At 37.3% G+C, this 72,089-nt stretch overlaps 4 protein-coding genes and 1 pseudogene across 5 annotated transcripts; 3 read left to right on the plus strand and 2 right to left on the minus strand.

The window, feature by feature from the left end:
• Positions 1–5,523: 5,523 nt before the first annotated feature.
• On the plus strand, positions 5,524–7,871 carry LOC137725012 (receptor-like protein EIX2; annotated as a pseudogene).
• Positions 7,872–12,995: 5,124 nt separating this feature from the next.
• Positions 12,996–24,940, plus strand: LOC137737258 (ascorbate transporter, chloroplastic). Of its 2 annotated transcripts, none has more exons than XM_088685996.1 (7): positions 12,996–13,186; positions 14,327–14,835; positions 15,237–15,344; positions 15,640–15,795; positions 16,215–16,430; positions 17,012–17,227; positions 24,712–24,940. In XM_088685996.1, the coding sequence occupies exons 2-7, from the start codon at positions 14,545–14,547 to the stop codon at positions 24,790–24,792; spliced, it is 1,068 nt and encodes a 355-aa protein (XP_088542122.1). In that variant the 5' UTR covers positions 12,996–13,186; positions 14,327–14,544; the 3' UTR covers positions 24,793–24,940. The 2 variants fall into 2 exon arrangements, with proteins under 2 accessions (XP_088542122.1, XP_088542121.1); XM_088685995.1 differs by having other exon boundaries at positions 12,998–13,186; positions 14,327–14,919.
• LOC137737250 (receptor-like protein EIX2) lies at positions 17,246–24,940 on the plus strand. The gene is made up of 2 exons (XM_088685993.1): positions 17,246–24,515; positions 24,712–24,940. Exon 1 carries the CDS (start codon positions 21,679–21,681, stop codon positions 24,463–24,465), a length of 2,787 nt encoding a protein of 928 aa, XP_088542119.1. The 5' UTR covers positions 17,246–21,678; the 3' UTR covers positions 24,466–24,515; positions 24,712–24,940.
• Positions 24,941–32,264: 7,324 nt separating this feature from the next.
• LOC137739923 (Haloacid dehalogenase-like hydrolase (HAD) superfamily protein) lies at positions 32,265–35,387 on the minus strand. The gene is made up of 11 exons (XM_068479675.2): positions 34,875–35,387; positions 34,693–34,786; positions 34,364–34,408; positions 34,163–34,213; positions 33,868–33,942; positions 33,716–33,749; positions 33,189–33,244; positions 32,937–32,996; positions 32,734–32,793; positions 32,589–32,635; positions 32,265–32,495 (listed from the first exon to the last, which is right to left on the minus strand). Exons 1-11 carry the CDS (start codon positions 35,225–35,227, stop codon positions 32,447–32,449), a joined length of 924 nt encoding a protein of 307 aa, XP_068335776.2. The 5' UTR covers positions 35,228–35,387; the 3' UTR covers positions 32,265–32,446.
• Positions 35,388–68,058: 32,671 nt separating this feature from the next.
• Positions 68,059–69,319, minus strand: LOC148690616 (EPIDERMAL PATTERNING FACTOR-like protein 1). Its single transcript, XM_088686786.1, has 2 exons — positions 68,828–69,319; positions 68,059–68,562 (listed from the first exon to the last, which is right to left on the minus strand). Exons 1-2 carry the CDS (start codon positions 68,999–69,001, stop codon positions 68,308–68,310), a joined length of 429 nt encoding a protein of 142 aa, XP_088542912.1. The 5' UTR covers positions 69,002–69,319; the 3' UTR covers positions 68,059–68,307.
• Between the last annotated feature and the right edge of the window lie 2,770 nt (positions 69,320–72,089).

A 72,089-nucleotide genomic window follows, 5' to 3' on the forward strand; every position in this document is an offset into this window, starting at 1 on the left:
CTCACCTTTGGGTGTTTCATCTTAGAAATTGTATCTTTAAAGCTTCCGTACTGTGTAAATGGTTACGTCACTCTCACGTGACGGCCAGCATGCCCTCCTTCGGGACGGGGTGTGTCATGCCACCTCATCGAGCACGAAAAACGTGTTAGCTTTTCTACGTTCTGGGTGATTTAGGCCACTTATCGACTTTCTAGAAGAACATTTTGACGACCACCTTTAGACTTAAATGAAGAACCTCCCTGCCAAAGAAATATCCCGAATTGAGACAAGTGGTTGGCTTTGAAGCAGGGCTAATGTACCGATAATTGTGTGCACCAGAGATTTACCAATCAATCCCACTACCATCTAGTCATATCTACCAACCCTGGAGATATGAAACCAGAAATAGTTTTGATTCCTTGGCAGTACCTGCTAGAATACCAGCTATCAGAATTCCAGCGAAGTTTCACTTTTCGTCGAAATCTTTGTAAATGTCTCAAATGACAATGTGGTGCTAAAGTGGTAGCACTCGACGGAGGAACATCTAAGGAACAATCATTTTTGGTCCCCAATAACACTAATCTTCTCAAACGCACTACTTGTAATTCTGGATCTTCAAGAGGAAGATCGAATCCCATTTAAGTCCATTCTAAAGTAGGTTATTAGTAAATTCATTTTTCTAACCCTAGGACATTTCAACCAACACTAGTTCCCAGAATTCCTTTCGATGATGTACTTGTCATTTCGATGAGTATAGGCATGAGAGTATGAATTGTTATACCTTCAATTAACAGTAATCACTTTTCCCTAGAATCAACGAAACCAACTCATAGGACCAATTTCTTACCAATCATCCGAAACCATCCACTCGAGCAGGCTCTAACCTGTAATCAACCTACGATAGTGCTATTAATTGACGATACTGTACGATATCCAGATATTCAGGCATTATGATTTCTAATACGGGAACATGCTAGTATCTGGGATGGATACTTTTGTGCCAAAACGCCGGTTCACAGTTTTAGAATAACGAACAATATCAAAATATCTTAAATGCATTACTTAGCAGCGTGACTGATAGACTGATTAACAATGACTACCTGAGCCAAAGAAATTATATTCATGGAAACTTAGGAGCAACCCTTGTAGGAGGACTGTAAACTTGCAGTTGTGTTAACCATTTTACCCATCTAGGTAACCAAAACATTCTCGACCAGTTACCTTTCTTGTCACCTCCACAGACAAACATTAGAATTGAAACACAAGTGGAATTCCCACTGTAATAGCGAATTGAGTATCGAGAAAGCAGTGAAGACCTATTAGCACATAGCTTAGTGAAAGGAAGTAGTATGGTACGTTTTGAGGACGTATATCTCTGGCGTCATTTCTCAAAATTTTACCTGAGATACCACTGAAGTGGGAAGTTGAATACTCCATTGATCCACTTTATTGTACTACCCTTACATCATATCGACCAACTCATTCAACTTTGAGAAAACTTAGTTACAAAAGCTTACCGATTAGAAATTTACCCAACCAAACACTTTATCTAGGGAACTTTAAACCTATATGCGAAGGTGAAAGACTGAACCTTAGGATCATAACTAGATTTTTAACGACAAAATGTCTTGACCAAAATAAACCAGATTCAATTGTGTATATATATCGCGATTTTTTTCTTTCTCTCTGGGAACTCTAAATCCCAGATCCAGAAGCACCCCCTCAGTTCCTAAGTTTCAACCGCCACCCCTTGATTTTGCTCGGGGTAGGCAGTAGCCCGTTACTCCTCATTCCCTCCTCTCTTCTGTGCCATTTCCTTCTTTTCCTCCCCTCTCATCTCCTCTGCCCATTCCCCTCTCCTGTAGCCACGTCTTCTTCTTTCCCCCTTTCTAGTTTCCTTCCTTCATTTTCATTCTCGATTCTTCCTTAGTTTAATCTTAGTTTTTCCTAAGCCAGATCTTAATTATCACCTGAGTTTGTCTTAGATTTGGGCTTCATGCCCCTTGTCCAGCATTTATTGCCTGCTTTTACTACTTTATGGCTTTTAATTTTCCTTCCTCCCTCCTCCCTATACTCCATCCCCATCCCACCATATGCTCGAATCGGCGTGCTCCGATAAGAAATTGGATATCAGATCCACTTCCCTCCCTCACTTCCCTTCCCCACTGTAATAACCCGTCCCGGGATTTACGGAAGAAAAAGCTATTTTTGTATTTTCACTAAGTTTGGGGATACTTTCCTTTTTAAAATTGTTTTTGAGTCTTAATTGGTGAGCCCAAGGGGCCCACCCCCTGTTTTGTTCCCCAGTTCCCTTTCCCTTTCCCTTTCTTTTATTTCTTCTAAAATGTTTCTCTTCTCTCTCAGTTCTCTCTTCTCTCTTTCTTCCTCTGTGATTTCTCCATCCCTTTCTCGGTGCTCTTCTCTCCGACAAGAACGCACACACACACACACACCCATGCCCACACCTCATCAACGACAACAACATCACCATCATCACCACGTTAGCTCTCTCCTTCTTCGGCTATGTGGAACACAGAGAAACTCGAACGAGTTCCTCGTCCTTCCGTTTTGGGTAAGCCTCAAAACACTCCAAATGCTTCTCTTTTCATCCCTATAATTCTTTTCTAACCCCGTGGTTATGTTTTGGACGTCAAACCATGAAGAAACCACCTCGGAGACATTTCCCCAGTTTTCCGGCGAGCACCGCCCATTTCGAGGCAATTTCTGGCCAAACCACGACGAGTTCGCCTGCGTGCAAGGTATCATTCTCTTTGTCTCGCTGAGTACTACAATTTTCCTTTTTGTTTCACGCAATTTCATTGAGTATTGAAGAAGTTATACTTATTTGAATCTTACCCAGTTTCCGGCGGACACCCGTGGCTTCCAGGCTGTTTTCCAGCCAACTCCGGCCACGATGACGGGAACCAAGGGTATATTTCGATTGCTTACCTTCAGGGTTTCAATTATATTGAATGGCATGTTTTGGTTGAGTTTTGAGCTCCATCGGAGCTTAGGAATTCTCCGGCCGAAATCCGGCCTTCTCCTTCCTTGGAATCCGGTGAACCACCAAACCCAAGGCCTTTGGGCACTCGCCATCTATTTTCATTGTTCAACTCTTTGACAACACGAAAAACCATTGTTCAACTCTTTGACAACATGACAAACCAAAAGCTCTGCCCTCCCCTCTATCTATCTAAGGGATGGAAGGGCAGAGGCCTTTGGTGTCCCCTCCAATCAAGAATTTGGGTCTCACAATCACTAGCCAATATGCTTTTCTCTCATGCCTTTCTTCGTTCATGGTTCGATATTCTGGTGTCCTAGGCGTAGAGGAACCACACCAATCCATCCTGAACTTGGTGGTTAAACTCTACTGCGGTGACGATACTGTAGGGGAAGTCCTGCGGAAAAATAGCCCGACGCCAAGATGATAAAAAGCTTAACACCTCTCATTCTTATTACTTTTTCAATATGAAAAAAAAATTGAAAATGAAAAGGTCGTTTTATTCAAAACCCCAATCCTTTCCTGTCAAGCCCAAAAACCTGGGCAGCCCAACCCAACCTTTTTATTTTTATTTTTTTGTTTTGTTAATTTAAAGGCTTTTGGGCCGTTTCCTTTGGAGAACTCAAACCACAAATGACTCTTCCCTCCATTATCTCATTAGACTTTTCTTTCCCATTTTACCCCTCATGTCAAGTTTCACTTTTATTTTCCAATTGAGCTCCTCATCTACTTCTTGTAGTTGATGTATAATGTATTTAGTATTTGACTAGTTCCTTTCAAATAGTGTTTTTATTTTTTTTTTTATTTTTTATTTTTTTTTAACTATATCAGAATGACAGAATGAGGTGGCAGAGTCTCGAAACTAGCTATAGTGGATGTTGATACCAAAGTCTAAGCATTGAGGTAAAACATCACTTACAAAGTCGCAACTTATATGAAATGGGTTAAATGCCATGCAATGTCTTGATCCATTAAACGAATGACATGTGTTGAAAAAAATTACTTATCATTATTTTGCTGAAACGAGACGTCATGGTGGCAATGAATCCATTCTATGTATTAGAGCATTAGATCTTCATCAACACATACATCAACTTCCTCGTTGCAATCTTCAACATTTGAGTTTAAATCAATACTTAAGCCCATACTTATACTTATACCTTTATTAAACGAAAAAACAAAAAAAGAATTAGAATTGTAAATCAATTAAGTTAGATATTAGCACTCTAGAAATCTGTACAACAAACAAGCATCATGATATAATGTGAAAATTGTATTTGCTGAAGAAGTTATTTCCTCATTCATTGAGTCTAAATAAAATATATATAATTACAAGTGAGGGTGTAGATCGCTAAGGCTTATCAAATCTCACAATGGACTATCATCATACATTTATCTCAAAGTAAAGCATTATGATCGCAACATCAAGTATAGTTTCACTAGAACTATACTTGACTTAAAACAACTAATGAAATTTGTCCCACAACAGTCCCCAGACGAGATTGACCAAGCTTCTGCTTCACTGCAATTTTCCCTTTTCAGTCCCAGAAAGAGTTGTAATTTTGGTTAAGTGAACGAACAATAAGAACATGACTGATGGGCATTGAAGTTAAAGGGGTAAAATGGGAAAGAAATGTCTGATGAGATAATGGAGGGAAAAATCATTCGTTGTTTGAGTTATCCATGTTGATTTAATGAACAATTTCTATATATATATATATATATATATATATATATATTTTTTAATGTTTTTAAGAAGTTGGTCCGAGCTAGAATTGATGATGGGATAAAAATACCAAATGCCTAGCGAGTCTTGCAAGCAATTCTCATAGCTTCAAACTCATAATTTGGATCGTAATCTTTGGATTGAGCTCGGGTGGTAGACTAAGAGAACTCAATGGTTTACTCCCTGAATAAATTGTTAATTTTCTACGCCCCTCATATGAAGTCATGATAGAGAACTCAGTGGTTGACTCCCCCAATAAGTTGTTCATTTTCTATGCCCCATACAAAGTCATGATTGCTAGATATATATAGTCTTTGTAGCGTGTTGATCTTTGGTCTTTGTAAAATTATTACTCTAGTTTTTCCAAGCAATATAAAGTATAAGACACTCTAAGTTTGAAATACATGCAATAATGCCTAACACCATTCTTTCTTTAGTCTATGATAATGTTAGTTCAATCTGATTCAGATTCCAAACATATATCAAAAGAACAAAAAACTAAAAAACATGAATTTTCTTTTCCTTTTTCCTACTTACATAAAACCAGTATGCATAGTCTTGTTGGATGGGCAATTGGGCGTATGCCTCCTTGTGGATTGCAACATTTGCAAGATTAAATACAATTAAAATCAAAACTCAACCAAATCAAGGCAAAAAATCATTTAATTTTGCGTCAACAATTCAACTAGTAAAGTCTAGTCAATGGCTTGGCCACTTCCATTGAGCCAAGTCAAGCACATATTGTGGGTTGGTTGGCCATCTTAACTTGCTTTTTCTATGTTGCCTACATCCACTTTGCTACTAATGTTGTGCAAAAAATCTCAATTCTTGGCTCCCTCGTCTTTCTTCATTAACACATTTGGATTTGAGTTACAACAATCTCAATAACACTTATGACTGGCTCGAAGCAATTAATAAGCTCCCTAAGCTAAGGGACTTTTCATTAAGGGATTGTTCTCTTCATTCTCCTCCAATGCCTTCCACTCTCTTTACCATAAATTCTTCTAAATATCTTGCTCATGCTGATTTCAGTTTGAACCGTCTCACATCTTCTTCGATATTCGTATGGTGGTCAACCTATAGTACAAGCCTTGTTTATCTTGACCTCATTGGCAACAATTTAACTGGCCCAATTCCTGGTGTTGTTGGAAACATGACCTCGCTTTCCTATCTTGATCTCTCTTTTAACCAAATTGAAGGATGGAATCCGCATTCTTTTGCTAGGTTATGCAGTTTGCGATCGTTGGTCCTCAGGAACAACAGACTGAGTGGACAATTTTCCCAGTTGGTTCAAATATTAATGTCTGCATGCGCTCAAAACTCATTAAAGTTTCTGGACCTCTCTTACAATCATGTTGTTAGGCCATTTCCTAATCTTATAAAGTTTTTGTCTTGAAAGATTTAGATCTCTCTGGCAATCAAATAAGTGGAATAATTCCTGAAACTATTGGGAAAATGTCTAAGCTCGAGAGTATCGACCTTAGTATGAATCATTTGGAAGGGGTGATTTCCGAAAGCCATTTCTCACGACTTGCCAGATTGAAATATTTGGATTTGTCCTTTAACTCTCTAGTTTTAAACTTCCATTCGGATTGGATTCCTCCTTTCCAATTGGATTATATAATACTAGGTTCTTGCAAGGTAGGTCCAAATTTTCCACAATGGCTTCAAACTCAGAACTTTTATTCTAGACTTGATATTTCAAATGCTGGAATTTTCGATATCCTTCCAAGTTGGTTTTGGGGAGGAATGTCTCCTAATTTGGCCTTCATGAATCTCTCACACAATCAAATTGGAGGAACAATACTTGCAAATTTGAGATTGGAGTTTGCATATTCCCCTCAATTACATTTGAGTTCCAACAAATTGGAAGGTCCAATCCCCTCATTTCTATCACAAGCGTCATTCTTCGATCTCTCAAATAATAATTTTTCCGGGCCGATTACTTGGTTGCGTGCACCGACTGCAACAAGTTTAACCTTTCTTAATCTCTCAAGTAACAATCTCTATGGACAACTTTCATATTTCTTGACATATTTGGACAATCTGGTCATGCTCGATTTGAGTTACAATGCTCTTTCTGGGAAAATTCCTGCCACAATCGGCTCCTTATTTCGGATGGAAACGCTGAAGTTAAGAAGCAACAGGTTTTTGGGAGAATTGCCTTCATCCTTGAAGAACTGCACAGGTTTAAGCGTTATTGATCTTGGAAATAATACATTATCAGGACCTATACAAAAATGGTTAGGAGTTAGTTTTCAGGATTTGATTATCCTAATGCTTTCATCTAATCATTTCAATGGAAGCATGCCATCACAGTTATGTCGTCTATCACGCATTCAGATTTTGGATTTCTCTATGAACAACATCTCGGGAGGTATACCCAAGTGCCTCAAAAATTTGACTACTCTAGCTCAGAAAGGAAATCCAAATATGAAGATCACACATTATTACGAGGCGCCCGAGATTTCAGATGAGTATGAGGATGATGCGGCCTTCATATGGAAGGGAAGCATGCAAGTATACAGAAACACTTTGGGGCTTCTGAAGAGAATTGATTTCTCAAGCAACAGATTCATCGGGGAGATACCAAAAGAAATCAGTCATTTAGTTGGATTGGTTTCTTTAAACCTATCGAGAAACCGATTAACAGGTCACATAACTCCAGACATTGGAAGGTTGCAGTCATTGGATGCCCTTGATTTGTCAAGAAACCAGTTAGATGGAAGAATTCCGACAAGCCTTTCTCGAATAGATCACCTTGGTGTCTTGGACTTGTCATACAACAACTTGTTTGGCGAAATTCCCATCGAAGCTCAGCTCCAAAGCTTTGATCCCTCTACTTATGCTGGAAACCCTTAGTTGTGTGGACCTCCACTTCAAAAGCTGTGTATTCCAGAAAAAACAGATCATCCAGATCAGAACATTGGGATGAGAAAAGAATAAGAGAAGGATGAACTTATAAGCAAGGGATTTTACATATGTGCGGGGCTTGGATTTTTTGCTGGATTTTGGGGAGTTTGTGGCAGTTTGATATTCATCAGGTCATGGAGATACGCGTACATCAACTTCTTAAATGTTTTAGATGACTGGTTTTATGTGAGGATTGCCTTGATCAGGCAACGGTGGATGCTCAAATCATCTCAAACGACAAGCGCGCGGTAATTTTACTACGAGGTACGTACCGATCTTCATCTCACGGATACATGTACACACGCACATATATGAGTAGTAATTTTGTTATCAAACTTAACTATCGCCGCTTGTTTACTTTTATCTCTTAGGTAGCTCCTGATATCTTCTGATCGAGGAAATTACCAACTGTTTCCCGTCATCAATCAAAGTTGCCATGCATGCATCATTTGTGCGCTAATATTCTATAGGGGTGCCTTTTGGAGTATGGAGCTAGGTCTTTATTATTGTTTGTGTTGTATTGTATTGTATTTGTATTTGTATTTGTATTGTATTGTGTTGTATTGTATTGTTTGTATTTAAAAAAAAATGAGAGAGACTATTGTACTAAGAAAAAAAGGAAAGATTATTGAAGTTTGATTTGTACTAGCCGCTGTTTTAGTGCCTCCTTTATGTCTTCTTTAATTACTCGTTATATGTTTACCCACTTAACTAAATAACTAACATTAACCGTTTTAGTGTCTCCTTTATGTACATCTTCTCTAATTACTTGACATGTGTTCACCCACTTAACTAAATAACTAACATTGGTAACTAAATTAGAGTCAACGAATCAAATCAAATTAACGTACTAAATGACATACCCCGACCGAGATCAGGGCGTGCTGGCCGTCACACAGAGGTGACGTAACCATGTGCACGTGCGGAAGCTAATAAGATAGTAATATAAAAGTACGAATAATTAAAAACTAGCATACAAAGTACTAAAACAAGTGCTAGCGTAAGTGAGACACAAGTTCAGAGCAAGTCTACAGCAGTCCAAAAGAAAAGATGCGACAAAAGTACACCCGAAGATGACCCTACGCTGGTGAGTGTTTGTCAGAAAAGCCGGGAGAACCCTCTGGGAAACCACCGAAACTGCTAAGCAACTAGAACCTGGAGGGGCGCAAAACAAAAGCGTGAGTGGGTAAAAACAAAACTTTTCTAAAACCATTTAGTAAAACACAATCTAACCCCTCGCCGTAAAACCTGTATACTTCCCAGAAAATAACATATGTACGTATGTATAGATATGCCAATCATGCTCAAGAATATGCCATGTCAGAATCTCATAATGGAAATGCAAGTGCTCAGGTATAAATCATATCAATAATATATAATCTGGCAGCCGGAGTCACCTAACGTGACCTGTACGGCTGCATGTAGAGCTCAAATCTCAAAACTCAATAACTGAACCTGCCCACGAGTCGGAACCACCTAAAGTGGTCTGTACGACAGAAAGCTCGACTTTTGGTCTTGTATTCCGGAATTGGCTTTGGATGCGAAAGCCTTTCTTCGACCTTGTGTCTCTCGCGGCAGGCAGCAATAACTGGATTTGATGGTTTATATTATATACGATAAAAGCAAATACCAATGAAGACCGGACGTGGAATTTCAAACAAGAAAACGTAGTAGCCTAGCCGGGACTACTAGTTAAGGATTTGGTATTGACACCTGTCTTACTAACTATAAGCCTTTGGAATATATATATAGAGTATATTCCTTATGTTTACAACTTTATCAAAGCAGGCCAACTAAAAGCAGGTTTGTCTTCCTTTATTCAACAACCAGTTCGGGTTCATGTCCTACTAAATGGGGCTGCTTACCGCTTGATTTTAGTAAGGGGTGCATGGTGTAGGTAGTCTATTTCTCTTTGGGCACGACTTCCAAGGGAAGGGATTGAGGTGGGCTTTACCTTCACTTTTCTCATTGATTTGTTACTAGGTGGACTGACGACAGCAGCACTAGTTACACCTCTCTCTTAACAGCTAGGCCTTGATTCACAGCCCTAAGTGAAGGGACAATAGCGGACTTTGCCCCATGAAGTAGTTTCATATATCCATATAGCATCATCTTATAAGTTTGCATAATACTGGAGACTATCGATAAACAAGATCAACTAAGGGAGATAAAAATCAACCATTTAGATATCGAGTAACATCAACCATTTAGATATCGAGTAACAGTTTATTTATTTGATATACTTAGATAACTAAAAGTTGGAAATATGTTTTTCTTTGTAATTCCAATCAGTTTTGGATTAGGAAATAAGTTGGTTTTTCCTATTCTAAAAGAATTTAATAATTATATACTTGTAAAGCATGTAACCATGGTCTATGGACTATAAATAGGCTTGTTGGGTGTTGTTTATTCACACGAATAGGGAACATAATACAAGCAGCTAAGAAAAAACAAGGGTAGAGAGACTAGACAGCCAAGAGTGATAGAGAGATCTAAAACAAGGTTTTGGGTTTAGCATAAGGGTTTTCAATAAGTTCTTGTAACCAATAGTGCTACGATCACGTGAAGGCTGTGCGAATAATCACGGGTCACCTACGAGTCGGAACCACCTAATGTGGTATGTACGACAGGACTGTGCACCTAACTTGGATCCAAGCTGAGCGTGTGGTGCGGGAGGTGAATATCACGTGAAGGACTGTGCCCTACTCTGGGCGGGAGCACTAACACCAGGGGTGCAGGTTATGAGCTCTCTAAGCATCTCAAACTACTACTGAATATAAACATGAATACCACTTACCTGGCACTTACCTGTGTGTCTACAGCACCAAATATGCATATATATATATATATATATGTATGCCACTACTAATGCATGTAATGATGCATAAACGATAATAATATGGTGCATGGCATAAAACAAATAACCCTTTTAATCAATTTCTGGGAATATAAATGTATATAGGTATATACGGAAAACCAAAAGCCCACTCACTGGTAAGTGGAAGGGTCGTAGCCCCCCTGCCTCGAGTGACCACGCTCGTCCTCGGGGTACGTATCACCTATACGTGAAACAACTATAAAAACGTTAATTTTAAAGCACATAACCAACTTCTTGTAATAACTTCTCATACATTGCTCAAATTGGACAAATGAATATACCAACGTGCTCTACACAACCTCAGGATCACAACCATATTTTTAGAAAAAAATTTCTCCGCCTCACGCGCCCCTACGCGCCGGCCACGCACAGGCACGCTGACGGCGTCAACTGACGCCGTGAGGAATATTCTGTTAGTTCTAACGGATTCCGTCAATCGTGTCAGGAATATTCCGTCAGATTTGACGGAATATTCCGTCACCTTCCCCGGCGAACCTCCGGCGACGTCGCCGGCGCCGGAAACTGGAAAAACCTGCAACCTACGTTTTCTCACTCGTTTCTCCACCAATTTTCATGATTTTTGAACCAAATTGAAGCCCTAGACTAGTAGAACAATGTTAGACCACTTTTAAAGCCTAAAAATCACGGGATCATACCTGTCCACACAAACCAAAACCGGCCAACTTCGAACCAGGCTAACCCGACGTCCAAATTAGTCCAACTAAGTACTCCGAGGCTCCTTGTGACACCACCAAGCTACCTATTAGCTTAAAAATCCCAAAAACATGCTACAATAAGTTTGCATGAATAGTACCCCAAACTGTCTTCGTGAAAACGACGTGAAAACGGTGAAGTTCTTACCTGAAAATGGTACGACTGTGTTCCTCTCAGCCTCACGAGTTCGAAGGTGTAGTTGGTTCCCTCGATCTGTTAAGGTTTGATGGTTCTTGGTGTGTGTCTGTACGTTTTCAGAAGGAAGAGGAAGGAAAGAGGACTCGGGAGAAAGAGAGAGAGAGACAGGGAAAAGACAGAGGGAGAGGGAGAGTGACAGTGTGTGTGTGTGTGGCCCAACACTTGCCAACACCACACAAACCACCAAACAACATAACGAACACAAGCTAGGGGTAAAAGGGTCATTTCACACGTGTGTTTTAAATAATTTCGGGACGGGATGTCACACTAAATCTAAGTCGACAAATCAAATCTGCTATCCCCAACTATGTGTCTCCTTCATGTGTTTTCTTGATACTTTTTCAACACGTGTCCTCCAACTTAACTAAGACTTAACATTGTTAAATTTTTTAATTATCTGTTTCAAAAATTAACTGAACATATAACAAGCACCTTCTATGTAGTATTTTAACTTATTTCAATACATGAAAATTAAACATATTTTTTAACCTATTACTGAAGTTCGACTTGTACTTAATTGTATTTTAACTTATTTCGAAACTGAACCCATGACTTTTTTTACATGAAAATTTAAGAACTTATACATTTCAATAGTGGCCAACGCACATTTTATTGTAGGATCGATTGTAATAAAAATGCACTAGCTGCAGTTAATTTTTATCCATTTTACTGTTACATTGAGTTACGTGACTACTCTGACTCGCTTTTGAGAAAAAAAAAATATTTATATCCTGTAAATTTAAACTACTTGTAAACTCTATTTTCGTGCACATAATCAAATTATTCAAAGTTGCATAAATCTCTTCTTTTCTCCTTGGTTTTTCAAGAGCATGAAAGACTCATCTCTTTTCAACTAACTAGATCTTTTATTCGGGGGTGTTGCATTAATAAGACGGGTAATGCTAAGAGACTAAAATTTTAAATTAAGTTTGTAAATCAAATGATCTGTTAACAATAAAAAATAAATACGTTAATCAACACCTAAGTAAAAAGAGGTTGTTTACCACAGTGGTGGAAATATGTTAAGCCCTTACATGATGGTGTAGATTCAAACTCTTTCGGTAGCTAATTTAACAAAACTATCGTTTGACCAAAAGAAAATTAACACTAAAATAGTAATCAAATCATCAACGTCCACACATTTGATTTACAAAATTTGATCTCTTTGACATTAGGCCTAATAAAACTGACGTTTACCATCCTCACTTTCCACGTATTCCTTAGGGTACGTATACGAATATTCCACGTCGGCTAAATTACGCGGCGAGAAAATTTAAACAAAAATAAACACAACAAATAAATAACGAAAGTATAAATTTTGCATAATCTCCGTTGTTTGAGGACCCAGATTTTTTAACCCCATTCTCAAAAATACCCATGCTCCTTCCCCCTAATTATCCTTTCACCCATCTATATCCACTGGATATCCAACTTGCATGGAGGGGTATTTGGATAACTTTGTCCTCTTCCCTTCACGAGAATGATGCGCCACGTGTCAGCCTGTCGACCGATCTTCCTTCGAGTACAACGCCCACCCAATTTTTCCTGCTTGTTTAAATAATAAAAAATAAAAATAAAAATCAGAAAAAATCTTACACAAAATGTTTGTATGAGAAAAAAGCCTCTGGTTATCCTCTCGAGCGTTGGGAGAGAGTGAAAACGACGGAGAAGCAACGAGGCACACGGAGAGAGCCCCAAAACGGCGTCGCATCGAATCGTCCCTCAGTCACTGCCTCTAAGCTTTCTGGTTGTTCGACTCTCTGAGTTCTGAAATGGAGTAAGAATTTTGTTCGATCCACTGAGATTATAGCTTCTTTTTTGTTGGAGATAAATTAAATGGCGATCGGAGGTTTGATATCGAACCGGAATTTCGGTTCTTTCAGTTATAGTAGCTTGGCTTTTCTAACTTGTTCTATATATATATATATATATATTTTTTTTTTTTTCAGTATTTTTATTTTTGGTTGCATTTTGTGAATTCTTGCTTGTTTGCAGTGGAATTATTGCATGCATGCGGTTGAATTTGATTGTTTTATTTTTTGAATTTTCCAATTTTGTGAGGTGAACTACTTAATCTAGTTGCATGTTGCTTCTTCCGCCTTACATTCTATGTGGATAATTTGGATATGTTGATAGATTTTCAGTAGCAAATTATTGATTTTTGTGATGAATTTTGATGGGAATGTAGTAATTTAATTGAGGATAATACTTGTGTTCCCCCAATGGGGGAATGCACATAACCCACTTCTTTCGAATAACCTATATTCACCATATGAATTTTATAATCAGAACCGTTCAACTTCTTAAGCTTTATTTGAAGATCATCCCTATAGACAATCATTCGAATCGAAGAACATCTAGTCATCCAAATATATCGATAACTAAATAATCTCCGATTTGAATAAATTTTTTATAGGGATAATCTTCAAATGAAGATAAAGAATTTAAATGGTTCTGATTATGATAATTATATGCAAAAGGTGGGAAATGCGCATTCCCCATGAGGGAACGCAAGTATTATTCTTTAATTGAATTCTACTATTGAATTCAACAATTCAATACAATTTGCGGTTTTCGGTGCATGTAAATTTTTCCGCCAATAAATTTAGATGGGTTTCTTGTTTTCACACAGACATGGATATGTACATTTATGTGTGCATGTATGTATGAATATGTGCACGTAAGCACTAAGCAAGAAACTACCTTTTTCACTCAACCACTGAGCAAATTTGGGAATAATTTTGTCTTGCTAAGTTCATTAAGGACTTGCTTAATTTGGCTCAACAAAATTTGGACAAATTATATACCAGGAGACTACAAATAGATAATGAGACAATTTAGGATTGCTGATACTGTTGAAATTTTGATGTTTCAGAGGCGGTTACATTGTTACTTTATGACTCTTTGATATTGGCAGGAAAGGTACGTCAAACAAACCACGCCATTGTGCATCACAAGGGAGAGCGTCTGTATTATCAGGGGAAAACAGTTTACCCAACTTTATGTACTCCCAGGGCTAGTGGTTCTATATCTGGATATTCGTACAGCCCTTATCAGCGTGCAATTGATTCTTCAGATACAAACGTTCTGAAGGCAACAGGTAGGGTGCGTGATGAAGGCAATAACCCTTATCTAATGTTTTTGCAATCTGGTATAAGGTCTCAGAGCACCATTACTAAACAAATACTTAGAGGAAGATGTAAAAGCTATCTTTCTTCGAATCACTCTTTTAGAAGTTGTATTCAATCAAGAAAGCTGGATAAGCTTGATTACGGGAAATATCATAAGCATGAACATGCTAAGGTTAACAGGACCTGTGCTTATTACAAGTCGGAGGAGAATGACATAACAGAATCAGAGGTGGACTCACTCACATCAATAGAGGGGTCAGGTGAAGCTGTTTTGGCAGCCAGAAATGTTCGTAAGGTACCTTCTTGGTGGGAGATTCCCAAGCGCTGGGTGATTGTACTCCTTTGTTTTACAGCATTCCTATTGTGCAACATGGATCGTGTGAGTATTTTTCTGTTTTGCATCATTGTGCATATATGTTGTTTGTAAGGTTCAAGATATATAGACACACTTATATATACATACATATATAGCCTCTTTCCTCACAACAGATACTCTTGTATAATTAGTTACAAGATGTCTTAAGCTACCAAGGCAATTCTCTTCAAGATAAAAGTATTTCCTATATCATAGTAACCTTGATGTTACATCATCGTTAAACATACGCATTGCACAACTCGGAAATATGTTTTTAATGTATTGGGTTTTTAACGTGATACTTCTCAATCAGCTAACAGTGTAAACTTTTTATATTGTAGGTAAACATGAGCATTGCAATACTTCCCATGTCACAGGAATTCAACTGGAATAGTGCAACAGTTGGCTTGATTCAGTCCTCCTTTTTCTGGGGTTACCTGCTTACTCAGGTTTGACTAAGTATACTAATGTATGCGCATTACTCAAAAATAAACTAACTTTAATCTCCTAAGCACACCTTCATTCTTAATCTCCTAAGCACATTAGTGGGCATCTAATCATGGTTGTGTCCTTTTATGGTCTAGAGGATACTGTTTTATTAAGAATAGCATATATTTGTTGTTCAAGATACATATATGATATATGCTCTCTCTTTTTCCCATACAGATGTGCTTAGAAGCTACAATTTCTACTCTCAGTTCTCCTGTATGATCATATTAATTTTATGATTGCTCTTGTATATAGATTCTTGGAGGCATTTTGGCAGATAAAATTGGTGGAAAGCGTGTATTGGGTTTTGGAGTGATCTGGTGGTCAGTAGCGACAATTTTGATACCTATTGCAGCAAAAATCAGCCTCCCTTTTTTGTTTATCATGCGTGCTTTCATGGGGATTGGTGAGGTTCGTCTTTCTAGTGCTTTGCTTTGGATCTCTAATCCTATTTTACTCCGATTCTGCATTGTATTAGTTGACACTTGACACTTACTTTTCCTTTAGAAATTGGCTTTGAACAAATCATTCAGCTTAAGAAACAAAACAGGAGTAAAATAAATAACCTAAAATGATTACCCCTTAAAACTTGTAAAAGAATGAGGGACTTTTATTTATATGACAAGTTAATTTGGACACCAATTGTCCCATTTCACTTTTGTAGTTTAGCACGCAGAAGTTTTCCTTCAGGTTTTATGTATAATTATTTAAATTTTTTCTCATTTGATATTTAATTGTATCTCAGCTTCCTTTCTGAAATAGGATTTTTCTCTTGGTAATTCAAGTAAGGGTTATCATTGCTGAACAGATATTCCTTGTTCGTTTCACAGGGTGTCGCTATGCCTGCTATGAATAATATACTCTCTAAGTGGATTCCAGTGTCTGAGAGAAGCAGAGCACTTTCACTAGTATATACTGGCATGTACCTTGGTTCTGTCACTGGGTTGGCCGTTTCTCCGATTCTAATCCAGAAGTTCAAATGGCCGTCTGTGTTTTACTCATTTGGCTCTCTTGGTAGTATCTGGTTGGCATTATGGCTGAATAAAGTATGTTCTTGCTTCCTTCAACATTTGAAATACTTGAATTACCTTGTCTACTCTTGATTTAAGATAGACTATTTCAAAAGAAAAATAAATATTATCCTATCTCCGGACCGTTAATATGTTCTTGTTTGAGCTGTGCAATATCCAGTAATGCTTTCATTTAGAAAGGAAAGTTTGATGTGATATGCAATTGTAGTGTTTAATGTATTCTTTGACTCACAATGGTATTTGACGAAAATTTGTTGGATAGACTTGCTTTGATTTCTCGGGGCGACAACTTTTTTCCTTTCATTTTCGGGATTGTGTGAATGAACTGTAGTACTGAATCTTCATTTTTAAAAGTGTAAGTGTACAGAATTATTGTTATTAAGGTCACTTGTCTTTTGAAATATGAAATGATTTACACTAACTGTTTCTCATGCCCATTCGTCGTACTTAACTGGTGATCTTCTCTTTATACCATGAAAATATACTCGGAATTAGACATGACATGTATGAAATATACGAATGAACTGATTTGAGCTGCATTTTGATGTTGATCCATTAAAGTTAACTCCAGACCATCTTTATTGTTGTATCGTTAGGCATATAGCACACCAAAAGAAGATCCAGAGCTTAGCGCAGAGGAAAAAGGACTTATCATGGGTGGAACTGGAAACACATCTAAGGAGCCTCTTAAGGTCATTCCTTGGAAGCTAATATTATCAAAAACACCTGTTTGGGCTCTTATCGTCTGCCACTTTTGCCACAATTGGGGAACCTTTATTCTATTGACATGGATGCCTACATACTACAATCAGGTACGGAATTCATTCCTCCAAAATTGAGCATACGGGCACTCACATGTATAGGAAAAGATAATAGATCCATGCAATCTTTCGATGCAGAAAATAATAATATGAGAGTTTTCATCAAAAGAACTTAGGTTAAGTTTATTTTAATAAAAAATCATGCTATAACTTTATTTAATGAAAAAACTTAAACTGTAATGAAAAACCCTTAACTTTTAATAAAGAGGACAAAAAAACTTAAATTTTAATGAAAATGACATAATTTTAATATTAAAAAAAAAAAAAAAAAAAAAAAAAAAAAAAAAAAACCTGATTCGCCTAGATGCCTGCGTCCGTCAAAGACACTATTTATGAAACAATACTATACTGTTTATGAAACTTAACAGTACTATACTATTTATGAAACTGAACACTATACTATTTATAAAGCTAAACGGTACTACACTATTTATTGTCAAGATTTATAAATAGTGCCTAGTTCTTGGTTCACTTTTGTAAATAGTGTTTAGTTATTAGGTCCTGTTTCATAAATAGTGTATACTAATTGGTACATTTTCATAAATAGTGTCTCATTCTTGACCCAATTTTATAAATAGTTTCTCATTTTTTTATCCAGTTTTATAAATAGTATCTAGTTCTTGGTTCACTTTCATATATAATGCCTAGTTCTTGGTCATGTTTCATAAATAGTGTCTAGTTTTTTGTCCAATTTCATAAATAGTGTATAGTAATTGATACAGTTTCATAAATAGTGTCTCTTTCTTGGTCCAGTGTTTTATATTGAACACTTTCAATTATTTATATTCTCTAATCAAACAAAGAACCAATTAGAACCGGAGGTAATTGAAAATTCATATGGTTCACAACTCAAAGTTTTTTTTTGGAGTTCCTTATGTTATGTTAATGAACTCCACAAGTTCTCTCTAAGAAAGTAAGAATGCTTTTATTTTCTTCCAAAAAAAAAAAAAACCCTTCTCCAGCAAGTGTTTTTTTTTTTTTTTTTTTTTTTTTTTTTTTTTAATTTTTATGAACCCCCTTTCTCCTGCCATCAATCACTCCACATAAATATTTTTATTTTTTAAAAGTTGCGGCATACATTTGAAATGGATAAAAGACTCCATTGAAGCAAATACATAAGCTGGAAAAAACACCAGCACACCAAACCAAACAAAATCTGGGAAAAAACGCTGTGCACTTGCACGGGCGTAGTTAGGTCTTTTTTTTGTAAAAAAAGTTATAGGATGCTTTTTATTTTTATTTTTTTTATTATTATTAAAATTCAAAGTTTTGAAGCCGTTTTCCTTAATAATATTCCAAAAGTATTGTCTCGAACAAATGACAGTGATGATTCTTCACTAACAACAATTTGGCATAATATATGTGCATTTGCATTTAAGTTGGTCAATTATTGTGTGTCTTCAAATCTAATAACTCCAAGACTAAATTTGTAAAGACCCCAGTGGCGGTGGAATTATTCGAAATACGAAAACTCTTGAGAACTTGCTATCAATAACCTTGAAGTATCGCATGGAGCGTGCATTTCCACTTGCATTGTAGAAATTTTGATTTGTTGGTCCCTGTTATTCTCAACTTGTAATTTACTTTGAAGTGTGATTTAAGATAAATAACAAACGAAAGTGGAAAAGAATCATCTATTTTGTGGGAGTCATTCAGCCTTCCTCATATCCTCCAAAATGACTTTTGACGGTTTGCAACTTGTTTGGAAAATAAATGTGAATTTGTCTCTCAAGAGTTGAGGCGTTTTCCGTATATTTTAGCTAGGTCCAAATAATGTGAATTACGCATTCTAACTGTTTGCAAACTTGTTTGGAAAATAAATGTAAATTTGTTCTCTCAAAAGTTAAGACGGTTTCCGCGTTTTTAGCTTGGTCCAAATAACGTGAATTACGCGCATATATGTTGTTTTCTAATTCCACAAAAACAAAAATACTTCTAAAACGTAAACAGAACGAAACAACCAACGCATAATTGTGTTGATTGTTGCAGGCTTTGTCATTGTTTTGGAGTGACGAGTCATCCTCTAATTAGTACACCTACCTACAGAAAAGTAGTTGGTCCACTCACACATGTTCCATACTTGACCATTTAAGTCAATAACCTTGAACTATCGCATGGATTTCCACTTGCTTCGTGGAAATTTTGGTTTGTTGGCCATTTTTGTTCTCAACTTGTAATTTACTTTGAAGTGTGATTAAGATAAATGTCAAACAAAAGTGGAGAAGAATCATCTATTTTGTGGGAGTCATTCATCCTTCCTTTTATCCTCCAAAACGACTTTTGACAGTTTGCAACTTGTTTGGAAAATAAATGTGAATTTGTCTCTCAAGAGTTGAGGCGTTTTCCGTGTATTTTAGCCTAGTCCAAATAATGTGAATTACGCATTCTGATGGTTTGCAACTTGTTTGGAAAATAAATGTAAATTTGTTTTCTCAAGAGTTGAGACGGTTTCTGCATTTTTTAGCTTGGTCCAAATAACTTAAATTACACGCATATATGTTGTTTTCTAATTCCACAAAAAACCAAAAGACTTCTAAAACGTAAATAGAATGAAACAATCAACGCGTAATTGTGTTGATTGTTGCAGGCTTTGTCATTATTTTGGAGAGACGAGTCATCCTCTAATTAGTACACCTACCTACAGAAAAGTAGTTGGTCCACTCACACATGTTCCATACTTGACCATTTAAGTCAATAACCTTGAACTATCGCATGGATTTCCACTTGCTTCGTGGAAATTTTGGTTTGTTGGCCATTTTTGTTCTCAACTTGTAATTTACTTTGAAGTGTGATTAAGATAAATGACAAACAAAAGTGGAGAAGAATCATCTATTTTGTGGGAGTCATTCATCCTTCCTTTTATCCTCCAAAACGACTTTTGACAGTTTGCAACTTGTTTGGAAAATAAATGTGAATTTGTCTTTCAAGAGTTGAGGCGTTTTCCCTGTATTTTAGCCTGGTCCAAATAATGTGAATTACGCATTCTGATGGTTTGCAACTTGTTTGGAAAATAAATGTAAATTTGTTCTCTCAAGAGTTGAGACGGTTTCTGCATTTTTTAGCTTGGTCCAAATAACTTAAATTACGCGCATATATGTTGTTTTCTAATTCCACAAAAAACCAAAAGACTTCTAAAACGTAAACAGAACGAAACAATCAACGCGTAATTGTGTTGATTGTTGCAGGCTTTGTCATTCTTTTGGAGTGACGAGTCATCCTCTAATTACTACACCTACCTACAAAAAAGTAGCTGGTCCACTCACACATGTTCCATACTTGACCATTTAAGTCAATAACCTTGAACTATCGCATGGATTTCCACTTGCATCGTGGAAATTTTGGTTTGTTGGTCCTGTTGTTCTCAACTTGTAATTTACTTTGAAGCGTGATTAAGATAAATGACAAACAAAAGTGGAGAAGAATCATCTATTTTGTGGGAGTCATTCATCCTTCCTTTTATCCTCCAAAACGACTTTTGACAGTTTGCAACTTGTTTGGAAAATAAATGTGAATTTGTCTCTCAAGAGTTGAGGCGTTTTCCGTGTATTTTAGCCTGGTCCAAATAATGTGAAATACGCATTCTGATGGTTTGCAACTTGTTTGGAAAATAAATGTAAATTTGTTCTCTCAAGAGTTGAGACAGTTTCTGCATTTTTTAGCTTGGTCCAAATAATTTAAATTACGCGCATATATGTTGTTTTCTAATTCCACGAAAAACCAAAAGACTTCTAAAACGTAAACAGAACGAAACAATCAACGCGTAATTGTGTTGATTGTTGCAGGCTTTGTCATTATTTTGGAGAGACGAGTCATCCTCTAATTACTACACCTACCTACAGAAAAGTAGCTGGTCCACTCACACGTGTTCCATACTTTACCATTTGAGTCAAGACAACTCAGTGTGTGGATTGTATTGTGAACTATTACGTACTCACCCAGCCTTATAAAACACTCGTAGCTTTCCTTGTGCTCCTAAATCAATTCTGATTTTACACTTCTTCTTCATTCTTCAATCGTCTTTGCCTTGATTTTGTTAAATTAAGATGGAGAATGACGGAATCATGTGCTTGAAGAAACTCTTTCATACTTCCATTGTGGTGCTACTTTTTCTACAATGTTTCAACCCTTCCCTATCCTCTGGATTCTATAATGTTTCTGTCGATTTCAGAGCAATTAGCCATCGGGTGGTGACGAGGTGCATAGAGAGTGAAAGGGAAGCACTCCTTGCTTTCAAACAAGGCCTGGTGGATGACTATGATCTCCTCTCCTCGTGGGGAAGAGAAGAACACAAGCAAGATTGTTGTCAATGGCTTGGCGTCCACTGCAGCAATCGAACCAACCATGTTACTCAACTTCATCTTGGATGGTCTTATTTGGATCAAGCTTACGCACTTCAATAGAAAGGACGCCCACAGTATCTCTCTCATTATTTGCAAGGTAAGATGATGAGTCCCAAGCTGATTAAGTTGAAGCATTTGAAATATTTGGACCTTTCATGGATTAACTTCAATGGAAGCCAAGTTCCAGATTTCATTGGGTCTCTTTCCAACTTAAGGCACCTCGATCTCTCTGATGCTTCTTTTGGTGGTCGATTTCCAAGCCAGGTCGGAAACCTTACACGCTTGCAATATCTTGATCTCAGGTCCAATGACTTTGCTAATGTAGAAAACATGAATTCATGGCTGCCTCATCTTTCTGCTTTAACATATTTGGACCTGAGTTACAACAATCTCAGTAATGTTCCTGACTGGATGGAAGCAGTTAATAAGCTCCCCAAACTTACAAACTTGTCTTTGTCTTATTGCAGTCTTCCTTCTCCTCTAATTCATTCCAGTACTCTTTTTAACAAAAATTCTTCTAGATCTCTTGCTCATGTTGCCCTCAGTGAAAACCAACTCACTTCTTCCATACTTCTTTGGTTGTCCAAATACAATGCTAGCCTTGGTTATCTTGATCTCAGATCCAATAACTTTGCTAATGTAGAAAATATGAATTCATGGCTGCCTCATCTTTCTGCTTTAACATATTTGGACCTGAGTTACAACAATCTCAGTAATGTTCTAGACTGGATGGAAGCAGTTAATAAGCTCCCTAAACTTACAAACTTGTCTCTGTCTTATTGTATTCTTCCATCTCCTCTATTTCATTCCAGTACTCTTTTTAACATAAATTCTTCTAAATCTCTTGCTCATGTTGATCTCAGGGACAACCAACTCCCATTTTCTTCATCTTCTTCCATATTTGTGTGGTTATCCAAATCCAATGCCAGCCTTGTTTATCTTGACCTCTCTTACAACCCAATTGAAGGAGGGATTCCGCAATCTTTTTCCAAGTTATGTAATCTGCAAGAATTGTACCTTAAAAACAACACTCTGAGTGGACAACTTTCCTGGTTGGTTCAAATATTAATGTCTGCATGCCCTGATCAGAACTCATTAGAGATTTTGGTCCTCAAATCCAATCATCTTTCTGGATCAATTCCTAATCTCACAAACTTTTCATCATTGCAAGAATTATATCTCGATGACAATCAATTGAGTGGAACAGTACCTGAAAGCATTGGGCATATGTCTAGACTCGAGAGTATCAACCTTGGTATGAATGCTTTGGAAGGTGTGGTTTCGGAAAGCCACTTCTCCAATCTCTCCAAACTAAGGCTTTTGGATCTATCCTCTACCTCACTATCTTTAAGCTTCAGTTCTAATTGGACTCCTCCTTTCCAATTGGATTTGATATATTTGAGCTCTTGCATGGTGGGTCCGCACTTTCCAAAATGGCTTCAAAATCAGAAAAGTTATACGAAACTTGATATTTCTAATGCAAGAATTTCTGATATCCTTCCAAGTTGGTTTTGGAGCCCTTTGTCTCATCAGGATCCTGTATATATTTCTATAGATCTTTCCAACAACCGAATTAGAGGAACAATTCCAAATTCAAGATTTGAGTTTCCCTCATCTTCTTTTAGTCAAGTGAATTTGAGTTGGAATCAATTGGAAGGTCCAGTCCCTTCATTCCTTTCCACAGTGATATCTCTAGATCTCTCCAACAATAAGCTTTCAGGGTTAATTTCTTTCATGTGTCCAAAGACTCCGAACAAGGTTAGTCGTTTAGCCTTTCTTGATCTCTCAAGCAACAATTTGTACGAACAACTTCCTAATTGTTGGACACATTTTGAAAATCTTGCCTTTCTTGATTTGAGTGATAATGCTCTTTTTGGGAAAATTCCCACCATAATGGGCTCGTTACCTTCTATTCAAACGCTGAAGTTAAACAAGAATGGGTTTGTGGGGGAATTGCCTTCATCTTTGAAGAACTTGACCACACTTAGCGTTTTTGATGTTGGAGAAAATAACTTATCAGGTTTGATACCTGAATGGTTAGGGGTTGGACTTCCAAATTTGGCTATCCTTATCCTCCGTTCTAATCATTTCTATGGAAGCATTCCACTACAATTGTGTAATATGAGAGACATTCAAATTCTAGATTTTTCAATGAATAACATCTCCGGAAATATACCCAAATGCATCAACAATTTGACTAATTTGGCTCAAAAAGGAAGTTCAAGTATAACTATCTATCATTTCTATGATAGCCCAATTGGCAGACAACAATATTATGTAGAGGAAGCATCCTTGATATGGAAAGGCAAAATGTCCAAATACAAAAGTACTTTGGGGCTTGTAAAGAGTATTCATCTGTCGAGTAACCAATTAATGGGGGAGATTCCTACGGAAATCACTGATCTTGTGGGGTTGGTTTCCTTAAACCTGTCAAGAAACAATTTAACTGGTCAAATAACTCCAATGATCGGGAAGTTGGAGTACTTAGAGTCCCTTGATCTGTCAAGAAACCACATATATGGCGGAATACCAACAAGTCTTTTTCAAATATATGGTCTTGGTGATTTGGACTTGTCAAACAACAACTTGTCTGGAAAAATTCCAATGGGGACTCAGCTCCAAACCTATGATTCGTCTGATTTTGCTGGAAATCCTCTACTTTGTGGAATTCCACTTCAACAGTTGTGCTCTCCTGAGGAAACAAGTCCAGAGGAGCAACCAATGTTTGGGGATCAAGTTAAAGAGAATGATGGGCTTATAACATCAGGATTTTACTTGAGTTTGGCGCTTGGTTTTGTTGTTGGATTTTGGGGAGTTTGTGGGAGTTTGATATTCATCAAGTCATGGCGATACACATACTACAAGTTCTTGAACTGTGTGTACGATTAGCTTTATGTGAGGGTGGCGTTGATCAAGCGACCAAGATTGATGGGCAAACTGTAAGTACTCTTCCACATAATGAATAATATTTTTGCAGTTTTGAGTCTATTAATACTATTGGCTAAGTGCACTTTTACATAGAAAACTGACTACAACGATATGGCATCATTGCCATCATGGTTAATATCATTTTGGTCTCTACAATTGTCTTTAAATTATGACTAATATATGTTGTGGTTTTTTTAATCTTTTTAGCTCGTGCATCTACCGTTGGTAAGCAATGCTCCCCTTAAACCGGAGAAGAAGGAGATTGAGGAGTGCAATTTGAAGTTATAATTTAGTGAAAGTGTTGTGTTTAATTTAGTGGCCTTTTTGTTTTTGCAATGACGTTACTTAGATTATCTTTGAGGGGTTAATTAGGTTCTTTTCATCCTCTTTTACTAAGTGTACCAGTTGATCATTTTCAATAAATTTCCTTGAGAAACTTGTAAGAACTTATTAATCAAGTTACAGAGAGAACAAGCAGACAGATAATTCAATAAAAGATTGGATACATTAACATTGAGAACATCATACATTACATTGACAGATAATTCAATCACTGTATCTCAAATCATCAATGTTAATTCTTTACGGTTCAAGCATGCAAATATTCAAATTGAACAAAAGGGTTTAGTAAAAAATCATTTATTAATATCCATGCTTGTATAACTTCAAGTGCAGTTGCGAAGCCTCTGAACACAGCAACTAGTGGCCTTGCGAACATATAAGTTACTAATTTCAATACAAAATTTGTTGTATAAACACGAAAAGAAAAGCAATGAAATTTCAACGTAATTAACAAAACACCAAAAATTGACCAAAAAACACAAGCATGAGCTCCAAAAAGGTTTTAGAAAACATGTTTTTGAGGCTATTTACAGTGACCGTATTCTTTATACTGACACCAAACTTTAAGTTCATGTGGAAATCTATTTATATGTCGAGTAACACACTAATCTGTAAATATTTTTTTTTACAGATAGTGTGCAAATTTCTTTCTTTCAATCCGTTGTATGCTCATGACGTGATAATCATATTAAAAGTTTACGATTTAATATGATTACTCACTCCCAAATGTGATTGTTATTCTATGAATTCGCTAAAATTTAAGGTTGTGTGTACTATTGTTTTTAATACCTTTTGATTAGTAATACAAAATTGAATATGAGATCTTCCTTTTGGTAATATCTTAAACTGCTTACGATATACGTCATAAGCAACCATGCTTACAAACTTAAGCACCCTTAGAAACAACATGCATTAATCCACAACGATTTTTAATTTTACTCAAGGCCCCAAATACGCTTTTGTATCACATAATTTGAAATGTGCAATTTAATTACGATGTATTTGGATTGCACATTTCAAATATTCTGACACACAAGTGTAAATGTTTTAAATTGATGACTTTTACTCATCTAACGAGATATAAACTTGTTTCGTTCCAAGTGAGTAATTAAGTAAAAATAGTACTCATGTAACCAGCAGGCAACAAGGATGTGAGACATCCTATATGCATGCAATGGCTAAACTTACTTACAAAACTCAACCGAAACGCCCCCATTGGCAACTGTACATGAGGACATAAGACGTCTTTTGGGTGAGAAATCTGCTTCCTTGTTATGGGCAGCCAGTCAGTTTGGTTCGACTCTTGATCCGGAGCAAAGACTAACTGCACTTCACATCCAAGCTCTCCTCGTGTTAGAGTCCTTAGATCTGTACTGAATCTGAACATAGAAAGCACCCTAGGCATTTTGTTTTGTTTTTCTTTGTATTTCAATGAAATACACTATCAGTAATTTGTAAGAAAATGGTCGTCTTCAATGAAATGTTTGCCTTGACATTTCGTGTAGTAAATTTCAAAATAACTATCGTCACGGTAATATGGTTGTATGGTAAAATCAAGTTAGCTAAAATTCCTCATGCGAGTCTGGAAGCCCTCGCATTAACAATAATCACACAATAAACGAACAGTCCCAAGTGAATACAATGCAAGGAACTGTTGCTAAAAGACGAAAAGTAGTGTCTTGGTCAAATGACAGTGATGATTCTTCACTAACAACAATTTAGCATAATATATGTGCAAATACATATAAGTCGGTCAATTATTGTGTGTCTTCTAATCTAGTAACTCTTAAGACTAAATTTGTAAAGACCCCAGTCGTAGTGGAATTATTCAAAATACCTACAACTCTTGAGAGCTTGCTTGAAGTATCGCATGGGGTCTAAGTCAAGACAGTACATTTTCACTTACATCGTGTAAATTTTGGTTTGTAGGTCTCTATTGTTCTCAACTTGTAATTTACTTTGAAACTTGATTAAGACAAATGACAAACGAAGGTGGAGAAGAATCATCTATGTTGCGGGAGTCATTCATCTTTCCTCTTATTCTCCAAAACGGGTTTTGACTGTTTGCAACTTGTTTAGAAAATAAATGTGAATTTGTCTCTCAAGAATTGAGGTGTTTGATGCGTGATTTATACGCACACAAATTAAACCCTCTTTTTTTGTCGATTTGTAGTATAAGTATAAGTAGGGATCGTTCTGGACCGGGGATTAGGAGGGATTGTTAATCACTTGGATTTGACTCAAAAACTTAAAAACACAGTTTAAAACACTAAACTAGACTCAAAGAATACAAAACTAAACTTTAAAACACTAAGACAAATCAAAAACTCAAAATGCTTTAAAACATAAACTAAACAGATTTCTAACTAAATTGAACAATAAAGTAAAGGGGATTGAGTTTTGGACTAAATTAAACTAAAATGCACATATTATAAATTAAAGCAGAATGTAAATATGAATGTGATGGAATTGAATGGATGAATGCTAGCTAAGGGGTTCTTCTCCACACATGTTACACTTGCATACAAGATTGATTCTCAGTTGGTCTTTCGATAAATTATGAAACTCAACACTCCGGGTTAATTAGGTCCGCTTAAATTAACCGTCAAGTTTTCCTTAAGTTAATGAATTGGATGGGTTAGCGCAACGCAATTCACAACATTCTCCAAAAGTCCTTTACGTGAACAGCACAATAAAGATACAATCAAAGATCATTAAGCATTATGAAAACTATAAGTGTTGACGAGGCATTCGTTACTATGATGAGCATGAAACTCTTGCCAAGAATTCATTTAACGCGATTGTTTATAAGCAACCTCCACTACTTGTGAATATAAGTTCATAACGATTAGGTGAAACTCACTTATATTCTAGCGTCATATTCATGCATGAAAATTAAGCGCGCATTCTTAATAAACATTCATAAATAAGTTATCAATCAAACGGTTAAACAAATTGAATCCACAACTTATGAAATTCCAACGAAAGTTAATCAATTCATATTGCAAACATAAACATAGTTTCGAATCACCCCCTAGCTAAAGGGGGGGTTTAGTTCCTCATAACTTTGAAATCAAAGAAACACCTAAACATTCCAACAACTCAAACTTGAATTGTATGAACGTTTAGGCACTCTTCTCTTCCATTCCTCATACGTACAAAACAAAGAGAATTGAATTTAAACTTTGAAATCAAAGAAACACCTAAACATTCCAACAACTCAAACTTGAATTGTATGAACGTTTAGGCCCTCTTATCTTCCTCGTTGTTGTAGCACAAGGTCTAAGGTGAGGTTTGGGGGATTATGGAAATGGTAGAGGAGTGGTGGGGGGACTCACGGTTTTGGATTCTAAGGGGAAGTGTTTGTGTTAGTTGTGGTGTGAGAAATGGAGAGATGGAGTGGGGAGTGAATGAATGACAAATGAATGAGAATGCAAGGGTTTTTATAGGAGGAATAGAGGTGTATATGGCTGTTTGTTTAGGATGCAAGTGGCTAATTAATGATGGCAAAACAGCTAGGAAAGCATGTGAAAGCTGGAATTTCATGTGAAGGTGTTGGAATGTGCTGGAATGGTGTGTGAAGGCACGGCATTGAGTGTTTTCTTGCTTATTTTCTGGCTACATGATGAAAGGTTAATGAATAATGCATGTAGGTGGCTGCAATGATGAAGAATGAGAGCTGGAAATGAAAGGGAAAGCTGGAAATGAATGTGAAAATCTGGAAAAGGAAAGGAAGGCCACGGCAATGGATGTTTTGTGCATGGAAATGAATGTGTTTGCATGTGAGAGAATGTGAGAATGATTATGTCTTGTGGCTGAATTGGTGGAGTGATGATGATGCATGTGATTGGTGGGAACAAAGGGGAAGTCACGGCACAAAGGTGAATGGGAATCAATGGGTGAATGTGCATGTGCTAATTTATTTGAAGATGCATGTGCCATGGCTGAAAATGAATGTGTTTTGGCTGCAATGATGAAGTGGATGCATGTGAATGCAAAGGGAGAGTATGTGATTGACAACTAGGATGAATGGTGGCTGAAATGAAAGGGAAATGCAAAGGGAAAAGCTGGAAATTCAAAGGAAGGCCACGACAATGGATGTTTTGTGCATGGAAATGAATGTGTTTGCATGTGAGAGAATGTGAGAATGATTATGTCTTGTGGCTGAATTGGTGGAGTGATGATGATGCATGTGATTGGTGGGAACAAAGGGGAAGTCACGGCACAAAGGTGAATGGGAATCAATGGGTGAATGTGCATGTGCTAATTTATTTGAAGATGCATGTGCAATGGCTGAAAATGAATGTGTTTTGGCTGCAATGATGAAGTGGATGCATGTGAATGCAAAGGGAAAGTATGTGATTGACAACTAGGATGAATGGTGGCTGCAATGATGAAGTGTAATGGCTGAAAATGGGATGGATTTGCAAGGCCACGGCAAAGAATGGGTTTGTGTTCATGTGGCTGAAATTGGTGTGTAATTGGGCTAGGGTTTAAGTGCATGAAATGGACCCAAATTGCTCCCCCTTGCATGGCAAGGAATGGTGTTTGTGTTAAGCCCATGGCAAGGTGTTATGTGATTGGGTTAGGGCCATTGTTTTGTGTCCTCAAGTGCATACAAGGCCTTCAATTTCATCCAACACTTAGGCCCCAAGTATAAGCTATCCATCCTTAGCCCAATAGTGCTCCAAAACACTCCACAATGCATCCTTTCGTCAAACACGTCTTATTATCCTGAAAACACACAAAAGAAGCATAAAGGACTAAAATAACTAAAGAAACATAACGTAAATGTACGAGAACAAGCCATTTAAGTCGCATGAATATGCTCCTATCAATGTTTTCCATGTATTTTAGCTTGGTCTAAATAACGTGAATTACGCATTCTGACAGTTTGCAACTTGTTGAAAAATAAACGTAAATTTGTTCTCTCAAGGGCCTTCGGCCCGTTAACCCTAAACCCATTAGACCCAAACCTTTAGGCCCAAACCTGGATCCAACCCAAGTCCAAACCCTTTAACCCAATCCGGATCCAAGCCCAGAACCGTTTGACCTGCTGACCCGGACCTGGTCAACGGTCAGCGTTGACTTTGACTTTGACTTTGACCGGTCAACGGTCAACGTTGACTTTTTGGGTTTTCGTGCGGGACCCCTCCTAGGCTAATTTCGACGTCCTGAACCTGTTTCCGATGTCTGTTTTCCCAAATTCAGTCGTTTGAGTAGAGTTTGACTAAATGTACCATTTATGTGCTTAGGGGCGTTTATCTGTGACGTTTCCTTCTTCGCTAGATGGCGTGACTTTTCGACGGCGAAGTACTGTGAGTGGACCCCTTTTAAAAATGCATGTTTTGATAGTAGAAATGCATACATGAAAAGCATGATTTGATGATTATGTTTTATGAACGTTTTACGAGATAACATGCTTACCGAGGCTAGTTTGAATTATTACTATTTTTCCTATAACCCATATTCTTATAGAATATTTGATGGATGACGATATGATATTTAGAACATGTTTAGAACACCTCTTTATAGTATAGATGATGGATGACTTTATACTATGAAGTTGATTTTCAATATATGTATGTTAACTGGTTTTGTACTAACCTAGTGGTCCTTTCCGCTACGGGATATAGGGATAGATTCGGTCAGTCCCGGGCAACGGTTTGGTGTTGGCATAGAGCCTGGAGTGTGTTTCCTCTGACTATTTAGCATAGAGACGGGGAGCCGGCATGGGGCCTGAAGTGTATTTTCCTCTGACTGTCTGCTCAGAGACGGGGAGCCAGCATGGGGCCTGGAGAGTTATATCGGACATTCACTAGTGTTTATTATATATACAAGTTATGATTTGAGATATTGCACGACATGCTAGGTTTCGGAAAACCTATGTTTATCATTATATTTGTGTTTTCATAAAGCCTGGGGGTTAGTACGTTGATAACTGTTTTATTATATATATATATATATATATATATATATATCAACTTGGTCCACTCATGTTTGTTTTGCGCCCCATTCAGGACTTAGAATCGAGGCGTACAATCCCAACGTCAAGGCACTTACACATCGGCATCTTCGAGACCTCTTGGTGTAGGATCCATTCTTTTATTCATTCAATTTTATATTATTTTCTTTTAGTGTTCTAGATTAGAGATGTGCTCTGAACATGTTCCTTATTTGCATATTCAGTATTCTTTTATATTTATAAGCCTTATTTATCCCTTGTTTTCAACATTTGCACTCAATAAATGGCTTTCGTCATCCTTGGGTGTCGGCCAGCACTTGCCTATCCTGGTATTCGGGAAATATCGGGGTCGGGGCGTGTCACCCCCAACTTGCATGCTGGATCCCCAATGAGGTCAAGTGTTGGGTATTTTACATACCCCCTAGCCTCACTCACTACCCGTATGATACTTTATTTGTATGTATATGCAGAGGTTCATGAAGGTGACTTGGATCTGGTGTCTACTCTCTTGGCTCAGAGTTTGGCTTCCTCCAAGGATTTGACTGTGGTGGCGGCGTGGTTTTTGCTGCTGGAGATTAGGTTTTTTGTTGTTTGTTTTTGCAGCCTTGATGCCTAAACTTGTGTAGGCCTCCCGTTTGCAGCTCTCATTTTGCTTGGACCTTTTCCATTATATATAATTGTTTACCTAGTTCTTTTTGGGCCTTTTACTAGTTTTTAATGTAATGGAAGATATCTTACTTGACCCAAAAAAAAAAAAAAAAAAAAGTTGTGTATATAAACTATGGCAGCGTAACTACGACGGCAGACCCCCATCTCAAAGAGTTTCGTGGGGGGTGGCAAATAGCAAGCACCCGTTTTTGTGGATCGTTAGGGATGACGTGGTACAGGGAGACTCCACTACTTTACCCAATGAATTTTTTAGGAGGTTTAGGTAGGGGTTACACGGCAACGTGTGCACAGGACCGAGTGTAGGCCGGTCGATCTGTTGGGGGCATTTTTATCACTGGTTGCAATTATACTCTTGAGACAATATCTGAAGGTGTGCAACAAACGAATTGTCGATGCACATGCACTGCCTGGGAAATGGGAGTAGAGGTGAGCCCCGATGTGAAGCGAGATGAAGTTGAAGGCCCCGTTAAGAAAATGCTTGACGGAGAAGAGGGGATGAAGATGAGGGCCAAGGCAAAGGAATGGAAGAACGTCGAAGCTATGGATATCCACGGCAAAGGATCATCGTACAATAATTTCGAGAGATTGATTGAGGCTCTCCAATGTGGGAAGTGAGGAACAAACCTTTGGTTTCTTATGGAGAAGTATCAAATGTGTTTGTTGATGAGGGTTTATTTGATTTAAGTTCATGTTTATGTTGTCTTTGTTTATGTTTGGTTTGGTGTCTCTGATCATGAAAGCCCTATAAATAAACAACTGTCTTACAGTTTAAGGAGACTTGCTATGAATGAAATCCATATTTCCCTTCATTATTTTCCATCTGTACATGTAAGCTGTTAATGAATACAACATACAGAGCCATTTTTAAATGACAAGTTCAACAAAAAGACCATGCCGGATGGTTTCACCCCTTAATTCTACAGATGCTAAACAAGTTGTTTGAATCCAAGAAGTGCAAGAACTTTCCTAATTGGCAATGGCAGCGTTATGAAGTAACAATTCCAAATCTTTCAGTCTGCAAAGAATCGTAAGTACGAACCATGTGTAAGTATGCCAAACAATATAAGGAAAACAATGAATTCACTAAAGAAGAAAATGACTGCCATACCTTATGCTACTCAAGTCAGGGTAGATTGCTATTGCATCTTTGAAATCCTAATAGAATAACAACAAAGGAGGGTCAATTATCTCATACCGTGGATCATGTCGACGAAATCCTTCGTTTAAGATGACTATAGAGTAGGAAGCCTCACCTGCTCAGCTGTTGAAGAGGTGTAGGTAATGACACATGACATCCCAGCTTTTGTTGCTGCCTGACATTACCCAAAAACAAAAGCATTAGCCATTTTTAGTGAAGGGAATTGAATACACAAATGACAAAAAGAGAAGAATTACGCGTAAACACAACGGTTAAGAATAATTAGTAACTGAATATTACAGAAAAATGAGGATCTACCTGTAGACCAATAACACTGTCCTCCACGACCAAACAATCTTTCTCCGAGACTCCAAGTCTCTGGAAGGCAAACAATGTAGTTACACAAAAACCAAGATCTAACAGTTAAAAGTGAAGAGTAATCCATACTGCGCAGCACCATAGAATTTTTCATGTTATTGAGGAGAATCCTTACAAAATATAAATTGTTGATCATAAATGACTTCTGAATTCATATTTGGAAGTTTAAATTTAGGATGTTAGATTACTGACCTTGGCAGCAGTAATATAAATTAAAGGATCAGGCTTTTTTTCCTTTACATCATCACCTTCACACAAAAACCACACCAGACGGAATTCAAAAGTCTAATTCTGTTTTAATAAACTAATTCAAACATGAAACGTTCAATGTGATTTGATAAACCTGCAAGCAATGTTCTTAAAATCGCAAGGCGGTAGTCAGGTGGCGGGAAGGAGCCTGATGCCTAGTGGCTTAGGCGGTTTTTATTAAATATAAATACATGTGTAATATTTTATAGCTCGGTTTGTAACACATTCTAAGTCCATATGTTATTGTTGGGCCTTATTTTCTCATTGGGATTTAAAGAATTCTTTAGGCATTAATGCACCATATATTGTCATACAACTAATCCTACTCAGGGTAATTGACATGTTCCCGAATTCCATGCATGAATATGAAGAACCAGATAAGGGTTATTAATGTGTAATGACACGTCTCACAAAATTTCAACCGAAACAATTTATACAAGAATTTCGAAGTTCAAAAGTAATCAACATACCAGCAAGGAAGCAATCAAGACCCTGAAAACGCTCCTACAGTCAGGAATGTATAAATTGATGAGCACATTTGGTACTAACGAAGAAGCAAATACAGCTGGTTCTAAGTTTGAACTGCATTAAGTTAACGAAAATGTTGAGGAAAAAGGCTTACAATTCCTATAAGGCTTTCAAGACATAGAATTACTGAACTTTTAGTTGCTGCAGAGCAAACAGCAAGCTTTTTCCCCTACAACAATCAGACAGAGATTACTCTTACAAGCATAAAAAATGCAGTTTGATGCAAGAAAGCAGATGCTAACGACGGTGGAAGAGAAACAAACCAATACATAAAATGTAAATAGATGTTCTTGGAACTGAATCGGGGATAAAGGGATGCATATAACATAAGTGGATTTAAAAGTACCGTGACAAGAAATTAAACTTTTGAATAGGAAACATTAGCTTACAGAAGCCTTGGCCTCATCCATCAATCTTAAAACTCCTGGTCTTGGTTCCACCTGGTAAAAAAAGAAAGACAATAAAACAAAGTTCACAAGTCTATATCGCTACGAGTTATTTATTCAATTTCAACATAACCGATAATTTGTTTGAAAAGAACAAGGATCAACAGGAAAACCAAAATGCAGCAAGTATAGATGTCTCCTTACAGTTCCGGATTTGATAATTTCTTTGTACCTTTCAGTTTTCCAATCCTACAAGACGATAAAAGGATCAACATACTACGAATAAAAGTACATATAATTCAAAACCAATCTATGCCCAAGATTTGAAAACGCAAACTGCAAATTCACGACAAAAAGATAAAAGTAACAGCAATCTCAATGCACTGACAGTGGAAGGATTTTTAAATGAGCTACAAAATTTCTAACAAGTTTAACCCAAACATGCCAATGATTAGAGGAATTTAAAACTATGAAAACAATCCGGAAATTCATTTTCTCAGAAGCCAAACAACTAGAACAAGCAAAATTAGAACCTGAATAGTATCAATGATCTTGGCTCGGCCCTCATCGTCTTCCGGAGGCTTCTCGAAGATTGTGGACGACGGCCAACCGTGCTCCTTAAAGTACCTTAAACAACCCAAACCCGAATTCAATCAAAGAAGAAAACAAAATCCAAAGTTTTAATCTTTGGAGAAATTTAGAGAGCGAGAGAGACCATCGCATTTTGGGTTTGCCACCGCCGATTTGGTTCTGGAGCTGATCGTAGAAGTGGAGGTCCCAGTTGAGGGGTTGAGAGGCAGAGGAAGAGCAGCGGACATTGAAATGAGCGAAGGCCTCGTTGTAAGCTTGGCGGTGCAAGTGCTCGGACTCGAGTATTACGCCGTCGCAGTCGAAAATAAGAGCTTGGAGAGCAGAGGAGGAAGCTGAGACCGAGACTGAGAGTGAGAGCCGTTTTCGTGTGGAGGAGATGGAAATATTTCTTGGGGTTCGGAACCGAACGAGGGTTGTGTGTGAGAGTATAAAAGAGGAAGAGGAGGAGGAAGAGAGAGGGATCGTGATACACGCCATGTCTGGCTGGCTGTGCTTGGGTTGGGATGGGATGGGAGGGGTTGGGTTCCTGTGGCTTTGGGTTGTCGTCGTACTTTAGCGGGTGAAGCACGACCCTTCTGAACCTCCAAATTTTCCCGTAGTTTTCCGCCTTAAATAGTTGAAAAAAAAAATGAAGGATAAGAGAGTACACATCAGGTCCCTTACCCACGCTTAAGGTGGTCATCCGAGGTTAGATGTGTTATGAAGGAATTACATGAGGGGAGTTAAAGGATATCAACGCCAATGTCATCTCTGACCAATGAGCCTAAATATAGTTCCGTTTAGGATTATAACTTTGAAACAACGTCAGGTCATATATTTATATATCTAAGTTTTAAGTTTATTGGTTAATTTAATTAAACAACTACTTATCTATACTATTAAGAGAATCCTCATTGTCAATTTTTTCCGTTTTTTTTTTCTATTTTGCCCTCACTTTTGATACACATTATTGACAAAAAGGAGGGTAAAGTAGTAATTTTATACCCTTTGACAAAATGACAATCATATCCCTACTTTTCCAATTTTACCCTTTTTTTTTTTTGAGAAAATGACAATCATATACTTATTTTTTCAATTTTACCCTCACTTTTAATACACAATATTTACATATTAAAGACAAAACAGTAATGATGTAATATTAAAAAAAAATGCACTTATTAAGAGAAATTGTTCACACACATAAAGTATGTGCTCTCTGCTAGTTAGGATTTAAAAAAATAAAATTTTCTTGAATACACCCTAAATAACTTTTAACGTATTATTGATCTTCTTCAACTATCAAAACTATCTACCTTATCTATATTATTAAGAGAACCCTCTTTGTCAACTTTTTTTTCCTATTTTGTCTTCACTTTTGAAACACACTATTGACAAAAAGGAAGGCAAAATAGTAATTTTCTACCCTTTGACAAAATAACAATCATATCCCTATTTTTCCTGTTTTACCCTCTTTTTTGAGAAAATGACAATCATATACTTATTTTTTCAATTTTACCCTCACTTTTGATACACAATATTTACATAAGAAGGACAAAACAGTAATGATGTAATATTAAAAAAAATGCACTTATTAAAAGAAATTGTTCACACACACAAAGTGTGTGCTCTCTGCTAGTTAGGTTTTAAAAAATAATTTTTTCTTGAATACACCCTAAATCACTTTTAACATATTATTGATCTTCTTCAACTATCAAAACTATCTACCTTATCTATACTATTAAGAGAACCCTCTTGGTCAACTTTTTTTCCCTTTTTTACCTTTCCTATTTTGCCTTCACTTTTGATACACACTATTGACAAAAAAAGGAGGGCAAAATAGTAATTTTGTACGCTTTGACACAATCATATCCATATTTTTCCTATTTTACCCTCTTTTTTGAGAAAATGACAATCATATCCCTATTTTTCCTATTTTACCCTCATTTTTGAGAAAATGACAATCATATACTTATTTTTCCAATTTTACTCACTTTTGATACACAATATTTACATAAGAAAAATAAACCAATAATGATGTAATATTAAAAAAAAATGCACTTATTAAGAAAAATTGTTCACACACACAAAGTGTGTGCTCTCTGCTAGTATCATATTAAAATAAGGTTATTCGGACATGATTTTTTAGTGTTGCATGTCGCCAAATAAGTAATTCTCCAAATTTCTTATCTTTATATAATCTCAATAAGTTTCGGATATGATTTTCGAGTGACACATGTCAAAATGTAACGGGTTATGCAAATTTCGGATAGGATTCTTATCCACGTGGCACTTCTTACTTCCAATTAATAACTTGATTAGATATTTGGTATAATTCGCACACCTTCATCTTTACCCTTTCCTATATCTCTTGTCATTGTCTAAAATTTTATCATTTCAATTCAAGTTTTGTAATGAATTCCAATTCCAAATTGGATGATAAATGGGCAGAGCAGAGACGAGAAGAGGAGTCCGATGAAAAAGATGAGGCATGGCCCAACATAACCTTTATGGAGCCAATGGTCGTGACCATGGAGTTTGAGGAAACTCAACAACAACCTGAATGGGGTGGCTAAGTTGGTGGTTTCTCTTACAAACCACTACAAGGAGAGGCCGCGCATCAAACTTTGATGCACAACTACTTCAACCCAATACGGTGCTCTCAAAAGAGGATTTTAGACGTTGCTTCTAGATGAGGCATCACTTGTTCGACTGTTTGCTCCATGACGTCCAAATTGTCATTCTGTAAAGCAAGTCATCCCGGTCTCTCGCCTCACCAAAAGATAACTGTTGGACTCTGAATGATGGCCTATGCCTGATTGGCTGATAAGATGGATGATATATATAGTATGTCTGAGTCTACATGCCTAAAAATCTTGCTCAACTACAATTGTTCACATTTACAAAGATATGTACCTTTGTGAAACTCATAGTATTTTTTAGATGTATGAGTCCAAACACTTTCACTTGAGTGCTAATCAGTGCCAGATCTAGGAAATATTATTACGGGTTAGTAAGAAGAGCGTACGCAGTGTGCAAAATTTTTTTAACAGAAATAGGATGCATATCACCATTTCATCGAGCCTTGGTAGGCCTAAAGTCATTTGCAAAGGCATACTGCACACCTATTAATGCCTCATTTGCATGGATAACTAACATGTTCCAAGGCTACTCCCATATGAATGCTTAACAAAGGAACACACTTATCTTGAGCACACTAATAAATTGATTGATATCATTGTGTCCTATTAATATGTTTATCCAAGATTGATGATGCTTTGTTCATTCTTTGAGATTACCATTTCATTTACTTTGCATTTTTGGATAGTCTTTTACTTGGTTCTTTTTTTTTTCTTCCTTCAATTGTAATCACAATCAACAAACAAACCAGAGGTGAATAATATTAGGACTAGACTGTAAAGGGGCAGCACCTCTCTAACCCATTATATTAAGCAATCGAAGGGCATATATGAAGGACAACTCCAACTTTCAAAGGAGTAGTACCCAAGTCATCCGTATAGATTCACCGAAGTTATGAGGGTCAACTGACCCCTTTGCCCCTAATTCGATATGCCCCTGGTGCTAATACCCTTAACATTATCTTCAGAGACCCAACTATAAGCCTTAAAGAGCTTCATCTTCCTTTGGGGTCCAACCTTTTCTTTTGATTGAAGATGTGGCCATTTAAAAAAGAATGACAATTGTAAATTTAGATTATTAGAAGAGGTAAGAGAGATGTGTGTATGAAAGGAGTTTTTGAGGTGAACAAAATGTAAAATTTTGGAATAAAATAAAGGAAGATAGTATGTAGGGTAAAGAAGATATGAGAAATGGTATAGAAATTGGATAGGTCGATATATATATATATATAAAATATAATTTTCTATTTTTTTAAATTTCCGCCTAAAATGTATATAAGCACACATGCACATATATATGTATATATACGTCCAGCTGGCGCCAGCTAGCCATTGAGATTCAAATCTAGCTGTTGGAATCTTTCAAATATGATCATTGGATCCAATGGAAAATTACAACAGCTACTGTTGCTCCTAATAAATGGCCGAGTATTGGCTTGGCCAACTCGATGCCCTTAGATCATGTTTTGGTCTCATAGGCTTCATTGATTTTTAGCCAAGCATTTGGCTACAATTGGGTTTTATCCAAATCAGGCCATATTTTGGCCATTTAGCCCTCTTCATTAGAGATGGCTTAAGGGTAAAAGTCAAGCACAATGTGCTAATGCAAGGCTATTTTTTGGCATTGTATGGCTTAGGAGGTTGAACTATCTGCAAGAAAATGTGATTAAGTGTTAGAAAAGAAAATGTGATTAAGTGTTAGAAACACTCACCTCAAATCAAGTAGATAAGAGAAGAATTTGACCCAATTGTGGGACCACATTCGTTCAGACAATGGGGGATGAATATTCTGGATCAAATCTTTTGGGCAAAAGATTTTCGTACTCGCTACCGACTACTTCACCAAGTTGGTGGAAGCCGAAGAATACAAAAAGGTGATCGAGAATGATGTGGTGAATTTCATTTGGCGCAACATTATATGGAGATTCAAAATGCCTAGGGCGATTGTATCAGACAATGAATCTCAATTCAAGAAAAGGAATTTTAGAAGTTACTGCTTTTGAAAGGGAATTATCCAACAATTCTCATCCCGTATCCCCAAGGAAATGAATGGTCTAAGAACACAAACCAAACCATATTTGGTTACTTAAAGAATAGACTTAAGCTATGCATGAGAAAATGGCTGGAGAAATTGTTAAAGATGTTGTGGGCATATCAAACGACCAAGTAGAGGCCGATAGGAGAGCCTCAATTTTCAGTGGCTTATGGATCTAAGTAAACCTATTACGTTTAGGTTACCAACTATATGAAAATGATAGTGGTAGTTAAACAGGCAACAATAAACATAAAACTCACTGCTTTCATAGGTTAAAAAATAATGAGATATCAAAGCTATCTGATTGGCAAGTTATCATAACAAAGTAGATGTTGGGGCCCAAAATGTCACACACTAATCCAACCAAGTCTTAAGGCCCAATTGTCATGCAAAGCCTACATTCAAGCCCAAACACATGCCAAGGCGCAGGATCGACGAGGAATAAATTTACCAACATGCCATTCCACGATGATTAAGCTGGAAATTCACACCATGCTCGTGCCTATTTCACCACGCCATGTTTCCTTAGTCACTATCCATGTTAAGCCCAAGTTACATATTCGAGGCTTGTTAAGTGGATTGTGGTGTGGATGGTTACGGAAGGTTATCGAGCCTACGTGGAATCGAGGTCATGGAAGACTTTGGGCTGCTTGGGGGCCCAAAGATCCAAGCCCATACCCTTTGTATTTCACACAGGCCTTATTGAGAGAGAATTAACCTAGTTTACCCATTTCCCTAGCAAGCTAACTCCCTTAGTTATGACTAAACTAGATTCTTGCATTAAATGCATGTTAAGCCCAGCAATTTAGACATTTAATGCTTACTTTCCTTTCCTAGCCTGCATAGATAACCAACGCAAGAAAGCCATAAGGCGCGCTACTAAAAGTAGCGTTTGCGAAAGGCCGCCCTGGGAAAGCCACGTCTCGGGAAGAAGCAAACTGCAAGTCTGAACAGTGTAGCTATCTTACAACAAAATGTGAATAATATGAGGGCTAGGGAGAAAGGAAAGGAAAATTAAGCCATAAAGGAAGATTCCTTTGAAGCCTAGAGAAGAACCTTTCATCTGCAAAAGAAAGGGTAGAAGCCATTAAAAGGGGGATTAGAGGAACACGTAGAGTAACACAGAAAGAAATAGAGAAAACGTAATGAAAACGTAGTGAAAGAGAACCACCCAGGAAGAAGCCCATAAAGGTCCACTTAGCCCAGAAGCATACTCCAAGCCTTAAGCATCACCATCCATGCAACCTTAGTAATTCTTGCAGTCTTCCATTAAACATCCAAGCCATTAAAAGCCTTATTATCACCCTAGGAAAGCCCAAATCATTCAGTAAAGAATGCCATGCAACCATGCAATCTTTCTCTCTCATGTAAACTGATAATCTTCTAGCTTCCATACCACGCTTCACTTGAGCAAGTCATTATCTTGATCATTCATGCTATCTTCGAGCCATTGATGTTACAAAGGTATTTCCTAAGACAAGCTAACTCTTTTGAGATATCCTGGAACTTGTTACGAATCCGTAGGGACACAAGAGGACGTTCTTAAAGCCCAAGTACACCTTGACCTAAAAATCCCCCAACATAAATCGGCGACTCCACTAGGGACATGTTGCAATCTTCATTTAATGGCTTCAAGATCCAGAAGGAACACTACCAGGAGTGGTAACGCCTTAGACGTAGGTGAGGCTACTTCCCGGCTCGACAAGTCTTAACGTGAACGCCAACGCCAAGAGAGCCAGGAAAACCTGGATGAATATGACATGTTAAACATCACCACAACCATTCATGCCTTGGTGAAGCCCAAAAAGAAATTGCTGCATTTGTGAAAGAGTTGAAAAACTCAATCCCGAAGCTAAGCGAGAAAGCCAGTAACAAAGACTGCACGCCCAGGGAAAATGCTTTTCAGGAAAAGTTAGCTGTTGTTGCTGGGAAGGGTTATGAGAAAGCACCATCATTTGTCACTCAGGTAGATGTCATAGCCACGCTCGAAAGTAAGCTGCACAGGAGTTCGAAGGATTGGAAATATGTTCCTGAGCCACTATATCCTACCAGCGTTCTCCACATACCATATCTTAAAGGATACGAGACCACTAACCTTGTTCTCTTTTATGAGAGGAACAGTAGCCCTAAGCAATATATAAGTCCTTTCATTGACGCTTTAGGTCTTCATGTCGACGACTGCAACATCTGTCTTAGGGAGTTCTCGAAAAGCCTAACTAACTGCGCTTATACTTGGTACACCACCCTCGCACCAGGTTCCATATGAACCTAAGAAGAGCTAGCCGAGAAGTTCTATAAAAAAGTACTTCCAACATGAGGAAAAGGTCACGACAACTCAGCTCAACAATACGTGTCAAAAACACAAGGAAAATCTGGTGACTTTTGTCAGACATTTCTTAGACCTCGCCCTTGACTGCTATAACGAGAATGACAATAAAGCACTTGTGGAAATCTGTATCAGCAACATTGTAGCTGACTACATGGTGTAGTTGGAGAACATCAGAGTTAGCCAATTCTCGAGGCTTTTGGAAGTAGTGATGAAGACCAGCTTGTCAATCAAGCCTTCCACGAGGAAATGCTGGAAAACTAACAAGAAGAAAGCTCATATTCCACTAACGTGCAACAATGAGGAATTCTAAGCCACAAAAAATGAAGGAAATTGAGAGTAATAGGGAAACATATCTTTTACTAGCGTGCAACAATGAGGAATTCCAAGCCATCCTTGATACCATCCTCACAGATGGGGCCATCAAGTTGGCGGCCTGGTCGTACAAAACCTCTTCCAAGGTAGATAAAAGAAATCCTAGGTACTATTGCTACCATCAATATGTGGGACATCCTTCTATTGTATGCAAGCTTTGTGAAAATCCGCGAATGGACGCTGAAGCTACCATGTAAGACTCAAGCCATAGACACTGACCCTCTATCAAAACGCTAAGGGAAAGAGGTAACAGTTGTCACCATATGCTTCGGAGATGACGATGCCTACCACCCATGAATCAACGATCCCAAGCCATCGGAAGTTATTTGGGAATCTTCCGGGAACTAGAGAAGGCTTATTGGTGCAAATACTCCAAGCAGTAAAGCTATGATACTCTATGGACTCAACTTGAGGGATAGGGAGATGATGATGCAAATCTCATAGATTTTTCCCTAATCCTAAGTGACAAAGCCTCCACCATCGATATGTCACAAGAATACAATGAGGGAACATCGGAAGAGCAACTGTTGAACCAGGAAATGATGGCTGTGACTTTATATAGCTTTTCCCAACATGGAAGCCGACTCAGTTGACCGTTACCTTTCCCAAGGGCAAGGGCCAACTTCAATACAGGTCCTCCAGGAAAACCCGAAGTTCAAATCCCCCTTCGACCAGCTTGAATATAGCCTAAAAGTAAGGATTGTCACTCCTAAAGCTCTTATACATGTTTCTGAGAACTATAACCTTCAAAGTTATGCTGCCCAACCATAAAGGTTTTTCCTTGAGAACAACAACGCCATCATCTTCCCTAACAAAGACATGGAAGTGGTTTTCCCTGATCACCGGATGCCACTATACCTAAAATGACAGATCAATGATGCCTTCATCAGGTAAGCTTTGGTTGACATTGGTTCCTCCGTCAACATTTTGCCCTTATCAATACTCACTATAGTAGGTGTCCCAACATCAAAGGTAGTAAGGTCTCAAATCTCTATCAATAGGTTTAGGAATAGCAACGAGGAAACTATTGGATACATCGAGATCGACTTGAAGATCGGCCTTATCAGGTCTTTTACTAAGTTTTATGTGATGGACATCAATGTAGCTTACCACGCTCTACTAAGAAGGCCATAGATAAACAAGCACAAACTAGTGGCCTCCACCTACCACCAGTGCATCAAGGGAATGATTGGTTTGAGGCCTTTTGCATCATGAGAAACCAAATGTCATTCAATCTAGATGAAGTTCACCATTCCAATGTTGAGTTTTATAATGATTTCTTAACTGCCGGAGGTGGGATATCACATGTCTCAAGGATACCTTTACCCTATTGGGAAAAAGTTTGAGATTCAGTGACCAAGAATTCCTAGCCGTTATGGAAAAAGGAAAACGCATATAGGCAGAGGCTAATATAGTTACCTACACTTCACTTCAATGCTCCAAAGTCGTGCTTCTCGATGGTCGTGTCGTCTACCACTTATTACGGGTTAAGAGGCTTAACCACATTATGTGGGAAAGCCCCGAGTATGGAGGCACTGCATGCTAAGCAAATGAGGTTCCCAAGAAAACTGAAGACATGTTTGCACCTACTACAAAAGACAAATCCATACAGAAAATCATGCCTGAGCCAAAATTCATACAAGATAGATCCATTGCAGCGGCAGAAAAGCTTGAAGAGGTAAACCTAAGTGATAATCCCTCTATGCAAAAAATGATTTCTATTAGTGTTTACTTAACTACTGAGGAAAAGAAAGAACTAGTCAGCCTATTGAAGGAGACCAAGGATGTCTTTGCCTAGAGCTATGAAGAGAAGCCAGACCTTGATTCGAATTTAATGTGCCACACGCTAAATACACAGCTTGGGATCAAGCCTGTAGTGCATCAAAGGAGGAATTTCCACTGGAAATATAGGCTAAAATCAAAGTCTAGGTAGAAAAGCTCCTGGTGGCCAATTTTATCAAGCCTATCAAGCACCCTTTTTGGCTAGCCAACATCATCCTAGTAAAGAAGAACACCGCCCAAATTCGGATATGCATCAACTACCAAGATCTCAATACAGCATGCCGAAAGATGAATTTCCATTACCTAACATGGAGATCGTGATCGATTCAACCTCAAGGCAAGGCTTGATGTCGTTCATGTATGGCTTCAGTGGGTACAATCAAATCAAAATGTCTACTAAAGATGCTCAGAAGATAACTTTTTGCATGCTATTTGGAAAATTTTACTACACGGTCATGCCATTTGGATTGAAAAATGCTAGTGTCATCTATCAACAAGCAATGACAGCAGTCTTTCACGACACGATGAGGAAGGAAGTGGACGACCTCGTCGTGAAATCCAATACCATGGAAGGGCATTAGGAAGTGCTAAGGAAAATGCTGAAAAGATGCCGAGTAAATGGGTTGAACATGAGCCCCAAGAAATGTGTTTTTGGTGTTTCCTCGAGCAAGTTCTTGGGTTTCCTAATACACCAGCGCGACATTGATGTAGATTCAAACAAGATGCGCACCATCAGAACTTCATGCCCTGAACAAAAGTAAATGAGCTGAAAATATTAATGGGGAAGCTATTCTACATTCAGCGCTTCATCCCAGGATTAACATCAGCAACAACGGGAGCCTTTACCCCACTACTCAAGAAAATGAAGGAATTCGTATGGACCAAGGAATGCGATAAAACCTATCAACGGGTCCAGCAGCTAGTCACCAACCTTTCTACCATGAAGGCACCAGTCCTAAGCATTCTACTCAAACTCTACCTAGCCGCAACAAACACTACTATATGAGCCTTACTTATCCAATACAATCCAGCTGGGGAAGAAGCACCAATCTACTATGTCAATAAATAGCTATGAGGCACCGAAACCAGCTATGAGAAGACGATACGCCTTTGCCTACCCCTCGTCTATGCATCACAGTGATTGCGCCACTATTTCCTAGCCTACAAGCTACACTTTATAGTAAAGTCTTACTTATAAGGTAGTTGCTCACTAGATCTATACTATCTAGTCATTTGGCTCGATGATTGCACCAACTTTCCGAATTCGCTATTATATGTATAATGCCTAAGGCTATCAAAGGTCAAGCATTGATAGACATGCTAGCATTATTCCCCAAAGAAGAAAAGGCCATCATTTCCAAGGAAGTTCTTGGTACGCTACCAGAGATAGTTATCGTTGTTGTGGGAGATAAGTCATAGGTCATACATTTCAATGGTTATTCCACAACCACAAAAAGAGGAGCTAGCATTGTACTTGTCAATCCAGAGAGCCAAGCTACTCCCCTAGCCTTCAGGCTAAGTTTTCCATATACAAACAACATAGCATAGTATAAGGCTTTCATCATGGGCTTTTCCACATTCAGGGAGATGGGCGCAAGGAAGATACGAGTCTTAAGGGACTCGAATTTGGTCATGACCTAGGTCTAAGGAAGCTTTGCAATGAAGGAAATAACCTTGGCACCATACCATACTATGGTCGAGAAACTCATGGCAAGCTTCAAGCAGGTGGTATTAGAACACATTCCCGGCACAACCAACAGATTTGCAAATGCCCAAGTCACACTTGGCTCCAAGCTTACCTTTGTCGAAGAGCAATCCAACATTGTTGTGATTAGAAAGGAGGCCCCAGCCATTGATGCAGTCTTTCTGGAAGGAACGTCAAAAGATGACGACTGGAGGGAAACTATTAAAAGAGAACTTTCCGAGAATAGTGGAGAATTCAACATCAAATGACTTAAGGAGTACATCAATTTTACTGGGACACTCTACAAGCATCTGCCTGGAGGAGTTCTAATCCGATGCCTCAAACCAAAAGAATCACAAAGGTAGTTGCACGGGATCTATGAGACCACAAGCGGAGTTGACCAAGTTGTGAGTCTCCACCACCGACTACAAAGAAAATAGCATTACTGTCCAGAGATGAAGCAACAAGTCGGACCACCCAAGCAAACCTGCACCACTGTCTGATCTTCCACTCTTGACAGGCCAAGACCATGGAGTCCCAATAATGGCTAGGCCACAGTTCATTGTCTTCCCAGATAAGTTCTTGACGAACCCTTTTCCATGCAAGGTTGTTCATTGTTTTCCTAGATGAGTTCTCGACGAACCTATTTCCAGTACGATTAGATCACAGTTTCATGTTGTTTTTGTCCTCATTATGACATTCGACACAGAGAAACACCTCGGGAAGTTTTTACCCAATTTTTCGACGAACATCCAGCAGCTTTCAAGCCATTTTTCGGCCAACTCCGACCATGGCCCCATTTCGGTACAATTAGCATCGGCAATCTTTATTTACTCATCCAAATGGCTACGACTTCGCAAATATTTGCGAGTGTGTCTTTTCTTTCATATAGGTTAATAATGCATTTTCTAAGTGATGTCATAATTAAATTGACATTATAAGAATTGTTGCGATGATGAAAATTATGAGATTATTATGAATCTCACGAAATGCACAGGTATGCATATTATTACGGGATACATTATTTATATTACAGCAGTGAATAATATTAGGTTGATGTAAATTATTGATTTACCGTTGTATGAATTTATTTACATGATATGCTCATCGTTGCTGCACCGGTGTTAGTACTCGCTCGAGCCAAGGCCAGTATTCCACGTGTATGTTCACATCGCACTGTACGCTCACTTTAGATCCATTGTAGGCGTCAGTCCTGTCCTAGATTGCTATAGGCAATTAGGACTAGTATGTGATGCTCATAGCTCCGGTCTTCACATGATTGTAGTCCTAGAGCGTATATCAGTATTACACCTAGTCTTGTTCATGTCAGAATATCTCTGTATAAACTCGCGTGTCAGCATATGTCGATAAGCACTCGTTATGTTATGTTCGTTATGTGAGTTTATATGAATACCAAATACTAGCTATTTATTTATGAAACATTGTGACGTATTGAATTCTTTAGATATTACAGGCTACGGTGAGTATTTTCATACCATACGTAGTATATATATATTTTGAAACTATACTTGTTTTACAGCGAGGGGTTATGTGTTTTCGAAAATGTTTTACAAAACTTTATTTTCAGGCCCACTCACCCTTGTTTTTTGCCCCTCCAGGTTTTAGTAGCAGAGTTTTCGCGTCGGCGAGGACTTTCTGGAAAAACATTGATATGGAAATACTCTCGAAGGTATAAATCTTATCCTACCTTACTGTACTTTACTTATGCTCTAACATCACGTATGAATTTGGTTCATTCCCATTCACAAGCATACTATTACATTTAGGCACTTTTAGGTTTTAAATTTACTCACATTTTCCACATCACTACACTTTATGGCTTCGTCACCCTCCTGGTGTTGGCCAACATAACTCGATTCGAAGTCCAGGTAAACATTATGGGTCGGGGTCTGTCAGAGTGATAGGAGCATATTTATGCGACTTAAATGGCTTGTTCTCGTACATTTACGTTATGTTTCTTTAGTTATTTTAGTACTTTAAGCTATTTTCGTGTGTTTGTAGGTCCAAAGGGCTAAAGGAGCAAAAAGATGCATTTTGGAGACTTTTGGAGCACTTTTGGGCTAAGGACGGATAGCTTATGCTTGAAGCCAAAGTGTTGGACGAAATTGAAGACCTAATTGGAGCCAAAGTGTTGGAACCTTGTTCTCTTTAGTTTTAGGACATTTAAACCTTTCCTAATCCCAATCATGCCATGCATAACACACATCCATTCTAACACATTGTCATTGAACATGCATTTCCTTCATTAGTTAACCCACATGCACTTATCACTTATCATCACCACATATCATATCACTTAATCACTTATCACTTATCATCACCACTTAACCACTTATCATATCATAACCACATATCATATCACTTATCACTTATCACTTAACATAACATCCACCTACTTCACCTACAACATCCACCTACTTCACCTACAACATCCACTTCACCTACAACATCCACCTACTTCACCTACAACATCCACCTACTTCACCTACAAATGACATAGCCATATGTTCCCTCCACTACTCCTATAAATACCCTTGCATTCATTCATTCATGAACATCTCATTTCATACACAACACACCACAAACACTTCCATTCCTTCTCTTTGCCGTGATTTCCCTATTAATCCAAACACCACTCCCCAAACTATTCACACCATCAAACTATCCTTAGACCTTGTGCTACAACAACGAGGAAGAGAAGAGTGCCTAAACGTTCATACAATTCAAGTTTGAGTTGTAGGAATGTTTAGGTGTTTCTTTGATTTCAATGTTTAAATTCAATTCTCTTTGTTTGTACGTATGAGGAATGGAAGAGAAGAGTGCCTAAACGTTCATACAATTCAAGTTTGAGTTGTTGGAATGTTTAGGTATTTCTTTGATTTCAAAGTTATAATAAACTAAACCCCCTTTAGCTAGGGGGTGATTCGAAATATATGTTTATGCTTGCATTTTGATTTGATTACTTCTAATTGCATTTCATAAGTTGTTGATTCAATTTGTTTAACCGTTTGATTGATAACTTATTTATGTATGTTTATTAAGAATGCGCGCTTAATTTTCATGCATGAATATGACGCTAGAATATAAGTGATTTTCACCTAATCGTTATGAACTTATATTCACAAGTAGTGGAGGTTGCTTATAAACAATCGCGTTAAATGAATTCTTGGCACGAGTTTCATGCTCATCATAGTAACGAATGCCTCGTCAACACTTATAGTTTTCATAATGCTTAATGATCTTTGATTGTATCTTTATTGTGCTGTTCACGTAAAGGACTTTTGGAGAATGTTGTGAATTGCGTTGCGCTAACCCATCCAATTCATTAACTTAAGGAAAACTTGACGGTTAATTTAAGCGGACCTAATTAACCCGGGGTGATGAGTTTCATAATTTATCGAAAGATCAACTGGAAATCTTTTTATTATGCAAGTGTAACATATGTGGAGATGACCCCCTTAGCTATTCTATCATCCATTCATTCCATTTCATCAATTTCATATTTACATTCTGTCTAGTTTATTTAACTTGTTTCGTTATTTCAATTTTCGTAAAACCTCAACCCCCCTTTTGTTTTAATGTTCATTTTAGTTAGAATTCAATTTAGTTTGTGTTTTTAAAGCATTTTGAGTTTTTGGTTTGTCTTAGTGTTTTAAACTTTAATTTTGAATTCTTTGAGTCTAGTTTAGTGTTTTAAACTTTATTTTACGTTTTTGAGTCAGTTTCCAAGAGATTTGCAATCCCTCCTAATCCCCGGTCCAGAACGATCCCTGCTTATACTTATACTACAATTGTCAAAAAGAGGGTTTAATTTGTGCGCGTATAAATCTCGCATCAAATTTTGGCGCCGTTGCCGGGGATTAGAAAATTTGCTAATCCCTTGGATTGTTTGTTTCTGTATTGTCTTTTAGATTTAGTTTTTATTTGTGTTTTGTTTGTTAAGAACAACATGGCACTTGATAACGCTTCTCTTTTGTCACAGCTCATGGAAAGGTCCCAAATGCAAAGAGTTGATATATCTAATCTTCAATCAAGGAATAACGTGTTTTCCAATACTTACAATTCGGATTGGAGTGATCATTCAAACTCTATGTGGTGGGAACCTCAAAATGCTCAACAAGGAGGATATTGGCAGCCACCACAACCTCATATTCAATATGCCCAACCAAACTCAAGTTCGTCAATAGATTATAATCAAAAGCTTAATGAATTAATTTGTTTAGTGCAGGGCTCACAAAATCAAGACAATGAGGCTCAACAAGAAGGATATTGGCAGCCATATGAGAAGTTCTATTCAACGCCTATGCAGCCACCACAAAGGTTGGACCACTTGGATAAGCAAATTGGGCAGATCGCGGAGTTCGTAGGACAGTTTCGAGACCAAGGCGAACTCCCTAGTTCAACCATTGCAAATCAGAAGGGAGAATTTGAAAACACCAATGCTATCATGTTGAGAAGTGACAAGGAGGTTGGAACGGACCCTCAACCATCAAAATCAAATCACAAGGAAGAGGAATACACCCAACCCACGGAAAGGGTGGAAACACCTTTACCGGAGGCACCTATTGCTCCTATGCCATCTAATACAGGTATGGTTGTTCCAAATTTCATTATTTTTAACCCCGTTCCAACAAGTATCCCTATTCCTTGCAGATTCATGACTTCCAAGGAAGAAGAAGGTGAAAAAGACATCTTGGAAGCCCTTTCAAAGGTGACAAGTAGGGAATGTCATGAATTCATCAAAGAGGACGTTCTTGAAACCACAAAATCCAAAGAAGTTAAATTTGATGACATTGGACAAGTCATAACCATCACTTGCAATCTGGCCAAGTCCAATATCCTTGAAACTTTCAAAGGAGTGGTGTTTGTCATTGAGTTCTTGTCGGACAAAACAAGTAAGTTTTTTTCAAATTCCTTTACATTTTATACTAACTTGCTATTTTTTATGAATCAGGCACCTACACTAGAATTCAAACCATTGCCGGTTCACTTCAAGTATCACCTTCCATTCAAGGACCAATTCCATGCCGTTTGATTTTATGTTAATAAAAAAATAAAAAAAAAATAAAAAAAAAAAAGAAGAGAGAAAGAAAGATACTAAACATGGAGAAAGGTGGAGCTTCACAAAGGTTGTTTGCGTGAAGCCCCACTACGAGGCGCAGAAGCGGAAGGCATAGAAGCGGGAGGCATAGAAGCGGGAGGCATCGGAGCGGAAGCCATCGGAGCGGGAGGCATCGGAGCTAGAGCATTCCAGGCCTCAATACTTGGCCAAGCGCTGGATGACCCAGGAAAAAGGTGCCTCTGGAGACAAGACGCAAGCCTTTGACGGTCACTGTGAATTCGACCCTCAGATTCTTGCAGCTCATCAAGCTTCCTCTTCATCCCCGACGAATAGTTATTTGCAAGCACATGCAAACTTCTATTCTCGTACTTAAGCTGCTGGATCTCTTGCTTAAGTCTTTCCACCTCTGCCATCAACGATTCCACTTGGCGGGACCGAGCAAGCAGGCGTTGGCCCATGTTGGACACAGAACTCGCACACTGAACACTAAGTGCGAGGGACTCTTGAACGGCCAACTCATCGGACCGTCCTGACAGCAGCCTACTATCTTTTGGAGTGAGGAGGTTTTTAGCTACTATTGTAGCTGTTGTGGCGTCCTGCATCACAGAGTCTTCACCTGAAAGAGGACCGTTAGAAGATAAAAAAGAAGGGCGCCATACATTACCTTGACGGGGCGCAACCGGATCGCTGCTGAGACTCAAATCTAAGCTAAGGTTCGATGAGTTTGCCATTTTTTTCAAAAGTGTTCAAAGAGAAGGGGTGGATGGAGTTAAAATTTCACAAAGGGCCGGAGTCGAGTTTCAGGAATGGGAAATCTTCAGAGTGTGTGTCTTGGGGTGATTGATAGCTCTATAAAAAGCCAAGACGACGCGTCCACCGATTCAAAGAGCCGGATTTTCCAGCGTAATTTAGGCGACGCTCCCTCGGCTTTTCAGAAAACGCGTTCAACTTTGTCAAAAGATTTCTGACAAAGCTGAAAACACGTGGAGGCCATCATCGCATCTACACATCTTTAGCCGACAAGCGCAAAGTTCGGCGACGCTTTCTCTGCTTTTCAGAAGACGCGTGCAGCTTTGTCAAAAGGAGCCGCATCTGCACTACCACGTGTCGTTCAGAAAGCGAAGGGGCGTCGTTCAGAAATCGAAGGGGCGCCTGCTCAGAAATCGAAGAGGCGTATTCAAAGATCGAAGAGGCGCCACTATTTCAAAGAGCCGGATTTGCGGGATCAAAACGTTTGTCGACAAGGGTAAAAAGTACCACCACTTGATATTATCTCTATATATGTCGACCTTCGTCTTTTATGGCAGGGCAAACCTGAAGAAAATGCCCAACTCTCCCTCACCTCTGAGGGTGCACTCCCAGCAAAGCCTTTCGAAATACTAAATTCTTTCTTCTTCCCCAAAGATGATACCAGATGTCTGGAGTACAGATGACCCAGGAGGAAACAGCACAACAAATACATGTGCTGATTCATTCACCGCTTCTTCAAAAGCAAAGGTATCTCATATCATCAAGGTCAAAAGCAAAAGTATCTCATATCATGCTCTTTCCCTGTCTTTTTCTTTGTCCTTGTTCTTACTCGCATGGCAAAGTAAAAGAAGCAATCAGCCGGCACTTGGAGTCAGTCTTCCGATCTGGAGCCAACTGCCTGGAACCTATTCCTGATTGCTTACCTAGCGTTGCTCTCGAGTAGTCATCTTCAACGGTTGATACACTTCCAGAGAAGGGACCACTCCTGCACAGATTGAACAAAGAAACAGATAAAAGGGATAAGCTCAGACCTTCGGGGGAGACCAAAAGAACCATCCTGCTGCCCAGTTCAAGAAGTAGCACAAAGGAAAATCAACGATGGGCGGAAACCAGTTCAAGAGTATGCCTGTGGAATCACCAAGATCAATGCCTCAATGCAATCACCAAGGAGAAGAGGGAATTTACACTCCATAACCAGATTTGCGTTCCTAAACTCTTCTCTTTGTTAATTACATTCTGCCATGTTTAGTATGTTTAAATGCTTTTTGTGTGTTTACTTATGCTTTGTATGAATCTATGCTTAAAACATTGAGGACAATGTTTGATTTAAGTGTGGGGGGGGGGGGGGGGGGTAACTAAGTATATTTAATGCAAATTTGTGGGATTTTATCACCCATAACTTCAAATGTTGTTCCTTGCTGTTTTAAGGTGTTTTTAAGTTGTTTTAGAGTGTTTTAGTGTGTTTTGTTTTATAATTCGAAAATCCCATAAAAATTTGAAAAATTGTTTTGAAAAACCCAAAAAGAGTTGTTTTAAGAGTCGTTTTTGTGTGTTTGTGTCTTGGGGTACCTTCCAACACAATGATAAGGATTTGGTTTATAATTGCATGACGGTTAGGAAGAGTTATAAACATAGAGAAAAGTTTGATTTACTCTTGGTATATGCTTGGTTATGGTTATAATGTATGACTTCACATGCAATCATAAAAGAAAAAAATTCGTTTTTGTAACATGCTTGAAGGAAGGAACTCAAACAAACGCTACAACCCTGAGAGACTTGAGCCTATAACGTTCTTTGGAGAGTATAATCTGTGATTTCTTGTTTTCTAAAGTCGTTGCATGATCTCATTATTCTTTGCTTGGTTACTACTTAGAAGGCGTTTCATCATATAGTTCCAAATGCTAGAACTCATGCCCATTTCATTCAAAGCATGTTATTGATTTGCATAACACATATTCAAGAAGAAGTTGTGTAGTGACCACCACCATAGCCAAATAGCCTTACTTCCCATACTTCGTATATGTTGTAAGTTTTAACCCCGTTGAGCCTCGTTTTGCCTTTATTCCTTGTTTACCCACATCACCCCTTACCTAGCTTAGAGTAGGACTTTCCTATACCCTTGTTCTTAAAGTTTAGTGAGCATGACTTAAATGAATTCCTTTTGAGTTACATTATGCAAGAAAATGAGTGCGGGGGAGTAAAAGTTTGTTCTTACGTTTATATGTATGTTTTGAGATTCAAAAGAAAAAAAAAAAAAAAAAAAAAAAAAAAAAAAAAAAGGAGTGAAAATTAGTAAGAATGAACTCACGAGCGTTGATGGTTGAAGAAAGGGTCCAAAAAGTTGAATATGGCCCTAAGTTTTGTGTGATTTTCCCTTGGGTGTTCAAAGTTGACTTCTGCGTTCTTAAGGGAATTCTAAGTGCCTAATTCAATACTTTGCTCACTATTGCTTTAAGAATGTTTGTTTATCCTTCACCTTTCATTGTTAGCCAATACCCTAGCCCCGTTACTACCCTTTGACTTCTATATTGAGTGTTATGTATTTCAATTGTGGAGTTTGAACTTGGTATGAGCTTATGGTGTCACTGGTTCTCGCGTCTAAGTAGTAGCATTCCATTCATGAGATCATATCTAAACATGCTTATTAACTCCAGAAAATGCTTTCCTTATTATAACATATGTGAGTGTTCGTCTACATGTTTACATCAATCTTCTCACATATACCTAGTGTAGGGTGTGTAGTCAGAAAATCTATGTGAAAAACGAGAGTACATCTAGTAAGAAATTGAGGGAATTCTCTAAAGGCATGTTACTACATTTGAAATGTGTTTTAATTGCTTAATTGTGAACTAGTATGTGGTGACTATGATTAAGAATGTACTTAAGTGTAAAGATGGCTCAAATCTGTGAGAATAATGATTTTTAACTTGTCATGTGCATTGGAAGTCCCTGATACGATTGTTGGAAGGTGTAGGTTGTGTTTTGTTCTTTTTGTTTTGTTTTTCTGTTTTGCTCGAGGACTAGCAAAAGCTAAGTGTGGGGGTATTTGATAGGAGCATATTTATGCGACTTAAATGGCTTGTTCTCGTACATTTACGTTATGTTTCTTTAGTTATTTTAGTACTTTAAGCTATTTTCGTGTGTTTGTAGGTCCAAAGGGCTAAATGAGCAAAAAGATGCATTTTGGAGACTTTTGGAGCACTTTTGGGCTAAGGACGGATAGCTTATGCTTGAAGCCAAAGTGTTGGACGAAATTGAAGACCTAATTGGAGCCAAAGTGTTGGAACCTTGTTCTCTTTAGTTTTAGGACATTTAAACCTTTCCTAATCCCAATCATGCCATGCATAACACACATCCATTCTAACACATTGTCATTGAACATGCATTTCCTTCATTAGTTAACCCACATGCACTTATCACTTATCATCACCACATATCATATCACTTAATCACTTATCACTTATCATCACCACTTAACCACTTATCATATCATAACCACATATCATATCACTTATCACTTATCACTTAACATAACATCCACCTACTTCACCTACAACATCCACCTACTTCACCTACAACATCCACTTCACCTACAACATCCACCTACTTCACCTACAACATCCACCTACTTCACCTACAAATGACATAGCCATATGTTCCCTCCACTACTCCTATAAATACCCTTGCATTCATTCATTCATGAACATCTCATTTCATACACAACACACCACAAACACTTCCATTCCTTCTCTTTGCCGTGATTTCCCTATTAATCCAAACACCACTCCCCAAACTATTCACACCATCAAACTATCCTTAGACCTTGTGCTACAACAACGAGGAAGAGAAGAGTGCCTAAACGTTCATACAATTCAAGTTTGAGTTGTAGGAATGTTTAGGTGTTTCTTTGATTTCAATGTTTAAATTCAATTCTCTTTGTTTGTACGTATGAGGAATGGAAGAGAAGAGTGCCTAAACGTTCATACAATTCAAGTTTGAGTTGTTGGAATGTTTAGGTATTTCTTTGATTTCAAAGTTATAATAAACTAAACCCCCTTTAGCTAGGGGGTGATTCGAAATATATGTTTATGCTTGCATTTTGATTTGATTACTTCTAATTGCATTTCATAAGTTGTTGATTCAATTTGTTTAACCGTTTGATTGATAACTTATTTATGTATGTTTATTAAGAATGCGCGCTTAATTTTCATGCATGAATATGACGCTAGAATATAAGTGATTTTCACCTAATCGTTATGAACTTATATTCACAAGTAGTGGAGGTTGCTTATAAACAATCGCGTTAAATGAATTCTTGGCACGAGTTTCATGCTCATCATAGTAACGAATGCCTCGTCAACACTTATAGTTTTCATAATGCTTAATGATCTTTGATTGTATCTTTATTGTGCTGTTCACGTAAAGGACTTTTGGAGAATGTTGTGAATTGCGTTGCGCTAACCCATCCAATTCATTAACTTAAGGAAAACTTGACGGTTAATTTAAGCGGACCTAATTAACCCGGGGTGATGAGTTTCATAATTTATCGAAAGATCAACTGGAAATCTTTTTATTATGCAAGTGTAACATATGTGGAGATGACCCCCTTAGCTATTCTATCATCCATTCATTCCATTTCATCAATTTCATATTTACATTCTGTCTAGTTTATTTAACTTGTTTCGTTATTTCAATTTTCGTAAAACCTCAACCCCCCTTTTGTTTTAATGTTCATTTTAGTTAGAATTCAATTTAGTTTGTGTTTTTAAAGCATTTTGAGTTTTTGGTTTGTCTTAGTGTTTTAAACTTTAATTTTGAATTCTTTGAGTCTAGTTTAGTGTTTTAAACTTTATTTTACGTTTTTGAGTCAGTTTCCAAGAGATTTGCAATCCCTCCTAATCCCCGGTCCAGAACGATCCCTACTTATACTTATACTACAATTGTCAAAAAGAGGGTTTAATTTGTGCGCGTATAAATCTCGCATCACAGAGGCATTTGCAGTTTTCCATCATTGATGATTGAAAGTCCTCATACCTGACCTTCTTTATCCATGAAACACTGCCAAACAATGTCAGGGATGCACGCAAGCTAAAAGAGATAGCCAAGAGGTACTTCGTGGATGGGGCACTCTATACAGAAAAGGATTTAATAGGAACCATTAAGATGCCTTGGGTCATCTAAGTCATCACAAGTCATGCAAGAAGTAAATATTGAAGAGTGTAATGAGCACTAAGGAAGGAAGAAGCTACACAAGCAGCTGTTGAGCCTAGGATACTATTGGCCAACCATGAGGGAAGACATGCATAACATGGTCAAGCGATGTCATGCATGCCAGGTTCATGGAAACTTAATCCATAAGCTTCCAACGTTATTGGAAAACATGTGCACTATATGGCCATTCCATATTTGGGGGCTCAATTTGATAGGAACCATGAACCCGGCTTCCAAGGTTTACATATGAATCCTAGCAGCCATTGAGTACTTCACAAAGTGGGTGGAAGCAGTCTTCCTCAGGAAAGCAACAGGTAGCAGCAGTATCCAATTTCATTAAGGAATGCATCGTTTGCCACTTCGGGATACCTTATAAGATAGTGAGTGACAACGACACACATTTTGTGAACAAACAAGTAAGTGCCACACTTGATGCTTACGGGATCAAGCACCACCTATCCACGTCATACTATCCTCAGGGAAATGATCAAGCCGAAGCCGCAAACAAGACACTGTTAAGAATCCTAAGCAAGATGGTACATAACTACATTGGGGGCTGGAGCACACATTTTCCAGATGTCTTATGGGCCTATCACACATCTCCAAGGAACACTATGGGTTTTTCTCCCTACTCTTTGGTGTATGGGTCCGAAGCTATTTTCCCTGTGGAAATGAAGATGTTTATGGCAAAAGTTTCAGCATTTAGCGATGTGGAATAGGATGATGCAACATGTGCAAGCTAAAAGTGGAAAGACCTTAAGTTACTCGAGGTAAAAAAAAAGGCAAAAGCAGTTAGGAAAGCAGTCAGGAAAGCAGCCATATACCACCAATAAGTTACCAAAGCCTACAACCACACAGTCAAGCCACGCAATGTCAAGGAATGAGATCATGTTCTCAGTACTACCGACCACATAAGGAGGCAAAGTATCTGGACCTTCGAAGTTTGCCCTACATTGGAAATGACCTTTTGTGGTCAAGAAAGCCTATCGAAGCAGTTACTACTACTTGACTTCGGTTAAGGAAGGTATGCTAACAAAACTTGTCAATGCAAATTGGCTAAAGCCATATTACTGCTAAAAGGCTCATGCTTATTTCAGATGAACAAGCTTCTTCTATGCAATGATCATTTTGCTTACTCTATGAGGCCTTGTAAAGCCATGCAACGATTGATGTACCCCAAATTAATGAAATAAAGGAGTGTTTTGTCAAAATCTTTGGTACATTAGTTTCTTTACATTGGCAAGAGTGACTGGAAGGATTACTTCTAAACAAACTATAGCAGTAATCATGACAAGGCTATAAGGAAAGCCCACACCAAGCAACATGCCAAGGCAACACGCCATGCAAAACTCATTGAGTTAAGCAAATAAAGCTTTTTCAAAGCTATACTTATGCAACATGCCAAGCCTATCAATGCCATACAAGCTGCTCAATGGTTCAATGCTTATGCAACATGCCAAGCCAACACGCCATGCAAAACCATTAAGTCAAGCAACTAAAGCTTTTTCAGAGCTATACTTATGCAAAATGCCAAAGCCTATCAATGCTAAGCCAGTTGCTCAATGGTTCAATGCTCATGCAAACATGCCAAGCCAACATACCATGCAAAACCATTGAGTCAAGCGACTAAAGCTTTTTCAAAGCTATACTCACGCAACATGCCAAAGCCTATCAATGCAAAATCAATGTTAAGCTAGTTGCTTAATGGTTCAATGCTTATGCAACCATGCCAAGCCAACATGCCATGCAAAACCATTGAGTCAAGCAACTAAAGTTTTTTAAAAGCTATACTCACACAACATGCCAAAGCCTATCAATGCAAAGTCAATGTTGAGCAAGCCAAGCTTTCTTGACTTGCTCTACTTCACTACGGAAGCTATGAAATCTTTTCCATCTTTCCTCCGGGAAACTCACTGACAAAGTGCCAAGCGGCAAGATCAACTATCTTCCCCAGGAAAGCAAGCAAAAGCTCGAGCCTATGTCTCAAAGCCTAAACAAAATTTCGTCCAGAAAATTTTCATGCACTCGAAGTAAGAGAAAGCTAATGAAATTACAAGATTAAATCCAAGCATCATGCTAAATTCAATGTCAGCAGCCAAACCCAAAAGCAAATAAGTTAAACGCATATCAAGGTGGCCCTATGGCCATTGTTCAAAAAGATATAAGTTAGTTGTCCAAAAACAAATTACAACAAAAAGTAAAAGCAGAGTGAGGAAAGCAAATGTCTTCATAGCCCGCTACTACAACATCTCAAGGTTCATGCTCTGCCAAGAAAAAAAGTCGAGAGTTAAAAAAATGCAAAGTCATGCAAAGCGCGCAGTCATAGAAAGGTGAAGAGTTAAGTTCAGAGCACCATCTTTCAAAAGAATTGTTAAAGGTGCCAGTATGCAACTAATCTGCTGCAAGTTAAGGGTAAGCTGATATTTCCTTAGAGCTCCCATGGACCAACTCTTTCAACTTAAGCTTCTCAACCTCTAGTTCTTTACACTGCAGTTCGAGAGCACTCATCAATTTGTTGACTTTGATGAATTGATCTAAGACATCCTTCTCTTTTTCAAGCCGAAGCCTAAACATGGTATCACACAACTCTCCTAGCTTCTCAACTAGGAAACCCACTGGCACACCCAAAGCTGCCACATCGCTAATCATATCCCGCCAACGTAGCCGTCTATGCTCTATGATTTCCAATAGGTAAGTATGCTCCATGCCTTAAAGCAGGGTCCCAAGCTTCTCAAAAATCATTCCGCGCATGAAAGCAGATAGACTTATCAAGTTCACATCTGCATCGCTGGCATGCTTGAAGAACCTGCCTAACACCTTAGCTAGCCCAGAGCAGACCTTTACTCCTCTGAAGTCAACCCAGGAAGAGAAAGCTTCGCCTAAAAGGATCAATTCCTTCATTGAATTTAATACCTTGGCTTCATTGGCGATACTATACTTGAGCTTCCCGAGAGCCTCATGCCACGATGCCCACTCTTCAACCGATGCCTACTTCTCAAGGGAAAGAACCTCCTTAGGAAAAGTTATAAGCTCGGGAAGAACGTCACTAGGGGATTGAACACCTTATGTAGCCTCTGCAGCACAATCATTCACCTACAAGGAAAGTATGAAAGTATGCACAAGTGAGGGGACAAATCGATAAGCGAAGACATAAAGCAACACAGCCCACAGAAGCTATCTAATATGGAATTCCAACAGACCAACATGTTTATACATGCACATGCAAAAACACGAATAAAGCATGCTAGGAAAAATTTAGCTGCTTCATACATGCACATGCAAGCTTGTGATAAATTCAAAGACTTAAAGAGAAGGTTGACAGTAGCAAATTCACGCAAGGGCAAACATTAACGAAAAACAAGGAAACATACCTCTGTATCTTCCACTTCCACCTGAACGTCATCATTCAAAAATCTATCGGCTTCATCAAGATCAACATCCTCTACGGCTTTGCTATCATCATTGTCGCTTAGCTCTTTGCCATTGTCTTCACCCTCCATGTCCTTCCCCAATGAAGCTTGAGGATGTCTTCCACTCCCAGGGTCAGACTCGGCACTTGCATTGTTGTTTTCCTCATAGGCCAAGCCTTCGACAGCTCTCTCATCGTCGTCAATTTCCCCAACTCAGGAAGACATCATAACCATGCTCGAAAAAGAGCTACACAGGAGTTCAGAGGATTTGAAATATCTTCATGAGCCACCATATCCAACCAACGTTATCCACGTGTTATATCCTAAGGGCTATTAGTAATATTGGATAAGAGTTGTACATGAGTTAGAGTTGTTCCCTAAAAGACTATTTGTAATGTTGGATATTATATAACAACTTCTTTTTAAATTAATTAATAAAGGGGCAAGTTTTATTCCTTCATGAGTTTTGGCTTTACATTATAGAGATAACATATTATGATTGAGTCCATAGGATTTAAGCCTAAACGAGGTTAGCGCATGGAGACTTGTATTCTATAGTCGCTTAGTCCTTAAACAAAGTTTTTACCATTTGAAAAGCCAACTAGACATTGATTATCTGGTAAGGCCAATTTATATCGCATTAATGTTAGTATGGTCCTGCGTTGCGCGTGTTGGAGACATGGTGGATATACAAGTGCATGTTTGTTGAACAAGTTCACTAACTACCGCCTGTGTCTATCTCCTGTCAAGTATGCTCCCCAGACATAGACTACGTACAGGTAGTACTCCTGGAAAGATAGAATATCACCGCGTGAACATAACATTAAGTTACGAATGTAACTCCCTGACCGCTCAAGAAGATTAACCGTATGGATGCTTACTGCATGTCAAACATTACAAAGCTTAGGATTATAGTATGCAAATAGTTCTCAGACCTAAGCCATCATCGGTATCTTATGCTTATGGATATGAACTTTGGTTTCACCTCAAAGTCCCCACTGCTTCGCAGCTTCGTAAGGCCCGATAGTGTGATACTCGTGTTATATGTATAGGAAGATACATGAATGCACAATAAGGAATGTATCGCCTTTTATTGTTCAACAGAAGAAGATATTCCTAGAAGCCACTTGAATATCCTTTTTAGAAATCTTTGGCTGAAGTACTTGTTAATCAAGCTATGTTTATAAGAACTGCTTCAACATAAAACACATTATGGCTATCATAGATGACTACATGTGATTTGAATTAAGTCCACATCACATTGATTGGGATATGGATGATAGAAAAACCAAATTGAACTATAACTACAATTAAGGTTCAAAAGAGTATCATGATCAATTCATGAATACTTCTATCTAATATGGGTAGCCATGACATGCTACTAATGTCATTGATAGCTTGTGTAATTAAATTGGTTTATTAATTAATTTCATTGCCGACTTTAGTTAAAATATAAAAGGCCATACACCTATAATAGTACTAACGATGTTTGCACTATAATATGATTAATTATAAAAGGCCAGATTAGCATGCCCAAGGTTGTGCAACTACAACGTTTGCACTATAATACTAAACTTATCAAAAATATAAGTTAAGAGATTGAGCTCATGAACCATAAATATATACAAGTATTAAAATCACAATTCGATAAATACAATGACAAACTAACCCGTAAAAACAGCAGAAGAATAAGCCAAAACCGACTTCTAAACAGTGCACCTTCTCCTCTCTTGCAAAACCAAAAGTACTCAAACTAATAATACGTCCTAATTCAATATTGAGCATATCTTTTGTGAGAGCAGTGGCTTATGTTTTTATATTAAACATAGATTGCCCTATTGCAATCCTAAAAGGAATACAAGACTACATTCTTTATATTAGTATGAGTCCTATAAATGAGCAAACACAAGAGTCCTCAATATACCGATATGATTGGATTAACTCTTGTAAACATTATTTAGACTTCTATATAATATCAATTATCCTAAGACTTGTAAGAATCATACTCATACTCTTACATTCTCCCACTTGAGTATGATTCATCACAACAAATAATCATCTCAAATTATTATAAAGGTGATCACATAAGTCATTCATCAACACACTAGTACATAGACAAAACAAGCTTACATAAACCAAAACAATGAATTTATAATTGCCTCTGCAACACAACATACAGATTTAACTTACAAATCACAATGTCCAGTTCATGTTCATAGCAATGTATCTGTCATGCCCCGAACCCAAGTCGGTAATAAAAACTCAAACCCGAATCTGAAACGTGAGTTAAAAGCTAAATAAATAAGAGGGAAATTGACACGGGTTGGAAAATGAACTTCTCTTATTAAAAATAACTCCAAAATCCTTACAAGGTGTACAAAAGTAATAAATTAAAATCCTTAAATTTCTCCTCAATCACAACCTCAGCTCTTTTGACACCTGTCTTGCCAAATAACTCATCTGTAAAATAATAGGTGAGGGGTGAGCAACAACCACCGTCGCTCAGTGAGTAGAATATATAGTATGCCAGTCAAGCTCGCCATTTTAATCACACTATAAAATAGGATAATAATATCCAATCATTATACACATAATGCTATATCATATCATCCCTTCACGTGTTCATTATATCCTTCATAAATTGTAACTCACCACGTGATCCCTAATGTCCCCATGTGTAGTTTACATTTATCTGTCGGATTAATGCAACACCAAAGTTCTCATGCTCCATTAACATCTCAAACAATTCGCTGATCAGATATATATAATAACTCTGAAAGTACTTCACAAAATCCAACATGCTTGACTTGAAATAGAGAGATATTTGAAATATAGAAAAATCTCACGATAACTCATGACTTTCATTTGTCAGAAAATAAGAATACTTTGAAACACATTACATAAACCACTCACCTCGATAAATCTGAGCTTTGGCAAGACAACCTAACTAACATCTCCACAAACCTCAAACCCTAGCTCTCTATCTCTCTCTATACATATATAATATATATACCCACACACGTACATACATATATATACATAGATATATGCTATATATACATCATCTCTACGTAATGCATGCATTGCATGCTTCTGTGGTTTCAAAAGAATCGAGCCTTTGCTCCTAATTATAAGGAAATAGAACGGCTCCAAGACCAGAGGTCCAAGGAAAATATACAATAAAATATATGAAGTCCTATGCGTAAACTCCTACGTGTGTATGAAGGTGATACTTTCCTTGCGACACCTACTGTAGCATCAAGATCTTAGTCACTAGTTATGCAAGGTGTCAATTGCATGTGTGCAAGGGATGACACATCCAAGTAAATAGCCTTGCAAATCAGCACACTAGAGTGCTTACTAATCACCCATTTCTGTCTCCCAAGATAATTAAGACTAGTACTGATAGGAGCTAGGCACGTGGTATATAATAATAATAATAATAATAACAAATATTTATTTTTAAAATACGGAGTCTTACAGTATCTAAGCTCAAGAGTAAACCAAGACGTCTACTCCCACTCATATAGCCCAAAATTGATATCAAAATTACCAAACATTCTCAATAGTAAGCTATCAACTTAAAATTATTCATAATTGTATGAATAGCGCAGTTATGATCCAATCAACAACTTTATCATATTCATAGAAGTGATCACCAAATTTTTTGGATAACAAAAGCTTAACCTCACATACAACTTACCTATGCATTTTAAAGTATTGAACGTAAGAATCTTTTCTATTACATCATAGAATTAACTCAAAAGTCACAACATACTTAATTTGCACTTTGTAATTATGTGAACCAATATAGCAAAACCAAACCAATTTGCTCCCACTTATCTAGGCCATACTTAACACAACCAAGTTAAGTACGAGTTAATAGCAACTATATTAACTAAAAATCATTCCAATACAATGAATGACTAATCAAAATCCATATGGAAACCAAATTCATTTCCTTTTGAATGCTAACCGACATAATAGGATCCTTCTCATTACTTAAACAAATTAAGTAACACAAAATGGCCGGCCTAAATATTAGCCTTATGCTTACATTCGAACATATGATTCTCCCACTTAAGCATAAGCAGAATGTACTTGCACAACCAATAAAGAAATCAGAGATATGAACCAATTGGTTCCCGATTCCTCATCAATTGCATAATCTTAGTTTAGTCATAGCAGTGGCTTATGTTTTTATATTAAACATAGATTGCCCTATTACAATCCTACAAGGAATAGAAGACTGCATTCCTTATAGTAGTATAAGTCCTATAAACGAGCAAACACAAGAGTTCTCAATATACCAATATATATGATTGGATTAGCTCTTGTAAACATTATTTAGATTTCTTTATAATATCAATTATCCCAAAACTTGTAAGAATCATAGTCATACTCTTACATGCACGACCCAGGTGGCGCAGCAATAGATCTGGGCCCAGAAGGCGGGGCATCCACATAATAAGTCGATGGGAGTATCATAGCACCGGGAAAGTATGACAGAAGTGGCTCTGATCCACCGAAAGCCCCAATCTAAACCCAAACCCCAAATCGAACCCAAATCAAGGAGGAGACCTTGTGAAGGGAAAAACCCGGATCTAGGAAGGAGACCCAAAGCCATGGGACAGCAGTGCACAAAATGGTGGGAGAGAAAAAAAGGGGATGGAAGAAGGAAATGTTTTGAAACGCAGAGAGAAGAGGAAAGGGAGGTGGAGTAGAAGGGAGGAGAAGGAAGGCTGAGGGAAGAAAGAAAGGAAAGGGAAGCTAGGAGGAGATAGGGATGGACTGCCATCGGCCCCAAAGCATGGCAAGAGGCTGGCGGCTAAGACGATTGCAGGTTACGATTTTCTGGAGAGGGAAAGAGGCGAGGGTTTTCTGGCGGTTTGGAGTTTTGTAACCCTTCGGAAAACTGGAAGTTCAGGAGGTTGGATTGGAGCTTCTTGATAACATAGATTCATATTAGGGAACAAGAGTGCATAGATATTATCATGGACATACAATGTATTCACGTTAGGGATCGTCGACATCCTAAATATCTAGCTGGACTTAATGAATTTATAGAAGTTGCAAAGAACAATGCCAATCATCAAGGTAAATCAAGTGCCCGTGGTAGAAGTATAATAACTTTTCATGGATTCAATAGATGAAGTTTGAAGGCATTTGAATGATGAAGAACCAAAAAGAAATATTTGAAAAAGAAAAAAAAAAAAAACGACGCCTCCGCAGAAGGCATTGCGTTACTTTCTAAGTTAGCTATTTAGTTTTTTGGTATGTAAGGGTATTTGGTATCTTGTGTCTTAGGGTTTTGCTGTAAGTTAAGGATTTCGATTCTTTCCATATGAGGATTAGAGTTAATTAAGTTCGCGAATTCGTTACCAAATTAAGTTTTCAATTGTGTGGTTTAACCGAACTCCTTCTTCTCTTAGTGTTAAATATATTATTGTATTTTGAAAAAAAAGAATTAGAGTCAATTCTCTATAAATAAGATGTTTGAAATTCATTTGGGACATGTAAGTCTGTTCTGGCCATCTTTACAAATTTTTTTTTTTTTTTTTGTTAATAAAATAATATTTGTATTTTGTAATTTATTCGTGCGTCGGATTTTAAGAGCATCGGATACTCTATATAAAGACCCATCTCCCTCTACTGAGCAGTTGACCCTTGTTGATTGACCTACATTATAATAATCTCCTTGGCAAATATTGGTCCCGTTTCGTTTGTTGAAACCTGACCGAGACAATGCCTTTTTCAGCCTATATTATTGGTCTCTAGAATCTAGGACACAGAAAACAAGAATGATTTATATGTAAAGAGTTTACAATTGAAAATTGTTATTAGCATTCTAAAAATCTCATTTAGTATTCTAAATTTTCTATAATTAGAAAGAAAATTACACTTATAAGGAGTGCATAATGAGATTTTTGAAGTGCTAATAACAGTTCCCTTACAATTTATTATTTTGGAAGTCGAAAAGACTTATATAGGCATTTCAGCCTCTTTTGATCGTGCAATTCACATTAGAAACCAAACTCAAGGCATGCTATGTAGAATACCGACCTAGAACCTATAGGGTAGTACAGATCATGCAAGCGTAGGATGTTAGGGCAAAAAGAAAAAAGAAAAAAAATCGTTATCACCAAAATAACCCTGCAACTGTACGACATCACGCGTTGAGTGTCGAGACGTTTTGGTCAGTGTGATGGAGATTGTTACAATAACCAAAAGATATGAGAGAGGACCGGTGATCAGAGAGTGATGTATAATATATACGGTGACGGGCCATGCATCTCATCGGATAAGGATAAAGATTATTCTGTTTTACATACCCATATTTTTTTTATTAATTTTTATTATTTAATCATCTTTAATAGTTTTGCTCTGATGTCCAAAAATCAACTAAAAATCTATATAGGTAAAAAATGTTGTGTGGATAACAGTAGCCAAGCCAAATCAGTAGTTTGTAGTTTGAAAACTGGTCTTTTAATTGTTTTGAATACAATTTTCAATGCTACATATCATTGAATCATTTAATACTATTAGAGTTTTTAATTGTTAGATTAATTTTCACAATTATTTAAATTTTTTATTTTTTATCTTAATCATTTATTTTCATATCATATAACGCTACATAATATTTAGAAGAAATTTTTCCATAGTTTTAGCTCAGTAGCATTCCGTAGCTCTTTTATTGAAATACTTATTAAAATTCCACCTAGTCTCACTTTCTCAAACAACTTTTCTTCTATGATATGTATCATTGAGTGGTTCAAAAAATCGACGATTTGATCTTTCATATAAAGATCTAATAAATCTTTACGATTGCTATATAAAAATAAATAAATAATTCGTAACACTAAGTGATATTTACTATTGTAGCCGGACTCGTTCCTGAAATTTCATTTGCTACACTTTGTCTCTCAATTAGTCCATTTCTATTTACTTTGCCCTATTCCAACTTCTAGTTTTGCTTACATGGCCGTTAGTTAAACATTTGTGCTACCAAACAATCATTTTTCTCAATTTCTTTTCAATTGTAACACTCCTTTTTTAAAGTTTTCTGCACTTCAAAGGTGACTAAAAAAAACTAAAATCGCTGCCGGTCGATGTACAAACTAACTGGAATAGAAGCTTCGTAAGAACATTTTCACATTTGACACAAAATTAAGAAGATGACTGCAAATGTAAAATTCGAAGGTGTAAAATTGCTACCTAATTTGCAGATCAGGGACCAACACAACACACTAAGGACTAAGGGTGTGTTTGGTTTGTAGGAAAATAGGCCGGAAAGTGATGTCCTCCATCCACATCAGGCAATCATTTCCTTCCTCGCGCCAAACTAACATAAAACATTAATTGCTTTTTTATGACATAATTGAAAAGGAAAGTGTTATTGACACTTCAAAAATCTCATTCTACACTCCTCACAACCGTATTTTTCTTTCCAAATATAGAAAGTTAGGAGTGTAGAATGAGATTTTTGAAGTGCCAATAACAATTCCCATCGAAAATGCTCATTATAACCTAAAAGGTGATACTTCCTTCCATGATTACCAAATACAGAAAAAAATAATTTTCATTTTCGCGTACCAAACATAGCCTAATTGGTAAGGAAACTGATTCAACACACTATTTTTATCCAAGAGCACATCGCATATTTATGAGCGTTTAGATAAACTGAAGTAAAGAATATCAACAGACAAAAACAAACAAGGTTTTTTTTTTTTTTTTTTTGTTAAACAAACAATATTATCTACATTGAGAGAAGAGAAGAGAGTGGGCTAAACCTAACAATGTGCTAAAAATGATTTGGTTCAAATTTGTCTTTTGCGAGAATCGAACCTAAAACTTCTCACTTACATATAAAGAGTGATATCAATACTGTAATGCTAAATGCGTAATACTAAGCTGTAACAAACAAGGTGTTAGAAGTAGAGAAAAAGAGTATAAAACTCATTTTTGCTCATTATATTTTAATTGAACAAGAAATAAAAGAAATAAAAGAAATAAAAGACATCACAATTCACAAACATGAAAACGACGAAAAGAGATAGAGTAACAACGAAGCTGGAGTCAGAAGTTTGTTACAATTTTATGTACATTGTATAATATAATATTTTCTCAAGTGTAAATTTATCCCATGAACTCCCTAAAGCAAAATTACAAAATCACAAATCACAAACTAAATGAAGAAAATTCATAGTTTACAAATCAAATCAAAATCCATCTCCTCTAATTTCGACATAACATTTCCAATTAATTCAATGGAAGTTTGAATTAAATCTAGGGGTTGAAAAAGTGATCGCCACAGTGACATTTCCAACCCAGAGGCTTGTAATTCGAGTACTTGTTGGTACCTGGATGAGATGGGTCAAAGAACATCATGGGGATGGTTCGGGTCATGCCTGGTTCGACCCGCCGCTCGTGGCTGGAAATGGCGGGCACTTGAACCGCCACGCATGGGTGGCAATAATTGCACTTGTTGTGGCAGCTTGGTGGATCTGAACCCAGCCTGGTTTTCTCCTCAAATAACATGCCCTGCACGATTTTTAGCACAACATTAATTAACTAATTATAACCTTAATTTTGTTTCAATTTGATCATAAATAAAAATGAAAATTAAGACACTGTTTAATAACCATTTCGTTTTCAGTTTTTCAAACATGAAAACTATTTATGTGATTTTTCAAAATTTGAGTTTCATTTTTCATTTTTCGATTTTCAGTTTTCAAAAAGGCAAAAAACAAAATGAAATGATTATCAACGGGCCTAAATTAATTGAAGGGTAAATGTTTGTGCTTACCCGAAGAGGAGGAGAGAGAGGCTGAGGCAGATGAGCAGTAAAACAAAAGGCTGGAATTGAAGAGAGAAGAAAATGCAGAAAGACAATGGCTCTGGTGGCTTTCAAATGAAGATAAAATGAGTTTTTCATGGTAGTGAAAATATAAATATATATATATATATATATGATGTGCATATCATGTCACCATGCAGTCATCCCCCAGATTAAATTAAACACAACCCTTCAAGGATAATAAGTTTACAAAAAAGATCTTGAAATCCCACTTGCCAATTTCTCTGAAAGTAACTTCAAAGGCAATAAGCGAGAGAGAGAGAGAGAGAGGTTTTGGTTAAATTTGTGATGGAGTGGATAAAAGGAAGGAACAGGAAGTGAATAAATGGGGGGTGTGGTGGTGGTGGTGGGTTATGGGGGTTCTGACTGACCACAATGAGAGAGAGAGAGAGAGAGAGAGAGAGAGGTGCAGAGGGGAGGCAGAATAGTGAGAGGAACAATACGAAAAAGGAAACTGTTGTTTGAAGTCTAACTGGTTTTATCTGCAGCTGGGAAGTGAGTAGGAGTGACTTGCAGTAAATACAAGTTATAGATATTACTAGTTACAATGAACATTTAATGAGGTTTAACTGCTGTTAAAACTCAGCTGGGTGAAACTCTCATGTGTCACGGTCGTATCGTCCCATGAATGCTCTCAAATGATGGAGTTTATAAGTCTAGTAATGCTCTCAAATGATGGAGTTTATAAGCCTAGTAATGCTCTCAAACGATGGAGTTTATACGTCTAGTATGGTCAAACAATAAAGTTATGTATGTTTAGCTTAAAAGAATGAATCAGTAATATCACGTTGTTGTTCTTATTTTTTAAGAAGTTTATTTTTATTTTTTTATTATGAACAATAATACTATTTTAAATTATATTAATCGGAAGGAATTGGTTTAGTTAAATTAAAGACAAAAGTATTATCTACCGGGCCAATTTATATCTGGCTAAAATAACGATTATGTACACAAAATGATCCCTAAATGTAAATCCGAATCAAAACCCTTAACTTTTAGAATATGAAATGTACAGTTCTTCTCATTTTCCAAAATAATATTTCTTGTCTTTTTGAGATTTTAAGATAGTTCTCCTTAGTCCAAATTGCTTCCCAGCCCTTGTTAACTAGTCAACTTAAACTATTAGCATAAGGATAATGCTCGATTGTTGACAAATTCTAGCTAGAAATTACAGAAAACTACAATCAAGGGTTGGAAAAACAGAAAGTCAATGCATGACCAATGTCAAACTAGCCACATATGAGACATTCACTTTGCAATGTTAAATTGATATGTAAGAATGTTGTGAAATCGAAAGTTACTTGTCTCCTTATAATATGTGGGAATGCAGTGAAATCCACGATGTGTAGTGGAATACAAAATAAAAAAGATAATATTTATGAGGTTCAACAAAAATAATTCTCACTATTTTTCTCTCCTCTTTAGCTTTGTAGTTTACTGCTTTATTTCTTTTCAACATCATGTATATCATTTGTGAGCTATCATTGACCGTTATATAGGAATTGTAAAATGTGATGATTAGAAGGATTGGATAGAAATTTTTTAACTTATATGCCTCTCCACCAAGCCACTTTCTTTGACTTTGTCCCACAATTGAAGGTCCATTCAAACCAAATAATGTCATCCATATTTACAACAGAAAATCGTTCTTCTTGCATACATATTAGAATTTAACATGTGTGCATGTATATAGTGGCATATGACAATTTAATACACTGTTATTCGGAGTTCAAAATATCTTACTTTCTAACTTATTGTAAATAGTTTTATTAATATTAGGTTTTACGCTAAATGGTAAGGTTTTCTTTGTCATTTGCAGGTCAAATAAGTGGTGTTGTGCATAAAATTATATTTTTTGTGATTTTTATTTAGTCTTTTGTACGTGTTAGACTATAAGTTACAAATAAGAATTAATAACTTTTAACATATAAATCAGAGGTCTTAAGTTACATTCTCTCCAAAGACGAATTTGAATCACATCATTGCTAGTCAATTATAATGTTAAGTTCACCCTCTTCTTATAGTAGATAATTATCATTTGTTAAAAATAAACCATATAAGAAATAAGCAATGTCTAATTCATTTAATAGAGTTAGGAATTGGGACCAAAATTGCCAAAACCGAAGCTACAAAACTAAAATGAAATTGTGAAAACACCTCAAAAGTTTTCAAACTATGCCAATTAGAAAATATGTTGTAATTTCGAACAGAAATTCTTGAAATTTCTAAATGTATTGGTTCCAAAGCTGCCGATTATCTGGACGAAAGAAAGAGGAGCAAAAATAATTTAAAAGAAGATATAATATTAAAGGATCCAGAGGAAATGGCAGCCCCTTCTAGTTTTCCTGATTTGTTGCTGTGATTTTTACGGATCACAATTAGTCAAGCTGCCAGCTGCAGGGCATTCACAGTCCACTGCCACTGGGGAGGTTGCAGACGCACAGACGGAGAGAGACAGAGAAAAAGAGAGAGAGAGAGAGAGAGAGAGAGAGAGAGAGAGAGAGAGAGAACGTAACGTGAGGCCCTTTTCATGGTGTGGGAAAGAAAAAGAGAAGAAAGATGTCTGTCATCTAGTTTTCGTTTTTGAGGTTAACCTTTAAGTTAAAGCAATCCATCCAAAAGACTAAATGTGTGTTCTTCTTTGTTTTTTTTTTTTTTTTTTTTTTATACATTTTAAAATTAATCTATAGTGTGAGTATCAAATAACATGTTTATGATAAATTATTTATTATTTAATACATTTGAATGATTAAATGATTCAATGATATCGGATTTGATTTTTTTTTTTTTTTTTTTTTGTTGTTGTTGATGTTAGAATGATTTTTGAATGAAAATTAAAAAAAATTGAATTGTACTGATTATGAAATTTGTAGTAAAGATACGTTATTGGAAAAGATTGAGATACATGCATTCTCACAAAAATTTAATATAAATTGTATGGAGTGATTTCATTTCTATTTACACCAAAATAATATATGACAAAACTTTGACTAAAATAGATTAATGGCCTTCATGGTGATAGCTTATTCAAAAGATATCCCAATGTTAAAATAATAATAATAATAATAATAATAATAAATTAAAATAAAATAAAAAACTTGGGATTTAAACCCTCGTGACAAAGATTGTTAACAAATCTAATCCAAAAATGAGATTTTTGTCAAATATCCATTAGATGCAAGGTTAAAAATATCCAACCCCACTCTTTTTT

Source organism: Pyrus communis, chromosome 15 (genome assembly GCF_041283825.1).
Source record: "Pyrus communis isolate YQ-2024b chromosome 15, ASM4128382v1, whole genome shotgun sequence".
NCBI classification, from domain to species: domain Eukaryota; kingdom Viridiplantae; phylum Streptophyta; class Magnoliopsida; order Rosales; family Rosaceae; genus Pyrus; species Pyrus communis.

What these genes read in the sequence shown, in the direction of transcription:
- LOC137737258 (XM_088685995.1), top strand. Translation starts at nt 14,545, where the DNA reads ATGTTTTTGCAATCTGGTATAAGGTCTCAGAGCACCATTACTAAACAA. An exon ending in TATTGTGCAACATGGATCGT is followed by an intron (nt 14,920 to 15,236) that starts GTGAGTATTTTT and finishes TTTATATTGTAG; the next exon opens with GTAAACATGAGCATTGCAAT. An exon ending in CTTTCATGGGGATTGGTGAG is followed by an intron (nt 15,796 to 16,214) that starts GTTCGTCTTTCT and finishes TTCGTTTCACAG; the next exon opens with GGTGTCGCTATGCCTGCTAT.
- LOC137737250 (XM_088685993.1), top strand. Translation starts at nt 21,679, where the DNA reads ATGATGAGTCCCAAGCTGATTAAGTTGAAGCATTTGAAATATTTGGAC.
- LOC137739923 (XM_068479675.2), bottom strand. Translation starts at nt 35,227, where the DNA reads ATGGCGTGTATCACGATCCCTCTCTCTTCCTCCTCCTCTTCCTCTTTT. An exon ending in AGATCATTGATACTATTCAG is followed by an intron (nt 34,409 to 34,692) that starts GTTCTAATTTTG and finishes ATCGTCTTGTAG; the next exon opens with GATTGGAAAACTGAAAGGTA. An exon ending in TGGATGAGGCCAAGGCTTCT is followed by an intron (nt 33,943 to 34,162) that starts GTAAGCTAATGT and finishes TGATTGTTGTAG; the next exon opens with GGGAAAAAGCTTGCTGTTTG.
- LOC148690616 (XM_088686786.1), bottom strand. Translation starts at nt 69,001, where the DNA reads ATGCACATCATATATATATATATATATATTTATATTTTCACTACCATG. An exon ending in CTCTCTCTCCTCCTCTTCGG is followed by an intron (nt 68,563 to 68,827) that starts GTAAGCACAAAC and finishes AAAATCGTGCAG; the next exon opens with GGCATGTTATTTGAGGAGAA.